Source organism: Nicotiana tabacum, chromosome 10 (assembly GCF_000715075.1).
Source record: "Nicotiana tabacum cultivar K326 chromosome 10, ASM71507v2, whole genome shotgun sequence".
In the NCBI taxonomy this organism is placed as follows: Eukaryota; Viridiplantae; Streptophyta; class Magnoliopsida; order Solanales; family Solanaceae; genus Nicotiana; species Nicotiana tabacum.
This window is the reverse complement of record NC_134089.1, coordinates 73,318,235-73,390,323: the sequence shown is the minus strand read 5'-3', so window position 1 is coordinate 73,390,323 and position 72,089 is coordinate 73,318,235. Positions and strand designations below refer to the sequence as shown.

The 72,089-nt window shown below is 39.8% G+C and overlaps 2 protein-coding genes across 4 annotated transcripts; both read right to left on the bottom strand.

Moving 5' to 3' along the window:
• Window positions 1-37,882: 37,882 nt before the first annotated feature.
• Window positions 37,883-42,838, bottom strand: LOC107784327 (uncharacterized). Of its 3 annotated transcripts, none has more exons than XM_016605455.2 (7): window positions 42,656-42,838; window positions 42,471-42,558; window positions 41,101-41,582; window positions 40,607-40,871; window positions 40,266-40,364; window positions 39,249-39,577; window positions 37,883-39,169 (listed from the first exon to the last, which is right to left on the bottom strand). In XM_016605455.2, exons 3-7 carry the CDS (start codon window positions 41,328-41,330, stop codon window positions 39,154-39,156), a joined length of 939 nt encoding a protein of 312 aa, XP_016460941.1. In that variant the 5' UTR covers window positions 41,331-41,582; window positions 42,471-42,558; window positions 42,656-42,838; the 3' UTR covers window positions 37,883-39,153. The 3 variants fall into 3 exon arrangements, with proteins under 3 accessions (XP_016460941.1, XP_016460940.1, XP_016460942.1); XM_016605454.2 differs by having other exon boundaries at window positions 42,471-42,546; XM_016605456.2 differs by having other exon boundaries at window positions 37,883-38,156; window positions 42,471-42,546; window positions 42,656-42,837.
• A 1,358-nt stretch (window positions 42,839-44,196) lies between these two features.
• LOC107784326 (NDR1/HIN1-like protein 3) lies at window positions 44,197-45,356 on the bottom strand. The gene has a single exon (XM_016605453.2). The coding sequence runs from the start codon at window positions 45,179-45,181 to the stop codon at window positions 44,564-44,566; it is 618 nt and encodes a 205-aa protein (XP_016460939.1). The 5' UTR covers window positions 45,182-45,356; the 3' UTR covers window positions 44,197-44,563.
• Between the last annotated feature and the right edge of the window lie 26,733 nt (window positions 45,357-72,089).

Genomic DNA, 72,089 nt, shown 5'->3' with positions numbered 1-72,089 from the left:
GTTCGTACTTCAATAGGTGCAACTCCTTATTTGTTGGTATACGGGACTGAGGCAGTAATACCAGCAGAGGTTGAAATTCCGTCCCTCCAGATTGTCGCTGAAGCAGAGATTGATGATGATGAATTGGTCAAAGCTCGACTGGAGCAGTTGAGCTTGATAGACGAAAAAAGATTGGCAGTAGTGTGTCATGGTCAGTTGTATCAGAAGAGAATGGCAAGGGCATACAATAAGAAGGTGCGCCCCGGAAAATTTGAAGTAGGGCAGCAAGTATTGAAACGGATCCTCCCGCATCAGGTCGAAGCAAAAGGCAAGTTCGCCCCAAATTGGCAAGGGCCTTATATCGTGACCAGAGTGTTGTCCAGCGGTGCTTTGTGTCTAACAGATATCGAGGGAAGATGTGTCGACATGGCTATCAATTCTGATGCAGTCAAAAGATATTATGCGTAATTTCTTTGATTATGGTAGTTATTGGTTCGTTTGTTTGTATTTGGTACTTATTGGATAATGAAATGACGGAGGCAATTCTTTCTTCTATCCAAACACTTTTAACCCTTGCTTCCCCCTTTTGAGCCTTAAGTTATTCTTTCATACCCCTCTTTTGGAATCACTAATGGAAAAGATATGAAAAAGAAGAAGAAAAAGAAATTACAAGAAAAATGAAAAAAGAGAAAGATAAAGATCACAAGAAAAACAAAAGCAGCGGGAACTACATTTGACCTGATTCCTCAAAGAGGATACGTAGGCGCCTCACGGCTCGGTCATAGTGTGCCTAGTTCAACATAGTGTAACAAAAATAAGATCCCCCAAGCAAAGAAAACTGGGGCAAAAGTTAGGTTTTAAAGTTTCAAAAAAGGTTTGATTCCTAGAGTTGTAGTAGTTCACCCATTAAAGTTATTTTGATTTTTTTGATAGCCTTTATTTTAGCCCCACACCGAAACCAACATCGTTGTCCAAAAAAGACCTTCCGATCAATATCCAAGAAGTGGCAAGTCAGGCAAATGGAAGCTGAGAATAATGCACTGATCCCCAGCAAGAAGAAGGTCATAAACTGGAAATGAATTGATAGCCGAAAAGAATCTCCAGAAGAGAGAGTCATATCGGCAACACTCCAATTTCCCGCTGAAAAATAATAAAAAAAAATAATAAAATAAAATGAGAGAGTCTTATCGGTGAAAACCTTCACAGGCACCGTAAGGCGACGAAAGATGAGAGAAATGAAACGAGAGAGTCTTATCGGTGAAAACCTTCATAGGCACCATAAGGCGACAGGAGCTGATGGAAAAGAGAGGGTCTTATTAGTGAAAACCCCTCGAAGGGCAATATAAGGCAACAAGATAGATTGGCAAAAAGGGTCTGGATTTGCGAAGAGGTGAGCACCTATTTATCCCCAGCAAGTAAGGCCATCAGGAAGATTGATTGATACAAATAGACTGGGTTGATTAATCCGTAATGCATGACATGATCGTTGAGACCAGTCATACCGTACAGATAAGTTCTTTCCTTTTCTTCTCCCCCAGCGTTTGCTCAGGAAGATTTTTTCTCTTTTTCTATCTTTTCATTTTCTTTGTCTAAGAAGATTTTTTCCAGAAATTTGTTTCGAAAAGGATTTTTCAGAGTTTACTACCAGGGGACGAAAGGGTACAAAGCAAAATATGAAGGGGACAGGCCAAAGTCAAGACAATAAGACAAAAGGCGTTTGTTGCAAAACCAAATGACAAACTATCCTGGAAAGTTAAGGGGAACATGAAGAAAAACGGGAATCAGAGGTTTAAAGACTTATGAACCAAGTTCCAAAAAGATCTCCGGCAGAACTTCGATAGATCACTAACCAAGGTCCAAGGGGGTCAGACAAAACAAAAAGGGGGAAAGAGGGAGAGAGAATTAATCTGCAACAAGATAACCCTAACAGTCTTATCCTCAATAACGTTATCCCCAGATGATAACATTTTATGCCCTGCAGTGCTGAGAGAAAAATAAACATTTAAGGGAGTAGTTTTGGAGTTGAAGAGAACTCCCCCAGCATGTTTTGAAACAAAAGCGGGGAAGAGATAAGTGAAATACCATCCCCAACAGGAATATCATCCCCAGCAAGCAACTTTATCCCCAACCAGTTTTGGGAGCACAGAGCAAAGGAAAGGGAAAGGAAAAATCATCCCCCAGCAGGAGTGATATCATCACTCACCATGTTAAAACTAACAAAGTTTTCTTTGATTTTTACAGGAAAACAAAGGTTGATGATGGCAGAAAAAAACACGCCACAAAGAAGGTCACCAAAACCGGGGCAGAAAATTTTCTGCCGTTGTTAAAAAATTTCTCGGAGGAATGAGGAAACAAATCCAAATACATTTTTTTTATTTCTTGTCCTAGGTCCCACCAGTATAATGAGGGTATACTTTTCTATTTCATTTCATGTCCTAGGTCGCCCACCAGTATAATGAGGGTATGTAGTTATGTTTCATTTCCTATCCTAGGTCGCCCACCAGTATAATGAGGGTACGCATTTTTCATTCCATGTCCTAGGTCTCCCACCAGTATAATGAGGGTATGCATTTTTCATTTCCTGTCCTAGGTCACCCACCAGTATAATGAGGGTACGCATTTTTTATTCCATGTCCTAGGTCGCCCACCAGTATAATGAGGGTATACAATTCTGTCTTTACATTTCATGTCCTAGGTTGCCCACCAGTATAATGAGGGTATGCATTTTTCATTTCATGTCCTAGGTCGCCCACCAGTATAATGAGGGTATGCATTTTTCATTTCCTGTCCTAGGTCGCCCACCAGTATAATGAGGGTATACAATTCTGTCTTTACATTTCATGTCCTAGGTCGCCCACCAGTATAATGAGGGTATACAATTCTGTCTTTACATTTCATGTCCTAGGTCGCCCACCAGTATAATGAGGGTATACAATTCTGTCTTTACATTTCATGTCCTAGGTCGCCCACCGGTATAATGAGGGTATGCATTTTTTCATTTCCTGTCCTAGGTCGCCCACCAGTATAATGAGGGTATACAATTCCGTCTTTACATTTTATGTATCAGGCGCCCACCTGTATAACGAGAGGAATACTTTTCAGTCTTTACATTTCATGTTTCAGGCGCCCACCAGTACAACGAGAGGAATACTTTTTAGTCTTATACTCCAAGTTTCGAGATCAGTAACCCACCCGGAAGGTGGAAAGTTACAACAGGAATCCCCAGCAGGAAATAATAAAAATCCCCAGCACCGGGAAGCAGAAGGTTGCAACAAGAGGTTCCAGCATAAGTCCAAATTCAGAAATCAGAAAGAAGGCAGAATGTAACAACGAGAAGTCCAGCACAAATTCAAGAGCATGAGTCAAAGGGAAAATAAGACAAATCTCAAAAGAAGCGGCCTTTGAACCTCAATTGCTCTCAGCATAACAAATCTGATGAAGAAAAGTCGTATCCCCAGAGAAACCTCTGAAAGTTTAGTGGAGGAAGCCATATCCCAGCGGACCGAACAAGATAGTGAGGACCGGGATTCAGAAAAGCAAAAGGTCAGTGCCATCCCTAAGTTTTCGGAAGAAAGAAGCGGCAGAAGAAACACAATCCGACAAGAAAGCAAGGCAGCAAAGACAAGTTGAAAATAGATAAGATATTGTTATCCATAGGCTAGCCTAGCTTATGATTTTCTTGTTTTCCTTTTGAATACGGTGTAATAAGGAGATCAGTAAGACAGTGGTAACAGTACACAACAGTAGTAACAGCAGAACCACAGTTCCCCGGTAGTCCCAGCTACCAAGACTTCCCGAACTACATTGACCTGATTCCTGTTTAGCCCAGGATATGTAGAAAACCTCTAAAGCAAAAGTTCGGTCAAATCTTTCAGAAAATGCTTCACGTGGAGTACTCGGATGGGCAAAAATCGCTCACTTTATCTTTGCACGAAAACCCCTCGTGTTTTCGGGCAAAGAGGGGCAGCTGTAAGCACGTGATTTTTGCCCTATAAAAAAAAGAATTACTCCCAAAAAAAAAAACAATTTTTCTTTGTGTGCAATTTTTGTTATTGTTGCTGTATTTTTGTATAATTATTTGTATTTTTATGAGTGCGTGTTTATTTGTTTTAATTAATAAAAATATAAAATATATCACATTTTTTATTTAGTATTTAATTAAGTTTGTTTATAAAAAAATGAAAGTCACAAAAATAGGAATATTTTGCATTGTTAGCATTTAATGTCAAATTATGCAATTTTGTTTTAATTGGTGTTTAATTGTGTATGATAATTTATGTTAGGAGTTTAATTAGTATTTTGGATTTAATTTAGTGCGTAGCTCAATTTAGAATTTTAGTTTTATCAAAAATAAAAAATAAAAAAAAAAGAAAATAAAGAAAAAAAAAGAGGGCTACAAAACGTTAATATTTGAATTGAGTCTAATATAGCTATTTTGACTATTTTACCTTATTTCGTCGCAAAAAAAAAATTACAAAAAATATATATGTAAATTTTAGCTTATGCATTTCTCATAAACTTGAAAAAATACAAAAAAGTAGTACCCTATTTTTTATATTTTATATAATTTCGAAAATTATAAAAAAAATGTAGTTTTATTAATGTTTTGTAATCATTTTAATCTTGAAAAATACAAAAAATAGTACTTTATATTTTATCTTTATATAAAAACGAAAATGACAAAAATAGTTTTATTTATTCTTTGTAGCTATTTTAATCTTGAAAATACTAAAAAAAAAAAAAGAAATAGTTTTTGTTTTAAAAGTTAGTCTTATTTTTGTAGTTATTTTGCTTGCATAGGATTAATTGAATAACATCGTGTTTTATTCTCGGGTCCGGGCAAAAGAATAATATTTGGGTTCAAACTACCCGTTTTTAGGCCTAATTTTCGGACTTAGCCTATAATAATCCGAGCCCACCATACGTGGGGGACACGCGTGGGGAACACGGACGGAACACCATACACGGGGAACCCCACCGCGCATGGGGGACACATGTCTTGGACCCCTACACACGTGGGGTCCATGTCCTTTGATACACGGACAAAGCATGGCATGGGGAGGGGATTTTTAAAAAGGAAAGGAGGCTGAAATTTTTTTTTTAAAAAAAAAAAAAAGAGAAAGGGACAACACGTGAAGGGGGTGAAAGGAATTTTTGAAAAGCTGAAAATTTGGAAAGGAAAGAGACAGAACGTAAAGGGAGGAGGGGAGTGAAAGAATTAAAAAAAAAAGCAAAATATTTTGGGAAAGAGAGAAGAGGACAGAACGGGTGAGAAAAGAAAGGGATTGAAAATTTTAAAAGCAAAAATTTTTGGAAAAAGAAGAGGAGGGCACGTGAAAAGTAGAGAAAAAGTTTGTAAAAGCAAAAAGTTTTTAAAAGAGAAAGGTAGAGGAGAAAAATTAGAAAAAAGGGAGAGGGATACACGTCTGTTGGTCTTCTTCTTCTTCATGAAAGAAGGAACGGAAAGAAAAGGAAAAAACGAAGAAAATTAAGAGAAAAAAAAGAAGAAAAAGCTACTGTTCATCTTCTTCTTCATTTTGAAGAAGAAGAAAACTGAAGAAAACCCTCACGCCATAGCCCATGGCCTCCTCCTCTTTCACGTAAAAACGACCATAACCAGTCTCCCCGTCGCGCACCACCATCCGCTGCTACTCCTCACCACCAAACCCTACTGCCCCATCGACCACAGTTTCACGTCACCACCAAACCCCACTGCCCCGTCGACCAGCTTTTGCTTCATCCCTTTTCAAACGCCCACAAACAATCCTAGTTCGACTTGGGTTCGTTCAAGTTTCAGATTTTTCTTTCAAGATTATTTAGTTCATTTGATTTATTTTCTGTTATGGTTTTTGGTTTTAAGTGTTGTTCATAATCTTGTTTTGTTCATTCTATTTTTCGGATTATTGAATCTTTGTTTAAAGTGTTATTTTTTGTAAATCTTGTCTTGTTCATTAGTTCTCCTTCTTCTTCAAGACCTTTTATTTGGTCAAGGTTTTTCTTCTGTTTGTTTGAGTTATAAGCTACATTCGATTTGAACAACTTCGTCGAATAGTTAGTTTATGACTACTTTGTTTGGACGAATACAACATGAATCACTTCGTTGGTATGTTTTGATGCTTGAATCATTTTGTGTGAATTTGACTTAAGGATTGGTTGTAGCTGTGTAGTGATTTGGTGTAGTTGTAAATCAGAGAGGTTTAAATACAGATTGCTAAGAGTGAGGGCAAGGCAATAATAATAGGGGATTCTCAGGGGTATTTTTTTTGGTGTTAAAAGATTTAAAAAGTTTAGTGTTAGTAGTCTGCCAGTTAATATTCAGTGTATAATTAAATTAATGAATTGTTTAATGGAAAGGGAATTAGTAGTGCAGAATACACCCTGTCTGGTGTCTTTAAGGGTGGAAAATCAGAAAGTAAGCATGAGATTAATGATAAAAGTGTATAGATGCACATGGGATGGAATATACAGGCTGAAAGTGAAAAGCTTTGAATAAATAATGTTTAGTTCTATCCTATAAATAAGGGGAGTTGATATAGAGAAGGGGACTGGAAAAAATTACAGAAGAGAAATTTTCAGAACTTAAAAGTGAGAGATAGGCTAATTTTTCAGAACTAAAAAAAATCAGTGTTTTGAGAGCTAAAAACTGAAAGTGGGGTCCTTTTCTTTACTGCTGAAATCAGAACTTTGTTACTGCCTCTGTGGATTGCGTTTAATACTACTGATTTTAGTCAGGCTTTCCGAGGTTATCAATTTGGTTCTGACCATTGTTACATTGGTTATTGCTGTTTTGTTGTTGTTATTTGCTGTGGGATTCTGTTGCTGTGCTACTGCTGTACATTGTTGCTCCTGACCTCTTTTCTCTATTTGTAATTCGAATTCCAGGTACACATTCGAATCTTGTAGTGATAAAGCTTTGAAGTTAAAATGCAGCAATAAAATCCAACCGCTTCAATAAAGTAGATAGTAGACAATCTGGTCTATTTAGTTTTTTTTATGAACTGTTTTATTTTTATTTATTTTTTGTATAATTGGATTGAAAAGAGAAGGAATCGTATAAATGGTCATGCGCTGATATAACATGAACCTTTCAATTTTATTAGATTAATGGGGTAAATCATGATAAGTAGCATATCTCTAGTTAGTTGTTTGTTTCCATGCATATATTCAAGTAGGCCATGAACGAGATAGGGTATTTAGTCAAAACCCGATTAGTATTTCGTTTAGATGGTTAAAACTAATTTCCATTAGTCCTCTTAAGTGATTATACTCTCATCAGTATTGGCATTAATTCATGTTACAAATAATCTCACATAGATAGATTGTGGACTTGATAAAAATGTAAATGTAAGGTGGTGGGGTAGTGTCAATATTATAGCTCCAATAATAATAATAGAAGTAAATAAATAATAAATAAATAAATAAATAAAGGTCGTAGTCGATAAATTTATATATTAATAATTAAGTATACTTACACTAATGTAGAGTAGGTTCAATAAGCATTTAGCATAGTTAAATTGCGAATCCATTAGGGTTAATGAATTAGTCTATAGCTTTGATCTTTTAGTTAATCTCACCACAGTTAAAAATGGCTAATTGTAGTAACGTTAGTCAATCTTGTACGTTTTTTATACACAATTCCATTTTTAGTAATATTAGTTCATGGAATAAGGCGCGAAACAATTTTCCATTTTTACAAGTTCAAGTATAATTTTCGTCAGCATCTGTTGTAATCTGTTAATTAAATAAGTTACGGTTTTTTTAGCATGTAACTAACTAGGATTTTTCTTTATTTAGAGACAAATAAAAATAGAAATATAGTTACTTTCCTTTTAAAAAATAAATAAATAAATAAATGAGACGAGCTTCGTCAAATAAAAACAAAACAAAAATAATAAAAACAATTGCAGGATCCTCAGTAAAGGTTTAAGAAATTTTTTTAGAAGTCGGGAAGGGCCGTTTAGCGAATTTCACGGCTCTCCCAAAAGATAATAACGCGCTAGAATCTTTAGGCGCGACTTTAGTAAATTACATTCCTAAATATGGGTGGGCATTTTATGCGGCCCGAATCCAAATCCTAAAACGTTGAATAGAGTGTGCCTAAGACTGCGGGTTCATCTGATGCGGCGCAATCCGAAAACATACTTTAAACGACGTTCACTCTCTCGAATAAATATGTATATGTAAAAGCAGTAAAAAGTAGAATCAGCACATAGGTTATTCATGTAAAAAATCAGATAATAGCTAAATGCAACAGTTGAGCGACCGTGCTAGAACCACGAAATTCGGGAATGCCTAACACCTTCTCCCGAGTAAACAAAATTCCTCATCCGGATTTCTGGTTCGCGGACTGTTAAACAGAGTCATTCTTTTCCTCGATTCGGGATTAAATTGGTGACTTGGGACACCCTAAATCTCCCAAGTGGCGACCCTGAAATAAATAAACAAATCCCGTTTCGATTGTCCTCTAATTGGAAAAACTCCTTCACCCCCTTGCGGGGGCGGAAAAAGGAGGTGTGACAACTGGTATGTCTTTTATTTAATTTTCTGCCTCACCCCTAAGTGTTCACTCTACAGTTTTAAACTTTTTGTTTACTTTACTGCTCATGTTCAGTAATTTGTGCTAAATATTTTTCTTCCTTGCTTCTGTTTCTGTTATGAATCCCTACCCCTATTCCCTTCTATATGCCTGAGTTAAGGTCTTGGCCTGACAGTATCCTAATTACTTCCTAGGTCATAACTTGATCCACAATGGATCCTAACTCTCAATGTTTGGCTAGCAGGTTGGTCACGGGGCGTGCCAACATTCCAATTGCTAGGCATGACCACCAGCCTGCCATGTCTCTCCCTGATTCCTTTCCCCTTGTGCACTTACACTTATTCTTAGACTCTTAAGTTCTGCCCCTCTCTTATGAGCCTTGCTTTGGGACCTTTAGTTCCCTCTGAACTTGGACATCTGAGGGCTGGCATTTCCACACTGCACTATGTTCTTAATTCTGCAATGTTTTGGGGTGTAAGCATTGCCCAGAGTCCCTTTGAGACTCTTGGGAACTTTGACACACTCCAAATATGAGAAAGTCTTTTGGAAATCTGATCCTGGAGGGTGGTTTATCTCATATTGTTGGATTTTGAGTCTGATTTAGGTTGTTTATATGTAGCTGGAACTTCTGATGTAATTTTACTTATCTTTCTGATTTACTCGGGTCTGTAATGATTTGTAATAACTATGGGGTGTATAGTAAAAAAAGGGGAGGGTCTTTCATGTTATGCATATGCGGTAGATATCATGCTTTAGGTTCTATTTCTGCAATCACAACATGTTTCGTTTATATATCCGCATTTAGAAATTCTGCCTATAAGATTGTTTCATTATGCATTTAGAAATTCTGCCTATAAGATTGTTTCATCATGCATTTAGAAACCCTGCCTATAAGTCTTTATAACTTCTGCATTACTGCATTTAGAAAACATGCTTATAAGTCCTGCATTTTTGCATTTTAGAAAACATGCTTATAAGTTTTGCATCTTAGAGATTATGCCTATAACTTTTCCTGCGCTTCTGCATATACCCGCCGTTAGGCAAACAATCTTAGGCTTAATAATAACCAATCCATTCTAGATATCATGTCTATATGGTTCTTGCATTTATGTAAAAAAAAATTAAACCAATGACACTTAGAGATCATGCCTATAGGAATAAATCAACTGAACCAGTCCCGTTTTGAATCTAAAACCAGTCTTAAAGTCTGCAGATCCTTTTTATAAAACCAGCAAACGTTTTCCTTAAAATCAATACAGCTCTATTAGATGTCATGCCTATAGGCCTCACTTAGGCAAACTATTAGGTGATTAATTAACTGTGTCAGTCTTTGATAACTACATCTAGACAAGGCTAATTCGAATTCCTCATCCGAAAAATATGTGATGAATCAGCCTATCCTACGCTTTAGTTTAATTCAGACCATAACTAGTACTTGTAAGTCATGCTAGCCAATTTGTTTCTTTAAATGAGGAGGCGTATTTGAGCCCTTTAAATGTTATGTGTTCTCCCATACCTGCTTTATATGTTTTGATTGTCGCCCTAGAATTGTATCCTTTTAAAACTCTGAAAAGCCAAATCTCCCTTCCCTTTAGGACTAGTAGTCCCAAATGCCTCCGAGACTGATAGGATTGGGGTGGGTACTAGCATGATTACCGGGTATTGCATTGATGTGATCCATATTATTTGTAAACCTAGGACCCCCTTTCTTTTAACTTGTTTTATTGTCGAACTATTTCCTTAAAATTTCTGCTTTCTTTATTCTCTTCAAACTTTCAATTTGCGTGCAATAATGTGTGAATCCCTTCTTACTTGAGCCCTTAATTGTTTATTTGATTATGTGAAGTCACAATTGTAACATGGCTGGGAACCACACTAGTGGATCTTGAGGGGTGCCTAACACCTTCCCCTCGAAATAATTTCTAGCCCTTACCCAAACTCTGGTTCTTCAAACTCAAACCCTTCTTAGTGTCCTAATGCACTTAATCATTAGGTGACGACTCTTCAAATTCCAAAACCCAATTCCCAAAAGGGAACGAGTTGTCCTCCCAAATGTCACAAGCCCGATTTCGCGAGAAAAAGGGGGCACGATAAAGCTCAACTACAAATTGAAAGGAGAACGACAACAGAAGCAATGAATCTACAAACTTGAACCAAATCAAACACTGGAATTTCGGACCTCAAACTCAACTCCAAACTTAAACTTTTAATCAAGCTTCCTTTTGAGAATCAAAAATCAAGAGAAAGAATTAATGAATTTGTGCATTTTTTTTATGTTTTCTGAAGAAAAGCCAACAAAAAAAAAGAACGGATTCAAGAAAGTGACAACTTCAAAACCTTCGAAATTTTTTACTTTTTTTCCAAATTTCTAAAAAACAATTCTCTAGATTTTTATCTCTTATTTTTCTTTTTTACAGAAAAGAAAGCTTACCTCATATATATATCCCTCAAAAAGTCTTGAATATTATGCCCATATATATGAAAATCCTCACATTTTTTGAACAATTTTTGAGACAAATGGAAGGCATGGATCGATTTACATCCATCAACGACTCCCATTTATCCAGCAAATCGTCCCATAGTACAGAAATCGTGCGAATTTGGAGAGAATATTCATTCCTCTCTGACAATAAACCATTGGAATAAAGTGACATGGAGGGGAGGGGACCCATTTGAGTGAACTAGCCTGAGTATCAGGCGAGTTTAAGGTTGAATCGGAGAGGAAGACGATGAACAGTGTAAAGGGCGTCGTCTTCTGCATTTTTAGGTTTTAGGGTTTAGATTAGAGAAATTTTATAACAGGCTTATATAGTAGGGAGCCGGGCGGGTCAATTAGGCGGGTTTGGGTCAAAACGTTTGCGCTGGGGAGGTAGAAAAAGGGGTATTTGGGCTGGGGGTCTAAGGGTGCAGCCCAAGTGTGTTAGACCCCCTTCTAAAAAATTATTTTTCCTTTTTTCTTTTATTATATTTTAAACTCTCTTTTTTTAATTAAAAATTCCAATAATTAAAAATCCTAAATTATCTAAAATATGAAATTAAACTAGTTAACTAATTATAAGAATTATAAACATCACTTAATTCTAATTAAAAGAGAAAATCAATAAACTAAAAATTAATAGACAAAAATATAAAAATGAGCTATTTTTTGTCATTTTCAAATTTTTATAAAGCAAATAATTACAGATTAATTCTAAAAATATAAAAACAAATCCTAAATGTAATGCATGATATTTTGGTATTTTTTCATGATTTAAATGAAAATTAAACATGCATAGAAATGCAAATAATTAAGAAAATTCTATAAATATTCCTAAAATGGCAAATAATAAACAGAAAACCTATTTTCTTGGGATTTTATCGGAGCATTTCATATAGGAAAAAAATCACATGCTCACACAGAAAACAACAGAATATCAAGAGAAATATAAAGAAACCAAAATCCAATTACTAACAAGGATAAGGAAAATAATTGCAGAATTCACTTTCATTTCACATCTTGTTGCAGGCGTGCAACCCGATCCCATTTCATATATCTCGTTGCAGTGCAACCCGATCCCATTTCATATATCTCATTGCAGGCGTGCAACCCGATCCCATTTCATATATCTCGTTGCAGGCATGCAACCCGATCCCATTTTATATATCTCGTTGCAGGCGTGCAACCTGCTCCCATTTCATATATCTCGTTGCAGGCGTGCAATCCGCTCCCATTTTAAATATATCTCGCTGTAGGCGTACCCGCTCCCATTTCATATATCTCGTTGCAGGCGTGCAACCCGACCCCATTTCATATATTTCATTGCAGGCGTGCAACCTGCTCCCATTTCATATATCTCGTTGCAGGCGTGCAACCCGCTCCCATTTCATATATCTTGTTGCAAGCATGCAACCCGCTCCCATTTCAAATATATCTCGTTGTAGGCGTGCAACACGCTCCCTTTTCATATATCTTGTTGCAGGCATGCAACCTGATCCCATTTCATATATCAACAACAATCATAAAAGAATCCCGGATAGGGAACAAGAGTATAAAACAACATCCCAGCAAGGGAGACAATTTCATAAACAATAACATCCCGGCAAGGGAGACAATTTCATAAACAATAACATCCCGGCAAGAGAGACAATTTCATAAACAATAACTTCCCGGCAAGGGAGACAATTTCATAAACAATAACATCCCGGCAAGGGAGACAATAATAATAATCATCATAATAAGCATGAATAAATCACAACAGATTCACAACAATTACCCTATGAGACTCACATGCATGCTTGACACCAACGCATATATACTCGTCACCATGTCTATACGTCGTACTCCACAATTAACACATAACAAATAAGACTCAACTCCTAATCCCTTAAGCTAAGATTAAACCAAACACTTACCTCGATGCCATGAACACAATTCAAGCCTCAACTACCGCTTTACCTCTTGATTCCACCACCAATTCGCTCGTATCTAGCCACAAGTTACTTAACTATATCAATAAATGCTTAATGAAGTAGTTCAAATGCATGAAAATAGGTTTTTCTAAAGTTTTTTCCAAAAAGTCAAAAATTGCCCCTGGGACCACATGGTCAAAACCCGAGATTCGAACTAAAATCTGATTACCCAATCCCCCGGCTCCGTATGAGGCCTTATATGGGAGGCGATGTCGTTCACCGATTGGTTGATTTGATCCTGGTGAGGCTAGATTGTTGGGCACTGATTTGGTCTGTGATGCTATGGAGAAAGTTAAGGCAATTCAAGAGCGACTTTGTACAGCTCAGTCCAGGTAGAAGAGTTATATGGACCGGAATATTCGAGATGTGGTTTAGGAAGGAGCGCAAGTTAAGCCCGAAGTTATGGCCATTTGAGATCTTGGAGAGAGTTTGAGAAGTTGCTTATAGGGTTACATTGCCTCCTAGCATAACAGGGGTACATCCGATATTTTACGTTTCCATGCTTCAGAAGTACCATGAGACATATCACATGTTTTGGACGTTAGCACGGTGAAACGTGATGAAAATCTGACCTATGAGGAAAAACCGGTGGCTATTCTAGACCGACATGTTCGTAAGTTGAGATCCAAGAGTTTTCCTTCTGTGAAAGTGGACGTCAACAATTTGAGGAGGCTATGTAAGAGCCCGAGTCTGATATTCAGAGTCGATACCCCCACCTTTTTACCTGTCCAGATACTTTTCTATGTCCATTCGAGGACGCACATTTCTTTTAGAGGTGGTGAATATGACGACCAAATAGGTCCTTTTAAGTACTAGCCTTAATTTTAGTATTTCGAGACCTGTCATATCTTTATTTGATGTTTATTTATTTGCATGCATGGTTTGTGTCATTTTTCAAAATGATTTTTGTCGCGCCCCCCTTTTTCCCTTTCCGTCGGAGAGATGAGTCCGAGTTTCGACATTCATGGGGTGTAATAACTCATTTCCCTTTTGGGAATTGGGTATTTTGAAGAGTCGCCACCTAACGATTTTGAGGTGCATTAGGGCACCTATAAGGTTCAACTACAACTATGTTTGATAACCAGAGATATGGTAAGGGCTTGAAATTATCCTAAGGGGAAGGTGTTAGGCACCCCTCAGGATCCACTAGTGTGGTTCCCGGCCAGATAGTTTTTGTGAATTTGTGCAATTAGCAATTAATCAAATAAGGTTCAAATAAGAGGTGATTTAAGTTAAACACACAAGTGCAAACAATTATTGAAAGTCATGGTTTTGAAAAGAGTTATAATCTAAACATGCTTGCAAATGTAAAAGGGGTCCTAAGTTTGTTTGTAATATAGATCACCTCAATGCAATACCCGGTATGACACTCCTCAGAAGAGGGGATACACGTGGTATTAATGCACTGGTCATCATATCCATATCTACCCTTCCCACCTCGTTAAGGTATTAAAGTGAGGATTGGTCTCGACCTCTATTGCGTGCTGTTACCCGTCCCATTCCTATAAGTCCTGGAGGAATTTAGGACTACTATTCCTATAAGGGGGGAGGTTTTCGGCTGACTCTTGGGTTTAAAGGTAAAAAGGCTAAGGCGACATAAAAAACACGTAGGACTGCATTTAAAATGGAAACATGTAAACAATTAGAAGGCTCATGTATACCTTCGCAAATAATGCATATAATAGCACGACTTAAACACAATTAAGGTCTGAATTTTAAAAAATCTTGAAGCAGAGTTTGAGTCAGAACCAAATTCATTATATAGCTCAGAAAAGAAGTCTAAATCAAGCCTTCCTGTTGGTTGTAGCAGTTGGTAATTAAACAAAGGCAGATTCCAATTTTATTCGAGTAATTACTTAAGGCTTGCCTAGGCGTAGTAGTGATGTCCTATGAGCATGATATCTATATTGATTAGGAATGTAGTAGAGCATTGATTAATTTTAGACGGACAACTTGAGATCCTATAGACATGCTTTCTAACGGTATTAATTTAAGGCAGTGTTTGAAGACTTATTAAAGAAGCAGCAGATTAATTAACTAATTCTAATTCAGAATAAACAATGTGAACTGAACGGCTTCTCCAATTAAACTGGTATTAAGTTCTATAGGCATGATTTCTATTATAACTATTTAGATCCTATAGGCATGGTATCTAAGTATTAAAAGCTGACTTTGGACTTATAGGCATGATTTCTAGGGAGACGAATCTGAATACATGCTGTAATGAAAACTGAACTTCAATTACTTTACACCCTATAGGCATGATCTCTATTATTAAAGCCATTTAGATGCTATAGACATGGTTTCTAATTGTGTGAAAGTAAAACATGCAGAATTTATTTTAAACTAGAGCAGATCTTATAGGCATGTTATCTAACAGACCATATTTGAATCAAAATAGACCCTATAGGAATGTTATCTATCCAATTTACCAACAATGTACGGCTACCCACCCTTTTTCACTAATCACCCCGACATTGTTTACAAATTATTACAGACCAAATAATTGAATTACAAAAGAAGTACATAAATAAGAAATTACAACCAAAGGAAGCCTGGTCTTGACTTCCTCTTTGAGTTATGTAATGAACCAATTCAATGCCAATATTTCAAAGCCTTTCTCATACCTAGGTGTGTCAAAGTTCCCTAAGGACCTCAAGGGATCCCGGGCAGTGCTCACACCCAGATTTGCATAACCAGACAGAATAAGTGTAGTGTAGAAGGGCCAACCCTTATGCGTCCAAGTTCAGAGGGAGCTCAAGTGTCCTAAGGCAAGGCTCAACAAGAGAGGTAGAACCTAGATTCTAAGAATATAGTGGAAGTGCAGAACACATGTTGAAAGAGATTTATTTAAAAAAAGCTGGATTGATAGTCCATTTTGAAAGCAATCAGTAACAGAGGTGATTTAAATCAATTGCAGTTGTAAAACTCACAACTACACAGAATCAATAGTCATATAAAGGGGGGCCAAGGGATTTTGGGGAGTCACTTGTCTGTAAGCACACGACCCTAGCGGGGGTCGGGTTTGGTCATGCACAACAATAGTTGATGCTGGCATGGTCACAAATCAGCCAAAAGAACACAAACAGATACAGGAGATATGGGTTTGGGATTCATAAGATAGCAAGTACACAATCAAGTGACTGATAGAGTATGCTTCAAAACACACATGTCACGACCCTAACCCCGAACCCGGTCGTGATGGTGCCTCTCGTGAAGACAAGGCCATCCAATTAAACCCAATTCACTTTTTAAAATAGTTAAACAATATAAAAGCAGTCTAAACATGATTTAACGATAATAAGTAGCGGCTATACAACCTGACATAGCCCTAATCGAGGTGTCACAAGTCACGAGAATCTACTAGGGTATAAATACAACTGAAAGCCTGGAGTGTACAAATACAGTCTAATGAAATGAAGAGAGAGAAAAGTAGTGATGCGAATGCCAGCAGCTACCTTGCTAAACTCTGATGACTCTGCCTCTGATCAACCAAAACATACCTGAATCTGCACACAAGGTGCAGAGAGTAATGTGAGTACTCCGACTCAGTGAGTAATAATAATAAATAAAGACTGAAGACAAGAAATCGCGTAAAACATATGAGGATGTTGTATAGAAGCGGTCCAAAACCAGTAAGAAAGCAGTGAAGCTGTAAAAATCTCTTAAAATATCTTAGCTCAATTTAAACTTCTTTGAAAATGGCTTTATCAACGGTTACGCAAATGAATGCACAATAGTTAGTACAGAGAAACACAGAAATTTGCCCCTCGGGCACAAATACCATAGTAACAGGTAAAATGACAAGTAAATATGAAAGATAAACAAATAAAGGTTCGCCCCTCGGACACAATGTCAACAACTCCGGCCCTCGGGCAATATCTCAGAACAATACCAGCCCCTCGAGCAATCACATAGAACGGTACCAGCCCCTCAGGCAATCACATAGAACAATACCAGCCCCTCAGGCTATCACATAGAACAATATCAGCCCCTCGGGCTATCTCTCACATCATAATGGGTACCCGCACTCACTGGGGGTGTACAGACTCTAGGAGGGGCCCCTTACGACCCAAGCACAATATCAAGCTATCTCGTGGCATCGAATCTAGGCCCTCGGCCTCATAAACAATATCAATAAGCCACCTCGTGGCGTATATATCTCAGAACCTCGGACTCAATCAGTATTAGTGTTTCCTCACAACTAGGCCCTCGGCCTTACTCAATCAAAAATACTCACAAGGCCCTCGGGCATTAGTAAAACAGTATTTCCCAGCCCAAAACATCATTTAGAATATCATTTAAGTCTTAAAACAGAGTAAAAATGGCTGAGTGGTAAAACAGTGGAAAATAACATGACTAAGTTCAATCAATAAGTCAAAGCGGTGAGGAAATAGTAATAAAAATCTCCGAAGGATTCAAATAGTTGGCACGAAGTCCAAATATAAAAATAATCCCAAATCATAATGCTAACAAATAAGGTTCAATCAAATACGCGGTAAAATCATCAATCGGGATGGACCAAGTCACAATCCCCAATAGTGCACGACCCCACGCTCGTCAACAAGCGTGTGCCTCCTCAATATAACACTACGATGTGCAATCCGGCGTTTCAAACCCTCAAAGCATCATTTACACTCATTACTCACCTCAAACCAGCTAATTCTCTAGCTCGCGATGCCTTTTCCCCTCGAATTGGCCTCCACGCGCGTCGAATCTATCCAAAATCAGAACGAATACGTCATAATATGCTAAGGGAACAAATCCCAAGTGAAAACAATCGAATTACCACAAAATTCCAGAAATTGGTCAAACCCGACCACCGGACCCACATCTCGAAATTTGACAAAATTAACAAAACTAGAATCCTTATACCCTCACGAGTCTAACCATACAAAAATTATCCAATTCCGATACCATTTGGCCCTTCAATTCATCATTTTACATTTTTGAAAGATTTCACAATTTTCTTCCCAAATTTCATCCCAAATCACGAATTAAATGAGGAATTCAATGATGGATTCATGTACTCTAGCCAAATCTGAGTTAGAATCACTTACCCCGATGAATTTATTGAAAAACCTTCGAAAAATTACCAAAATCCGAGCTCTCTAGGTCAAAATATCAAATAAAACCCAAAACCTCATATTTATAGAGTACCCCATAGATTTCCACCTCTGTGGACCGCACAAAATCGACCGCGTTCCACACAAAACCAGCGCGGTCCGCACAAAAATGACCGCGGCCGCATAGGCTATCCTCTGCAGTGACAGGCTTTAGTATTTTCGCCATAACGTTTGCTACAAATGTAAAAATTGTGATATCTTTACCTTTCTGGAAACTAGACACGAAGGGCTACAATTTTCGTTTTTGAATCTTCTTAAAATTCCTTGTATCTCAAAAGCTATGAGCTTCCGAAGTAGGACCAGTGAAATGTCCCCCACCGCGGCCGCACTGCATTTTGTGCGGTCCGCACAGCACCTACCGCGGCCGGACTTCATTTTGTGTGGCCCGCACAGAACATACCGCGGCCGCACTACTTTTTTTGTGCGGACTGCGTGGGTGGGTTCCAAGGCCTGCAACCCTTCTGGACCTGCTACAGCTATGATTTTCGGCCTAAAACATCCCGAAACTTCAAAACAATTGTACCAACACATCCCATGACATTGTTCAAAAATTTGGAACGCTCACAACAACATCAAATTACCAATTTAACATAGGATTCAAGCCTAGGAACTCAAAGAACTCCTAAATTATGCTTTCGATTAAAAAGCCTATCAAATTTCGTGTGAATGACCTGAAATTTTTCACACACATCCAAAATGACACAACGAAGCTACAGCAACTCTCGGAATTCCATTCCGACCCCTATATCAAAATCTCGCCTATCAACCGGAAAACGCCGATATCTCAATTTCGCCAATTCAAGCCTAAACCTTCCACGGACTTCCAAAATGCATTCCGATCACGCTCTTAAGTCCAAAATCGCCTAACGGAGCTAACAAAACCATAAAAATTCCAATCTGAGATCAAATACACACAAGTCAAATCTTGGTCAAACCTTTCAAGTTTTAAGCTTTCAACTAAGACTGTTCTTCCAAATTCATTCTGATTAACTTGAAACCCAATACCAACGATTTACATAAGTCATAATACACCACATGGGGCATGTCATGCCCGAGAACTGGCGAGCAAAGTGCAAAAGCTCAAAATGACCGATCGGGCTGTTACAACACATAGGGGAAGCATTAATCTAAGGGGGAAGGGAACATATTACAGCATGCTAGTAATGTAACTTGACTGCAGAACCACATGCAGAAGTGGACAAGAATGAGAGAAATTGGAACAATTAAGAAACATGTTGTTGTTGAAACTTTTAAAATTAACTAGGACATACCAGTAGAGAAAAGCAAGGTGCAGAAAGGTAAAGCAAGAAGGATTCCACAGTCTAGCCTTGGCTTTCAGCCGGCTAGACAAAGCAGTAACACAAGTAGTAGTAAAGAAATAGAGAGTTTTTGAGTATGTGAGTGTGTTTTTGAACTCAATTGTTCGTGTGTTTAAAGAAGAGAGGATAATGGTATTTATAGTTTTGAAAACAAGTAAATAACAAGGTAACAAGTAAGGTTTTAATACAGACATGGAAACAATCACAATCAGAAATAGTCAATATAAGTACTTCCCTTTAATCAGGGAATTACTGCTCGAACAGATACTAATAGTGTCAAATAAAGGAAAGAAATCAGTTTGGGACAGATTGATTCTTGTCATATAAGGGGGCAGTAAAATTATGAAGTAAATAATTGAGTCTAAGTACAAAATATGCTTAATTTTGGGAATGGATATAGCAAGGTAAAACATCACAGTAATTAAGGAAGGGAATTAATCAATTTTAAACAAATGAGTAAAAATTAGGGTTTATAAGGGAACCTTTTGCAATCAGTCGTAACATTGAGAAAATCAGGAATAATCAAGAAAGAATCATGACTCTGCACTTCAGCATATAAATAGAACGAACAAAAATATCAGACATGCAAGGCTAAACGCATTAGCAAAAGAAACAACTGGATGCATACAAACATGCAACAGTAACAAGAGTAAGCTAGGGCTCAATAGTCAAACAAGTCAAATAGTCAGGGCTCACACATAGAGTCAAAGTGAAGAAACCAGTCCAACAGGTAAAGCGAGTCAAAAACAAATAAAGATCTCATAGTAACAAGTGAGGAAAACCTTTTAAGAAATTAGGGTTTCCACAATAGTAAGAACTCAAAATCAGATAAGTCAAACAGGGAAGAGGATTCAAACACAAAGAGCTTAATCGAAACAAGTATACACACAGACAAACAAAGGCATCTTCAGAACTCGGATAAAACCAAAACACTTAGGGTTTTTAATACGATGAACCAGATGGAAGAAAAATATAAGCAAATCGTTTAAACAAAGTAAAACATTACTGAAAAATCGGAGAAGAGATCTTTGAAAAGAGTCTAAGAAAACCCTAGTTTGAAAACAAATAGTCACTTTGAAAGAAAATCGAAAAACCTTTTTGGAAAACATCAAGAAGTTCATAACACGCACAGATCTAAAACAACTCTGAAAGAAAAATCGAAAAACTCTTAGAGCTAGGGTTTCAGAGAACCCAGAGAAAGTTAGAAAGACTTTGAAAAGTTACCGATCTAGCCGGAAAAGTCAAGGATCTGACTTGAACAACCATGGATGGCCGAAAGAAGGCCATAGATAGAAGTTGAACCAAGACTGGACTAGATCTCTTTGTCTTAGAAATCAGGAAATTGGAGTAGCTCTGTAGTGTTGAATGTGACGTGTGTGCAAAATTTCAGGTCATTCGAGCGAGGTTTGATAGACTATTTGATCAAACGCGTATTTTGAAAGTTTTTGAAATTCTTAGGCTTGAATCCGATGCTAAATGATTGATTCAATGTTGTTTGAGGTGTTTGGAATATTTGTTTAAGTTTGAATAGTAGTATATGACTCGTTTGTGCTTTTGGTTGAGGTCCTGGGGGAATCGGGATGATTCGGGTGGTTAACGGGAAGTTGGAAAGTTGGAATTTGCAGCTGAAGTCTTTTGGGTTGCTATCATAACCGCATCTGCGGTTGGGAGGCCGCAGATGTGACTCCCGCAGATGTGGAGTCAAGTCGCAGAAGCGGCCAAGAGGAAAGTGTGCAGGAACCCACAGAAGTGGATGTCTTACCGCACTTGCGTGACCGTAAATGTGGCATATGGTTCGTAGGTGCGTAAAAGGGATCTTTAAGTGAGAATCGCAGAAGCGGTTCCCCAACCGCAGAAGTAGTATCGCAGATGCGATGGGTGGACCGCAGGAGCGGGTTTGCTGGGCAGAAAATCAGAGTTTCGAGGGTTTAGTTTCAAAAAGTTAGAAATTGATTTGGGAGCTCGGGATTGGCGATTTTGAGAGGGATTTTCACCTGGGTCTTTTGGGTAAGCAATTCTTACTCGGTTTTGATTGTTTTCCACAAATCTATATTCATCCTTTAAATTCGAATTGGGGTGGAAAATTGAAGAAAAATTGGAAAAGTTCTTAGACTTAACATTTGAACTTGGATCACGATTTTGATGTCAGATTGGGATAATTTTGATATAAATAAACTCGGGACAGTATGAGGATTCTGAAAATGTAAATTTTACATGATTTTGAGACGTGTGCCCGAGGGGCGTTTTGGTTATTTTACCTAATTTCGCGTATTAGCTTAGAATTTATTTGTAGAATCAGTTACTTGAAATGTTATTTCTATTATGCAATTGCATTGAATAGATTTGGGCCATTTGGAGTCGAGTACTCGTGGCAAAAACGTGGTTTCGAGTTGATTTTGAGCTGGTTCGAGGTAAGTGGCTTGCCTAACCTTGTGTAGGGGGCATTCCCCTTAGGATTGGTATTGTGATAATTGAATGTCTTGTACGTGAGTTGACGAGAGCATAATCATGCTAATTGTTGAAAATTCTGTTTTCACTAAAGTAGCTTTAATTGTGTTTTCCCTTTCCTGCTTACATTACTTGAAATTTAAGTCTGCTGCTAGCTTAGAGAGGCATGTCTAATTGACTTAACAGCTTTATTTGCTTAACTGCCTTATTTGTGTTATGTGAAACATGCTAGGTTAGAATTATATGTTTTACCATGGTATGAAGTTTATGTTTAATTGAGTACACTTTGGTGTTATTGCTGTGTGCTTTATTTTGGGACTACGGGACGACATCCTGGGAGATCCCCTATACGTATTTGACTTGAATTGGAGTGCAGGATACCGAGAGATCCCCAACACGTATATTGAGGATACCAAGAGCTCCTCGGTATACCAAGAGATCCCTAGCGTATATTGAGGATACCAAGAGATCCTGGGATACCGGGAGATCCCTAATATACATTGAGGATACCAAGAGATCCTTGGGATATCAAGAGATCCCTAACATATATTGAGGGTGCTAAGAGATCCTCGGATACTGAGAGACCCCCGATTATTAAAGAATGGTATTCCTTGTGATTGTGTTGCCTTTGTTTCAGTGTTGTTATCCTTATTATTCTGTATTAATTCTTATTATTATCTTTCAACTGTACTGCTTTATCTTATACTGTCATATCTTATGTTTTATTTAATCTCAGTAGGTCCCTGACCTTCCTCGTCACTACCTGACCGAAGTTAGGCTTGGCACTTACTGAGTACCGCTGTGGTGTACTCATGCCCTTTCTACGCATGTTTTTTATGTGCAGATCCAGGTACCTCCACTCAGGCTTATCACTCGTGAGGCGAGGCGCTTATAGAGACTCCGAGGTATATCTGTCGCGTCCGCAAACCGAAGAGTCCCTTTCTACTCTCCCTTTTGTATTAGCCCTTCTGTACTTTCGTTTCATGTTAGACATTCTAGAGTTAGATATTAGTAGACATTCATACGCTTGTGATCATGAGATTCCAGGTTTTGGGAAAAAATGTATTTAGCTTTCGAGAGTTGTTATTGTGTATGCCGAGCAGCACTTTTAAACACTATTTTTATCTCACTATTTTTGTTTTTAATTGTTTCTTCCGCAATTTGGTTTTTTCCCCGCTTTTTAGGCTTACCTAGTCGTAGAGACTAGGTGCCATCATGATGGTTCACGGAGGGCAAACCGGGGTTGTGAAAAGTTGGTATCAGAGCTATAGGTTGATAGGAGTTATGAATCACAAGCCGGTTTATTAGAGTCTCGAAGGTCGGTACGGAGACATGTGTACTTATCTGCGAGAGGCTATGTAACTGATAGGAAAATTCCACTTCATTTGATTTCCTTGTCGTGTGAGATTTTGACATCACAATTCTAAACTTCTGTCTTCTATTCTCTCATAGATGGTGAGGACACGTTCTACCAGAGATGATCAAGCACCCGCGCCCCTTACTACAGCCGTCAGAGGCTGGGGTAGGGGTAGAGGCCGAGGACGTGCACTTGGTGCAGCCAGAGCACCAGTTCAAGCTGCCGTCGAGGTACCACCAGCAGTTCCATCCAGAGTCCAAGCACCTGATACGCCTACTGCTATTGCTACTCCAACATTTCAGGAGACTCTGCCGTAGTTCATTAGCATGTAGACCACTTTGGCTCAGGCAGGGTTGCTTCTTCTTGCTGCAGCTGCATCTCAGGCCGGGAGAGGAGCATAGACTCCCGCCACCCGCACTCCTAAGCAAGGAGTGCATGTTGATCAGGTCCCAGAGATTATTCCGGTACAGCCTGTAGTCCTAGGTCAGCCCGAGGACAAGGCAGCGACTTCAGAGGATGAGCATCAGAGACTTGAGAGGTTTAAGAAGTATGATCCTCCTGTATTCAGTGGGTTAGCATCAGATGATGCCTAGGGATTTCTGGAGGAGTGTCACCGTATCCTCCGCACTATGGGTATATCAGGATCGAGTGGGGTTTCTTTCACTGCCTTCCAGCTTCGAGGAGCCACCTATGAGTGGTGGCGCACCTATGAGTTAGACAGTCCAGATGAGGTAGCTTCCCTGGCTTGGACTCAATTTTCAGATATGTTCCTGAGGGAGTTTGTTCCTCAGACCTCAGGGATGCATGACGCGTAGAGTTTAAGCATTTTCACCAGGGTGTTATGACTGTCTCGGAGTATGCTGTCTGTTACACTAGCTTGGCTAGACATGCCTCAGCCTTGGTTTTTACTGTTCACAAAAGGGTTTGCTGGTTTATTGAGGGGCTTATTCCCAGCATCAGGTCTAGCATGGCTCGTGAGTTGAAGATAGATATTTCTTATCAGCAGGTGGTGAGCATTGCTAGGAGGATAGATGGTATACATGCTAGGGAGAGAGAAGAGAGGGAGGTCAAGAGGTCTCGAGAGTCGGGCCATTATTCTGGTGCCTATGCCACAACTGTAGGTCATCATGGTAGGGGTCATATGAGTCACCCTGTTCATTCAGCTCTTCCAGCAGCCAGAGGTATTCTAGCTCCTCTTAGGCCTCAGGAACCTTTTTATGCACCTCTAGTATCTAGTGCGCCTCCTGCGCGGGGTGCTTTGAGAGGTCAGTCCAGCCAACCTAGCTAGAGCCAGTCATAGCCGCCACATCCTTCCAAAGCTTGTTTTGAGTGTGGTGACACCTGCCATGTGGTGAGGGATTGCCCTAGACTTTGGAGGAGTGCACCTCCATAGAATTCTCAGCCATAGCGTGCCCCGCCGAGTTCTCAGGCTATGGTTACAGCTCCAATTGCTACCCCACCTGCTCAGCCAGCTAGAGGTAGAGGTCGGGGAGGTAGAAGTTGCCCTAGAGGGGGAGACCAGGCCAGATACTATGCCCTTCTTGCTCGTATCGAGGTTGTTGCCTCCAATTTTGTCATCCCAGGTATTATACTGGTTTGTCACAGAGATGCATCAGTTCTATTCGATCCAGGCTCCACTTACTATTATGTGTCTTCTTTTTTTGCTTCACATTTGGGTGTACCTCGGGATTCTTTGAGTTCCCTTGTTTATGTTTCTACTTCTGTGGGAGATTCTCTTGTTGTGGACCGCGTTTATCGGTCGTGTTTGGTTGCTCTTAGTAGTTTTGAGACCAGAGCTAATTTATTGTTACTCAGCATGGTAGATTTTGATATTATCTTGGGCATGGACTGATTATCACCCCATTATGCTATTCTTGATTGTCACGCCAAAACTATGACGCTGGCTATGCCAGGTATACCGCGTGTTGAGTGGAGGGGTACTTTAGATCACACTTCTAGTAGAGTTATTTCTTTCCTTAAGGCTTAGTGAATGGTTAAGAAGGGGTGCGACACATATTTAGCTTATGTGAGAGATATCAGTATTGATACCCCTTCAGTTGATTTAGTCCCAGTAGTATGAGATTTTCCTGATATGTTTCCAGCCGATCTTCTAGGCATGCCGCCTGATAAAGATATTGATTTTGGCATTGATCTATTGCTGGGCATCCAGCCCATTTCTATTTCTCCGTATCGTATGGCTCCTCCTAAGTTGAAGGAGTTGAAGGATCAGTTACAGGAATTGCTTGATAAGGGTTTTATTAGGCCTGGTGTATCACCTTGGGGTGCTCCTGTCTTGTTTGTGAAGAAAAAGGATGGTTCTATACGTATGTGTATTGATTATCGCTAGTTGAACAAAGTTATAGTGAAGAATCATTATCCCTTGCCTCGTATTGATGATCTGTTTGACCAGCTTTAGGGTGCACAGATGTTTTCTAAGATTGACTTGCACTCAGGTTACCATCAGTTGAAGATTCGGGAGGCAGATATCCCGAAGACTGCTTTCAAGACTCAGTATGGTCATTACGAGTTCCTTGTTATGTCATTTGGCCTGACCAATGCCCTAACAGCCTTTATGAATTTGATGCATAGTGAGTTCCGGGTGTATCTCGACTCATTCGTCATTGTCTTTATTGATGGCATTCTGGTGTATTCCCGGAGTCGGGAAGATCATGAGCAGCACCTGAGGACAGTGCTTCAGACCTTGAGAGAAAAGAAGTTATATGCTAAGTTGTCGAAATGTGAGTTTTGGTTGGATTCCGTGGAATTCTTAGGCCACGTGGTGTCGAGAGAGGGTATTTAGGAGGATCCGAAGAAAGTAGAGGTAGTATAGAGTTGGACCAGACCATCCTCAGCTACAGAGATCCACAATTTTCTTGGTTTGGCGGGTTATTACCGTCGTTTTGTTGAGGGGTTTTCATCGATTGCAGCCCCTATGACCAGGTTGACCTAGAAGGGTGCTCCATTCCAATGGATAGAAGAGTGTGAGGAGAGATTTTAGAAGCTCAAGACAGCTTTGACTATAGCCCCAATTTTGATATTGCCTACAGGTTCGGGGTCTTACATTATTTATTGTGATGCCTCAAAGATTGGCCTTGGAGCGGTTTTAATGTAGGATGGTAGGGTGATTGCCTACGCATCTAGATAGTTGAAGGTTCACGAGAAGAATTATCCGGTTCACGACCTTGAGTTAGCTGCCATTGTTCACGTCCTAAAGATCTGGCATCATTATTTGTACGGTGTGCCTTGTGAGATTTATACTGATCATAGGAGCTTGCAGCACCTGTTCAAGCAAAAGGATCTAAACTTGTGCCAGAGGAAGTGGTTAGAGTTTCTAAAGGACTATGATATCACTATTTTATATCACCCGGGCAAGGCCAATGTGGTGGCCGATGCTTTGAGTCGCCGGGCAGAGAGTTTGGGGAGTTTAACTTATTTACCAGCATCGGAGAGGCCTATGGCGATGGATGTCCAGGCCTTAGCCAGCCAGTTTATGAGATTGGATCTTTCGGAGCCCAGTCGGGTTCTAGCTTGCGTGGTTTCTCGGTCTTCCTTATTTGATCGTATCAAGGAGCGTCAGTATGATGACCCTCATTTGCTTATCCTCAAGGACAAGGTTCAACATGGTGATGCCAGAGATGTGACCATTGATGATGACGGGGTATTGAGGATGCAGGGTCGGATTTGTGTCCCAATGTTTATGGGCTTCGGGAGTTGATTCTAGAGGAGGCCCATAGTTCGCGGTATTCCATTCATCCTGGTGACGTGAAGATGTATCAGGATTTGAGACAGCACTATTGGTGGAGGTGGATGAAGAAAGATATAGTTGGATTTGTAGCTCGGTGCCTCAACTATCAGTAGGTGAAGTATGAGCACCGGAGACCGGGTGGGTTGCTTCAGCAGATAGAGATTCCGGAGTGAAAGTGGGAGCGGATCACCATGGACTTTATAGTTGGGCTCCCATGGACTTTAAGAAAGTTCAATACTATTTGGGTGATTGTGGATCGGCTGACCAAGTTCGCGCACTTCATTCTTGTGTGTACTACTTATTATTCGGAGCGCTTGGCGGTGATTTATATTCGGGAGGTTGTTCATCTGCATGGTATTCCAATTTCCATCATTTCCGATAGGGGTACTCAGTTCACATCACGATTCTGGAGGGCCGTTCAGCATGAGTTGGATACTCGAGTGGAGTTGAATACAACATTTACCCTCAAACGGACGGATAATCTGAGCACACTATTCAGATTCTTGAGGATATGCTGCGTGCGTGTGTGATTGAGTTTGGAGGGTATTGGGATCAATTCTTGCCATTGGCGAAGTTTGCCTACAACAATAGCTATCATTCCAGGATTTAAATGGCACCGTATGAGGCTTTATATGGTAGGCGGTGTAGATCCCCGGTGGGTTGATTTGAGCCGGGTGAGGCCAGATTATTGGGTACAGACTTGGTTCAGGATACTTTGGAGAAGGTTAAGGTAATTCAGGATAGACTCTATACAGCCCAGTCCAGACAGAAGAGTTACGCAGATCGGAAGGTTCGTAATGTTTCCTATATGGTTGGAGAGTGGGTTCTGCTTCGGGTTTTGCCTATGAAGGGCGTTATGAGATTTGGGAAGAATAGGAAGTTGAGTCCGTGGTTTATTGGCCCTTTTGAGATATTGAGGCGTGTTGGGGAGGTTGCTTATGAGCTTGCCTTACCTCCCAGCTTGGCAGGAGTTCATCCGGTATTTCATATTCGATGCTCCGAAGGTATCACGGTGATCTGTCGCACGTGTTAGATTTCAGTTCAGTCCAGTTGAACAAGGATCTATCTTATGTTGAGGAGCCAGTGGCATATTGGACAGGCGGGTTAGAAAGCTGAGGTCAAAGAACATTGCATCAGTGAAGGTTCAATGGCGGGGTCATCCAGTTGAGGAGGCAACCTGGGAGATCGAGCAGGATATGCACAACCGTTACCCTCATATTTTCACTACTTCAGGTATGTCTCTATGCTCGTTCGAGAAGGAACGAATGTTTAAGTGTAGGAGGAAATGACGGCCTGGCCGGTCGTCTTAAGAATTAATGCCCCGATCCCCTATTAACTGCTTTCCCCATGTTTGCCTTTGCTATTTTGATTTGTCGAGATGTTCGGTTTTGAGTTTTGGAGTGTTTTTGGGACACTTAGTCCCTAAAGGAGAGCTTAAGCTTTAGAATTTGAACCGAAGCCAGAGCAGTGTGAAGACGGCCTCGGAATAGATTTCCGTTGGTTCTGTTAGCTCTGTTGGGTGATTCGAGCTCAAGGGAGTGTTCGGATTATGTTTCAAAGGTCCATAGCTAATTTAGGCTTGGAATGCTAAAAATTTAATTTTTGAAGTTTCCGATTCGATAGTGAGATTTTGATCTGAGGGTCGGAATGGAATTCCGGAAGTTGGAGTAGCTCCGTAGTGTTAAATGTGACGTGTGTGCAAAATTTCAGGTCATTCAGGCGAGGTTTGATAGACTTTTTGATCGAAAGCCTATTTTGAGAGTTTTTGAAATTCTTAGGCTTGAATCTGATGCTAATTGGTTGATTTGTTGTTGTTTGAGGTGTTTGGAAGATTTGTATAAGTTTGAATAGTGGTATATGACTCGTTTGTGCTTTTGGTTGAGATCCCGGGGGCCTCGGGATAATTCAGGTGGTTAACGGGAAGTTGGAAAGTTGGAATTTGCAGCTGAAGTCTTTTGGGCTACTATCATAACCGCATCAATGGTTGGGAGGCCGCAGATGCGGAGTCAAGCCGCAGAAGCGGCCAAGAGGAAAGTGTGCAGGAACCTGCAGAAGCTGATGTCTTACCGCACCTACGTGACCGCAGATGCGGCATATGGGTCGCAGGTGCGTAAAAGGGAGCTTTAAGTGAGAACCGCAGAAGTGGTTCCCCAACCGCAAAAGCGGTATCGCAGATGCGATGGGGACCGCAGGAGCGGATTTGCTGGGCAAAAAATCAGAGTTTCGAGGGTTTAGTTTCAAAAAGTTAGAAATTGATTTGGTAGCTCGGGATTGACAATTTTGAGAGGTAGTTTCACATGGGTGTTTTGGGTAAGCAATTCTTACTTGGTTTTGATTGTTTTGCACGAATCTATGCTTAAATTCATCATTTAAATTCGAATTGGGGTGGAAAAATTGAAGAAAAATTGGAAAAGTTCTTAGACCTAACATTTAAATTTTGATCACGATTTTGATGTTGGATTGGGATAATTTTGATATAAATGAACTCGTGAGAGTATGAGGATTCTGAAAATGTAAATTTTACCTGATTTCGAGACGTGGGCCTGAGGGGCATTTTGGTTATTTTACCTAATTTCACGTATTAGCTTAGAATTTATTTGTAGAATCAGTTACTTGAAGTGTTATTTACATTATGCAATTGAATTGAATAGATTTGGGCCATTTGGAGTCGAGTACTCGTGGCAAAAGCATGGTTTCAGGTTGATTTTGAGCTGGTTTGAGGTAAGTGACTTGCCTTACCTTGTGTGGGGGACATTCTCCTTAGGATTGGTATTGTGATAATTGAATGCCTTGTACGTGAGGTGACGAGTGCGTACTTGTGCTAATTGTTGAAAATCCTATTTTCATTAAAGTAGCTTTAATTGTGTTTTCCCTTTCCTGCTTACATTACTTGAAATTTAAGTCTGCTGCTAGCTTAGAGAAGCATGTCTAATTGACTGTCACGACTCCAAATACCGGTCGTGATGGTACCTATCACATTACTAGGCAAGCCAAACAGTCAACTAACCATAACCCATTCTTTTAGTAATAAACCATTTTCAACATGAGTTTCAAATACTGATTTCATAATAAACGTGTAGAATAACAGAAAATATGCGGAAGTCAAAATGACAATAACTACACAGCCCAACTGATCTGGTGTCACGAGTCTAGAGCCTCTAACACAAGCCTGAATATCTAATACATTAATAGCCTAGAAAGTGCGGGAAAATAACATGATAGAAGGGAGAAAACGGGACTGTGAACGACATGCAGCTACCTCGAAATCCCCAACAGAACACTAAACTAGCTGAACAATGCTCACTCGACCGCTTGGGTACCTAGATCTGCACACAAGGTGCAGGGAGTAACATGAGTACGCCAACTCAGTAAGTAACTAAAGTAAATAAGGCCTGAAAGTAGTGACGAGCAGTTCAAAATACATAACGGAATAACCAACGAATTAACATGTCATCTTTACAGTTCAAAAGTCAGTTTACGTTATAAAACCACATTTCCAGTTAAACATTTGGAACCAGTTACTTAGCAGTATATCAAACAAAGGCTTATTTAAAAGAAGAGTGAAATCAGTGAAAACATCATGACAAGGCCTCTCGGGCAAGGAATCACTCAGAATCTGGCCCCTCGGGCAGCCTCTCAGTCACTCGTGACTCAACTCTTATCACTCAGTACTCACTCTCAGCACTCGGCTCATTTATCACTCAATACTCACTCTTAGCACTCGGCTCATTAGTATCTCATAATAATATAAATCATAGTAACCGCTGCAGCGTGCAACCTGATCCATATATTTATAGTCGACTACGCTCACTAGGGATGTGCAGACTTCGGAGGGGCTCCTACAGCCCAAACGTCATATCGTTGCGGCGTGCAGCCCGATCCAATATATATATCATTGCGGCGTGCAGCCCGATCCATATAAGTATCACTGCGGCTGTAGCCCGATCCATAATATATGCATATAATATCCTCACTATTAGGTTCTCAACCTCTCTCAGTCATTAACCTCACAGCCTCTGAGGCATAACAATAGAAATTAGGGAACCCAGCCCAAACAGTCCTCACATTTAGAAGTGGAGTGATAAAACCAGCTTTAAACATTTAAACAGGTAAAACATGACTAAGGATATGCTTTCAACAAGTAAAGTGAGGAAAAACAGTAAAAATGCCCTTAAGGGTCTCAACAGGTCGGCACAAGGCCCCAAACATGGCATATAGCCCATAATACAGTATAAATGACTAAAGTACGGAATAATATAAGATTCCAAATCAAATACGCGGCTTAATAGTCGCATGGGATGGACCAAGTCAGAATCCCTACCTGTGCACGCCCACACGCTCGTCACTTAGCATGTGCGTCACCGTATTTATCAAAACAAGTCAAATACCGGGGTTTTGTACCCTCAGGTCCAGATTTACAATGGTTACTTACCTCGAATCGGTGAAAATACTACTCCACGATGCCTTTGCCCCTCAAATCGGCCTCCACTCACGTCGAATCTATCAAAAATTAGAACGAATATGTCACAATATGTCAAGGGAACAAAGCCCAAGCGAAAACAATCGAAAAATACCAAAATCCCGAAATTAGCAAAACCCGAGCCCCGGGCCCACTTCTCGAAACTTAGAAATTTTTACACCAATAGATTCTTCATCTCTCCACGAGTCCATACATACCAAGAATATGAAAATCGGAGTTCAAATGACCCCTCAAATCCTCCATTAAAAGCCTCTTAAACTCAAACTCTAATCCTCCATTTTTAGCCCTTTAATCCCATTAATTACAACCTTAATTCATGAAATTATACCATAGAAATGTGTTTTAAGTCCAAAATCCTTACCTCAATGAAGTTTATTTGATTTCTCTCTTCAAAATAGGCCCAAAGCTCCCAATTCCTAGTTCAAAAATGGTTAAACCCTTCAAAAATCCCGAAGGAAGAATTATATACCTTCTGCCTAGGCCTTTCCGTATCTGCGGTCCAAAATCCGCTTCTACGGTACCGCATAAGCGGCAAAACAACTGCTTCTGCGGTCCCTCACTTAAAGCATGAAATCGCATCTGCGATAGAACTTTCGCATCTGCGGCCACTTGACCGCTTCTGCGGTATCTGCTCTCTAGCCCAAACTTCGCATCTGCGGCCTTCTCCCTCGCACCTGCGGTGCTGCACCTACGGTCCCCAAACCGCAGGTGCGGAAACACCAGAAGCAGCACACTTTCTGCAATCACTCAAGTTCAAAGTCTTCCCGTTAACAATCCAAAATTACCCCGAGGCCCCCGGGACCTCAACCAAAAGCACAAACATGACCCAATACCTTATTCAAACTTGTTCCAGTCATCAAAACACCTCAAACAACATCAAATCTACCAAATCACATCGAATTCAAGCCTAAGTTTCAAAAATCTTCTAAAATACGCTTTCGATCAAAAACTCAACCAAACCACGTCCGAAAGACCTGAAATTTTACACACACATCCCAAATAACACAACGAAGCTACTGCAACTCTCATAATTCCATTCCGACCCCTATAATCTCGCCTATCAACCGGAAATCACTAAAATATCAACTTCGCCAATTCAAGCCTAATTCTACTCCGAACCTCCGAAACCCATTCCGATCACACTCCTAAGTAATAAATCACCTCCCAAAGCTAACCGAACCATCGGAACTCACATCCGAGCCCTCTAACACATAAGTCAACATCCAGTTGACTTTTCCAACTTAAACCTTCTTAAAAGAGACTAAGTGTCTCAAACTTCCCCAAACTCCTTCGGGACTCAATCCAACCAACCCGCTACTACAAGACACAGATAACAAAGCATAACAAAGTAAAAATGGGGAAAACGGAACGGTAACTCATGAGACGACTAGCCGAGTCGTCACATTGACTTAACTGCTTTTTTTGCTTAACTACCTTTTTTTTGTTATGTGAAGCATGCTAGGTTAGAATTACCTATTTTACCTTGGTATGAAGTTGATGTTTAATTGAGTACTCATTGGTGTTATTGCTGTGTGCTTTACTTTGGGACTACGGGATGACATCCCGGGAGATCCCCTGTATGTATTTGACTTAAACTGGAGTGCAGGATACCGAGAGATCCCCAGCACGAATATTGAAGATACTAAGAGATCCTCGGGATACCAAGAGATCCCTAGCGTATATTGAGGATACCAAGAGATCCTCTGGATACTAGGAGATACCTAGCATACATTGAGGATACCAAGATATCCTCGGGATACCAAGAGATCCCTGGCATATATTGAGGATACTAAGAGATCCTCGGGATACTGAGAGACCCCCGGTTATTAAAGAGTGGTATTCCTTGTGATTGTGTTGCCTCTATTTCAATGTTGTTATCCTTATTATCCTGTATTAATTCTTATTATTATATTTCAACTATACTGCTTTATCTTATACTGTCATACCTTATGTTTTATTTAATCTCAGTAGGGCCCTGACCTTCCTCGTCACTACCTGACCGAGGTTAGGCTTGACACTTACTGAGTACCACTGTGGTGTACTCATGCCCTTTCTGCGCATGTTGTTCATGTGCAGATCCAGGTACCTCCACTCAGGCTTATCACACGTAAGACGAGGCGCTTATAGAGACTTCGAGGTATATCTGTGGCGTCCGCAAACCGAAGAGTCCCTTTCTACTCTCCCTTTTATATTAGCCCTTCTATACTTTCGTTTCTTGTTAGACATTCTGGAGTTAGATACTTGTAGACGTTCAAAGGATTGTGATCATGAGATTCCAGGTTTTGGGAAAAAATGTATTTAGCTTTCGAGAGTTGTTATTGTGTATGCCGAGCGGCACTTTTAAATACTGTTTTTATCTCACTATTACTGTTTTAATTATTTCTTCCGCAATTTGATTTATTTTTCGCATTTTAGGCTTACCTAGTCGTAGAGACTAGGTGCCGTCACGATGGTTCACGGAGGGCGAACCGGGGTCGTGACATTATAGTATCATGCATATGCGTATAAATGTCATGTAATGCATAGGTCTGTACATACGTAACATCATCAAGCCTCTGAGAGCATCCCGTCATATCATCTCGGCCACTGTGGGCAAATAACGTATACCAGTTGATCAAGTGGTGATGCGTATATAACGCCGTAACCTTTTCCCATATCCCATATACATATGTATACATATATACGCGTATATAACGCCGTCTGAGTCATGGGTATTTGCACCTGTAAATGAATGCAATGCATGCGAAGTACGTTACTAAAATTTCTTGGAACGTCATAAGACCATTATACCTCTGATTAATATCATGAAGTAAACTTTTTCAACTTATGTATTTTTCTGAGATTTTATAGATAATAGAATAATAAGACCTATGATAATTCAAGAACATAAGCATCTCTAATACTCTCCTGCCTCAAGTGAATAATAATAGTGGTAGAACCATGACTTGTTTATACGTCTCAGATTTTTACTCTCAACATATTCTAAATATCTAAAGAGGACAATGAGCTCACTTCTAATTGCAGGTTTAGCGTGGGTGGTACTTCCATCAAAGGGGTAACTTTTTTTTTTTTTTGATAATTAACCTAAAGGGTTTGATGCAAATGTTGAAACCCGATCTTATTGAAACTCTTATTTTATTCAGTACTAATTGAATTTTGGTATTCTTGTTGCATTAATTTCATTCACGATGTATCTCTCTACATTCAGATTCTTTATTTATAGAAGGAGCACCAAAAGGGAAGGAAAGAAGATGAATCTCCAGCCCACATAACTAAATTTTAAGTAGCACTATAGTTCTAATCAAAGTCCATATTTGTTTAATAAAGGAAGAACACTTTCCTTCAATAGTAGTTCCCTTTTTCTGAATTACTTAAAGAAAGTTAAGATTTAGATTAAAATAAAAATTTATTTAAGTATATTTAGCATAAAGCCAAGCACGTATTTTATATAATATATATATATTCTTATTTCAGTCCAATTAATCAAATATCTATAATAAAAGTATATATAAGTTGCCTCTTCATTATTTAGTCTCTGAAATATAATCCCGATATTATAATTGCAGTATAACTTTTCATAAAGCAAACTACCCCATACAATGTAGTATAAAATTTATATTATAGTTGTGGTAATTTTTCTTTTTTAAATTTTCTAATTTGAAAACAAAATTCTACTCTGTTAAGTAGTTATACATTTATCTCGAAATCACAATCTCTTAGCCGTGTAACCAAATGACCCCTAATGCTTAAATCATATTTATAGATAGTTGTAAATTACTAATAGGTTTAAGTGCATGAGCGCATAGTTGAGTACTATTACTGTTGCTAATTTAAGGACAATTCAACTACCTACGTGAACTAATATTTGTTGTCTTAAAATTATAAACTACAAGCTTAAGGTATGTTGGATAAGCATTGTTCAAAACAGTTAAATTAATCTGTATACATTTTGCTAGTCAACAAGCAATTAGTTTACTTAACATATTAAGACAGGCTTGAATATCACTTTATAGGACTGAATAATAGATATATCCTTAACTCCTAAGAGTAGAACCACTTATGAAATAGTATTACGTTTACGTATCGTTACTTGGATCATGCCAAAAGTAAGAAGGGATAGCCTTAATGGTATTATCCGAGTTGCTCAAGAGCTCAACTCGTTCAATATACCTCCACACAAAAGTCTTTTCAACTAAATCTTATGTTCTCCCTCGATATACAACAATATATCTACGTTTGTATCATATTGTCACTTGGGAATTTACGTTGTTGTTGTGTGTATATACATTCACGGTTTCAAAAAGTATGTAATTTCAAATGGAAAGTTATGGAGGTCATATAATTTTTTTTTAAAAATAACTTAATCCTTGCATGTGTCATTCATATGTCTTTCTTTATAATCTGATGCCAACACATTTTTTAATACACCTGTAGCCTCTATTGATAATGAAAGAAAATGTGTTTCCCCAACTTTTGCATTCATTTCTTTACCCCCTTAGCTGCCACGTGATCTTTTTGTTAGGCAATTTAAACTTTATCCAATAATCAATTAGGTAGTCTTCCGCTACCTGGTAATTAATCAATTACCCGCATAATTAAGAGCTGTATTAAATTACTTAAAATTTTACTTATTTTTAATACACTTTATACACCTCACTAATATGGTCATGTGGTACTATATAAAATTAATACACACTAGTATTTCATTAAAATATTCATGTTAAAAAAAAAAGCACATATTTTCTTAACTACTAATTTTCCTAATCTCATATAAAGAGTACAAATTTTCATACGGTTAGTTCTTAACATGGTAAATAGATAACCTTCTTTTCTTGTGGGAAAATACTTTTATTTTTCAAATAAAGAAAATCTCATTTATAAACTTTCTCATATTATGTGTATAATTTACCATATTTGAAAATAGTAATAATGTTAACTATCCAAAATTATGCTTATAAAACTTTTACTATAATACTCCACTTAAAAGAAAATGCCACATTAACATAATATCTAACGGTATCAAAGTTGTAAACTTACAGGATCTCATAATAATAATGTCGTATACCTTTTATAACCTCCTAATAAACATAATCCGTTCGAACTTATTTGGATTTACTACATGTTAAAAAAATGACTTAGAACTTTACTTAATTTTCAAATTTTGCACATAGATAAACTAATAAATGATCATTCAGCTGCAAGGATTTTTATTCTTCGATTTTCTTGCGTAGGGTATAAGAAATTCTACAATATTTTATCACGTGCAAACAGGAAAAGAGCTTGTATTTTATTGCATATTGATACTACCAAATTCCCTTGACTGAGTCATGATGTGAAATTGGATTTGAGAACAAAGTAATAGTAGGCTGCCTATTAAAGCAGCGATGTACTTCAAATTTTATTTCCGACTCACTCTTCATTGTAAGGGCTCGCTTACCAAATTCTCGTCTTTCTTGGTGTAATGTAGAAAACAAATTCTCATCTTTGCCTCCCGAGATAAATTAGTTGCCAAAAGCGGAATAATCTACTTACTCCCTTTAAGCTCATATGAATTACTATGACTTATCCTAATATTAAAGTATGTGATGTAATAATTATTGTTTGGTGAGGAAAAGTGAAAAACACAAAGGGTGTTGACGTTCCATATTTGCATATTGTTATCACTAATTGAGTGAATTTGAGGATTAAAGCATGAAGGATGATGTCGTGCACTTGATTGCTTTATTATCATTATCAAGTGAGGATGAGAGTAAACACACGAAGGATGATGTCGTGCCATTATATTTATATTATATGGTGAGGATGAGAGTCATGAAGGATGATACCGTGCCATGCATTTATATTATATGGTGAGTATGAGAGTAAAAGCACGAAGGGTGACGTCGTGCAATTAGATGATTTCATTGCTTTACTTCCTTCAAGATTAGGCTCGACACTTACTGAGTACATTGTGTCGGTTATACTCATACTACACTTCTGCACTTCTTATGCATATTTTGACGTTGGTATCAGTGGAGTCCCGAGAGGCACTACAAAAAGTCGGGGTAATTGCGGCGGTTTCATTTGCTTATAGCGGCGGTTCCGAACAACCGCAATTGTTATTAATGGCGTCCTACACACCCGCCATAATCGCTTCCGCCAAAAGGTGTAATACGGCGGTTTTCGTCTAACCGTCGTAATGTGCAATAAAACCGCCACAATATGCATTTTTAAGTACGATTGTTTACTTTGCTTATTGTGGCGGTTTGGAACCACCATAATTTCTGTCCACTCCATTTCAAATTATAGCCATTTTATACTGCCATAATTATAATATTTTAATGTTAATTTTTCAATTCCACATTTAGATCCTTTATCCTTTAATTTCTACTGCACAAATCCATCATAATATGTTATCAAGCACCCATCATAATAATTAACATAAATTATAGTTGAGACTTAGATAAGCAAAATATTCATCATTAAAACATACCCAAAATCCACATCATCCAAGATTCAAGTTTAAGGTGCGTAGAGTTAAGAGAGTTACTCAATAGTTACAACACAAAAAAACATAGTTCATCCTAACAATGATTACTAATTATTGGTTTCTCCATTTTCATAGTTACTTCCGTCAAAGGATCTTCTAGGCTCAGTTGGTGACGGAACACCATCTCCAACGTCATCTCCAACGCCATCTCCAATGCCATCTCCAACACCATCTCCTAAATTGGGTGCCTGCATAACTTAACATTGAAATTGGAGGAACCAAGATAATACAGGAATAGAAATTGGCTAAGCCTAAATAGAAATACAGGAATCAGTGGCTAAGGCTAGGGGATCCAAATACTTCCTTTTCTTATGCTTCAATGAAGACAACATAGGATAAACAGTCTGGTAAAGGAAAATGGCCAATTAATTTAGAATGAAGAGGCAATTACTGAAGAAATTCTTGGATTCTACAAGCAATTGCTAAGGACAAAAGCTAGAAGGATCCCTGCCATAAATCCAGAGGTGATGAAGGATGGACAAATTTTTAACAGGGAGCAACAATTGAAGCTAACTGAAACTGTATCTAGGCAGGATATCTGTGAAGCTTTATGATATTGTTTTCTTCAGGCTGGAGGATTCGAGCTACTACTCGACAGTTTATATGAAGACGATGCATCCAGGAGGCAAATACAGCTGCAACAGGCTGGCTACAGCGCGGGGTATGGGTATGAAATGCCTGGACAGAGTTCAATCAATCACGATGATCCCTTTGCAATGTCATACCACATAGCCCCTCCAACAAACGTACAAATGTTACTGTCTCAGCAGCAACAACAACAAATGATGCAACAGCAGCAGATGATGCAACAACAACACATGATGCTACAGCAGCAACGGCCACAACACAATACGATGATGGTAAAATATCAACACCAATATTCTCAACAAACGTGGTACATGGGATCTTCCAACCATTTGGAGATCCTTTAAGTTATCCACAAAGCGCCAAGCCACCACAGAGAAACCATCCTTTGATTTAGAGGACTTTTCTTTAACAAGTCCTATGTGTCTCAGCCTCTCTATTTGTTTTTTAACTCATATTAGTTTCCACTCCAAGTATTTTACAATCAGTTTTCATACAACTCAGAGTTTCCTCCATCCACATGCCTTCTTAAATCAATAATAAGTGTTCCGGTGTTATATCCGGAACACTTGCACAAGGCAGCCACATTGGTGTCCAATCTTATTTGATGGATCTCCTAGATAATTTGAAACCAGCCCAAGTTTTAGAATCTCAAGGTACAGAACATCAACGTCGAAAATAAAGAGAAGAATTACCTGTGAAGGAGTCGGAAATAAGTGAGCAAACTCCTCGGGATATTTCCTATTTTCATTTGAAATAAGCTTGTTAGCGCATTTAATCGTGATCTCATATTTGCCATCTCTTGCACCCATTGTGGAGGTGGAGCACTAGTGCTAGCTGCGCCCATATAAGAACCACCACCTCGTCTTGATGTTTGCTTGAATACTACAGTTGGAACTGCACCCATGCCTAAGCCTCGAACACGGCCAGGGTGCTCGGGACCGAAGATTACACCAAGCGCGTCATTCGGTGAAATTTCTGCCCGATTTTCTGGTCTTTGTCTTCGAATTTCTTCAATTCTTTCCTACATAAGAGATAAAATACAATTACAAAAGCTCAGATCAAGACCGGAGTTTGTATACTTTTAATCAGACTAAGAAAGCAGTTTCAGAAATTTCTATGTTGCTACCAACTTTTACTTTGTCCTTTTGTGTAAAAAGAAAAAGAAAGGATGCTGTGATTCAGAATACATTGAGTAATGGAACTTTACATAATACTTGCTCTACAAGTCAAATTACTGGTTATAATTAATTTAATTCCCTTGTGCGTTTACTTGTTATTATATTTTAAATTTCCTTATTAAAAATGTTAGGTGCCACTGGTTTGACCAAAGTTGTTGTGGACTTCTACAGGAGTGAGCTTGCAATAAGGTAGCCGCTGGCTTTATTTTTATTTTTATATGAATAAAAGAAACAAGCCTGTCTACCAACTATGACTTCAAAATTAAAAACATTGTTTTCTAGTCTCATAACTTGGCATGCAAGAACCATCTACTTCATCTTTGACGTGAGCTGACAATAAAATTTATTCTACTTTGTCCATTAATCTGGTCTATTTTACAAGTAAAGATTTTTAAATGAGAGGAAGGAGTGCTCAGATTTCTCAAGGAGATACAACGATCCTGAATGATAACACAAAAATCATGCAAAATATTTGACTGCCGATTATGAGATGGTAAAAGAAGAAAGCAGAAAATAGTGATAGACACTTACCCCAATCTCCCTAGCTTGAACATTCACATAACTCCCATCTTTCCTCCTATGAGTCTCAGTCCACACTTTGCCGCGATCAACTTCTTTTCCCTGTTTCTTCTGAAAGTTTTAAAAAGTAAAATTAAACTAAATAACTCTTGGATAAGAGGTTGTAAGTACACGTCAATGTCATTGCCGGGAATTTGTTTTCCTGGAATGATCATTGAAAGAATGAATGAAGTTTGTTTCATGCACTCCCATGGAGGACGATGGTATGGAATAAGAACCACAGGCCAAATACTATAGTTTGTTGCCATTGCTCCAAAAGGATTGAAACTGTCACTAGCTAGGCCTAGTCGTACATTCCGAGGATCTACAGCAAATTCAGGATGAAGCAAGTCAAATGCTTTCCATGCTTGAGAATCCCTTGGATGCCTCATCAATCCATCTTGGTTACCCGCAGAAGAATGGCATCTCATAGACTCAACAGTTTTAGAGCACATGAACAATCTTTGTAGCCTTGGCTTTAGTGGAAAGTAGCACAAAATCTTTGCAGGCTGCTTCTTTTTATTGTCCTTCCACCTAGATGTCTTGTACTTTTTGCATTCTTGTAAGCCTTTATCTTCCCTAAAATATAACATACAATCATTTAGGCAAGCATGGATCTTGGTATAATTAAGACCAAGTTTGTTAATGATTTTTTTTGGCCTCATAAAAAGAAACAAGAATCTTGGCATCTTCAAAGGCATCTTTTAACAATTCTAATATCATATTCATCGCCTTGTCAGTCATTCGACACAAACACTTGATATGATAAAATTTTACTAGAAAGGACAATTTGGAATACTTCGCGCACCCTTCATATAATGGTTGATTGCCATCTTCTACCAGCTCATAGAACTGTGCATATTCTTCATTATGCTCTTCATTAAATCTTTCTTCACTATTCATAGGCTCACAAGACACACCAGGCTCATTGACATTGTTCCCTATGAACCCAAATGCATCGTTAATCATGGTTACCATTGGATATTGGGGCTGCGGAGTTTCTTCTATGACATGTGTGCTCTGAAACGTTTGTGGCATAGTTGGATTTGATTCTTCACCATGCAAATACCAAACTTTATAATTTTTTGGAAAAAGGCTTACAAGTCAGGTGTTCTTCAACTACATTTCTTCTTTGCCACTTGTTAAAACCATATTTCGGGCACGGATACTTAAGTACACGCCCATCAATAGACCCATACTCAAAAGTAAAATCCAGAAATTTTCTAAGCCCATCCGCGTATTCAAGTATATTTCGTGGTTTGCTAATCCAAGATTTATCAATTGGCATGGCTAGAAAAGAAGATATAAGATAACATCACAATATAAAAATGAAAAAACTAGTTCATAGCCACTATATGGAAATCAAAAGAATAGTAATCACTTAATCTCACTTTTTAACTTCTGAAGAATAAACGGAAACTAAAGCGAGAAATAAACAAAGAAAAGAACAAGTGAAACTTATTCAGAGAAAAACAAAAACTACAACATACATGAACTATCCATATCGTCAAATTAATTTTATTTATACTATCAGCATGCTACGTTTTCACTTAAGTAACTTGTCTTTAGTTCACAAATGAGCAATACTAATATTTTTTGTCATCAAACTGCACAGCTAATGTTAATAGCAATAGTTGGGAAACAAAGAACCTCCCCAGTTCTCACTTATTACTGCCTAATGAGACTCCAAAAAGAGAGTCTTAAAAGTTATTCTAGTTTCTCAATATCAACAAGCAAAAATGACTAACAGAAATATAAACAAATATCATATACATAGAAAGTACTTAAATCCTATAAAAAATCATCAAAAATCATTTAATGCTATGTGTGCTAGGATGAAACCGTTAAAACATGCATTCTGCTTGTGATATATCACAAAGCAAGTGAAATTCCCTTTCCGAAGGATGCCAGGAAACAGAACTTAAACATTTAAAACATAGACTGATCCTGACTGACTTGAAATAGATGCAATCTTTATGATCAATCGAAGCAGTCGGAGTGAAGTAGAAAACTCAACGAGACTTTGAAAACATAGCTACAAACAAAGTCACATATTGTAAGGTGATATTATATTAGAGGTATTACTGATCATTTATTTGTACACGATATACATAAAATTAGCTTAATCGTTTTACCAGAAGAACATATTTCTTGCACAAGCTTTAGGTAGCAACTAACCTTTCAAACAAAGCACCACATCAAAGGGATACAGAATTACTCCAGCTGTTTTAGATTCCTTGGCTACCTATCAAGGCTATAAATGAACCTAAATCAGTGAAATTCAAACACATTACCTAAATCTGATTTCCTTACATAAAAGCTAAAGGATTTGGGAGAATCGTTAACGGATATAAACGTCTTACATTACAGTGATTTGGGGGAATCGCTTGTTTAGTGAGAACAAGAGAGAAGGTGTACAGTGATTTGGGGAATCACTGTTTTGGGGCAAAAGATTACTCTGTTTAGGGCTTTTGAACGAGAGAGAAGGTGTTTGAAATTAGAAGATGAACGAGTTCTTACATTACGGAATAATAACATTAAATGAATTATTAAAATTTTTGTCTTAGTGGCAGTTTAGAACCGCTGTAATTGTTAAAAAGACGCCGGTTTTACATTACGCACTAATGGCGTCTAGAATGCCGCCGTATTATGATATATATTGCGGCGGTTTTGTTGAACCGTCGTTATTTAACCGTCACAATAATTCTGATTTTTTGTAGTGAGGTACTTAGCAGCTATCAGTCATTGATTCGAGGTAGAGCTGTATGTCGTTCGCAGAACCTAGAGTCATCTTCCTATTTCTACTGTACCATTTTCACTTTGTTTCGGACAGTGATGTATTTCTTTCAAACTTTGTATTTAACTGGATTTAGACGCTCATGTACTTGTGACACCGGATCTTGGGGGTGGTTTATGTTACGTTATTGACTAGTATCGGTCTTTTATTGCTTTTCCTTATGTGTATCATCTGTTACTTTGGCTTGCCTACATACGGTGTTAGACATCACCACGGCCCCTTTGTTGAGATTTCAGGTCGTGACGTAAGTCCATCGAGCTGCCCCTACAAATAGGCCATAACCGTTTTCACAAGTTATATGCCAGAAAAAAGAATGAAAAAATACACTTTCATAAGTTATGCTTGGGACAAAATTTTGGTACAATCTTCATACTCTTAGATTGTTAAATCGTGCACAAATCTTTCCAGATTAGCTGAACTTATGTGTGTTCAATCATTTACAAGTTATGATGGCAGATTATAACTTTGGTATTCTTCTATATAACTTATTAAGTTGTTTATAAGTAGTCTAATCAGATAATGACTGAACTTGCCTATGTTCAATTGTTCATGGCAATTAGTTATGTCGGTGGGTCATAACTTTCGTATAACCTTCATTCTTCTATATCTATATATTTTGTCAAATCTTTTATAAGTCCAAGTTATCGAATTGGCAGAACTTTTCGTATTCAGTTGTTCACAAGTCGTGAAAGCAAATCATAACTTTGGTATAATTAACTTGATTCTCCTATCTTATTTAATTGTTCACAAGCTAAGTCTTACCGAATTGTTAGAACTTACCTGCATGGTTCAAAAGGGGAAAAAATCTTATGTCTACGTAAGTGAAAACACCACCTTATGTCTACGTACTTCTTATTTAATTTCGTCATTATATGCTGCGAAAATGAAACATATATATACAGCCAATTCATGGCACATTTTACATGAGATTCTAGGATTGTAAGTACTTCGAATTGCGGATCGTGTTTCATCTTGTCCATGTATGCATCTTGATATTCAAAGTTAGATCACATTCTTTCGTTCCAACTTAGCGAGGAAGGCAAAGCTTCACTCTCAATCCTCATAATCATATCGCCAGAGTAAACAGAACACAAAACAGAACCAGAGTGAGAGAAAATCCAAAAAAAATACTCATTGATAATTCAGAATTGAAACAATAGAATAACCAGATCATACTATGTGTACAGATGAATAATATCTAAACTTATCAATGAATTAACTAACTCAATCCCAAATTTGTGGGGATCGATAGTACGAAATCCCTATATTCGTTATGTCTTATTTAGGTTCATTCATCCCAATACACTCAACAATTTATCTTTCAAGATAAATCGGGATGAGTAATATCTCAAAACACAAAACAAAAGAAAACAAATTCCCTTAATCAAGAACATCTCCTAATAATCCAAAGAATATATAGAGAAACAAATCAAAAACTAGAAATTAAAAAAGAACAAAGAAATAAACTCCAAGATTAATGGCGCGCCCAAGGTATAATAACGCAGTTGGTTCTCTCAAAAGTACCCGAAGATCCACCATTTGATTTCATAGGAACCTTCAACTCACAGCCAGCTGCTAACTTAATCTTCCCTGATGTGATCCAACCAGACTTAAGCCTAATACGCATGTAAAGCACAGTGAAAATCCTGTACATCCCAGATTTCTTCTCGTCATTGTAATCTGATTTCTCACTATCTCCCAAATAAACCGAACTCTGGCCCTTGAGCACTGGATTCAAGATAGTAGTATTCTTGGGGTCCTGATAGAACGATTCAAGATTGGTATTGGCAAACTTTTGGCGATGATAAGTAGTCTTGGCTTCGATTTTGTCAAAGTAAACCCCAATCCTTTTGTTGGAGTTTCTGATGTCAACGCTGAGGGAAAGATCATAATCGAGGGTGTTTGTCGTGGGGGAGAAATCGAACTTTGTGAGCGAGGCGTCAGCGATGTGGAAGTAGACCTTATTGGGCCTGAAAATGAGCCAAAGGGCTAAAATAATGACGCCCAAAATGATGATAATGGCGCAGAGTACTTGACAGATGCATGCGAAAACGCAGCTGAAGAGGCAGTTGCAGCAGCAGCAGCGCCCCATGATTGTTGCTTTCTTTCTTTTGTAATTTGTTCTATAATTTGGATTATGTAAGGAGAATGAGAAGGGATTTTGGTAATGTGAGGGGGATGAATATACAGAAGAATCAAATGGGAAGGTGGAAAATGATTCTTCTGTATCTGTTGCCCAGATTGAAAGGGAGGTTAATGTGTATGTATAGATACTTGAATAGGATTGGCATTTTCTGGAGTTCGTACGTAAATAAATGGTGGGGAGGAAATAGAGGAAATGCTAATTTTTCGGAGTGGTTAAGGTTTGACACACGGTTGTCTTTGCGGAGAAATTTTATTTTTAGTAATTTGTTTAAATTATTATTATTATCATGGGTGAGACAAAAGTATAGGTAGTTAAAAACAGTATCGATACTGGTTATGTATCGATACTGGTTAATTCTTAATACACATTGTAACAGTAGAATGTTTGTGACGACCCGGCCAGTCATCTCATGAGTTATCGTTCCGTTTCCCCCATTTCTGCTTCTTATTGCTTTGTCTATCGGTTCTATATGTGATCGGGTTGGTTGGCTTGGTTCGGAAAGGATTTGGTAAGGTTTGAGACACTTAGTCTCTTTTGAGGAAGCTTAAGTTGGAAAAGTCAATCGGATGTTGACTTATGTGTTAGAGGGCCCGGATGTGAGTTCTGATGGGTCGGATAGCTTCGGGAGGTGAATTGGGACTTAGGAGTGTGATCGGAATGTGTTTTGGAGGTCCGGAGTAGATTTAGGCTTGAATTGGCGGAATTGGATTTTTGGCGTTTTCCGGTTGGTAGGTGAGATTTTTATATAGGGGTCAGAATGAAATTTCGGGAGTTGTAATAGTTCTGTTGGGTTATTTGGGATGTGTGTGCAAAATTTCAGGTCATTTGGACGTGGTTTGGTATGCTTTTTGATCAAAAGCATAATTCGGAAGATTTTGGAAACTTAGGCTTGAATCCGAAGTGTTTTGATTTATTCGATGTTGTTTGAGGTGTTTTGAAGATTGGTATAAGTTTGGATGGTGGTATATGATGTGTTTGTGCTTTTGGTTGAGGTCCTGGGGGCCTCGAGGTGATTTCGGATGGTTGGCGAAAAGATTTGGAGTTGGTTGTGACAGCTGAAGTTTCCCATTGCTGTCATAACCGCACCTGCGGCTAGGGGACCGCAGGTGCGGTCTCGCAGAAGCAAAAAGGGAGCCACAGATGCAGCCAAGTGGAAAGTTGGCAGGAACCGCAGAAGCGGTAGAGGAACCGCACCTGCGGTGGCATAGGTGCGGGTTAGGCATCACAGATGCGGAGTCTGAGTGGCTTAAGTGAAAACAGCAGAAGCGGTTCAAGGACCACAAAAGTGGTACCGCAAAAGCGGTACCGCAGAAGCGGTAGAAGGGGCTGCAGATGCAAAATGCCTGGGCCAGAAGGTATAAATTATTTCCTTCGCGATTTTGAGCTATTCCACCATTTCTAAGTCGGCTTTTGGAGCTTTTTGGGCGATTTGAAGAAGGATTTCAAGGGGATTTCATTGAGGTAAGGATTTTGGACCTAAAAATTCGTTCCTATGGTATTATTTCACGGATTAGAGCTGTAACTAATGGAATTTAAGGGTTAAAATTGGGGAAACTAGGGCTTGGTATTGGAGACCTAGACTTGAGGATTTGAGGGACCATTTATGGTCGGATTTTGGTACTTTTGATATGTATGAACTCGTGGGGAGATAAGGAATCTATTGATGTGAATTTTATCGAATTCTGAGATGTGAGCCCGGAGGTCGGGTTTTGGTAATTTCGGGATTTATGTTGTAAATTGATTATTTTCGCATGGGCTTCGTTCCCTTAGCATATTTTGACGTCGTGATTCTGATTTTGGATAGATTTGACACGAGTTGAGGCCGATTCGGGGACAAAGGCGTCGCGGGCTAGAGTTTGGACCTGATTAAGGTGAGTAATGATTGTAAATATTGTCCTGAGGGTATGAAACCCCGGATTGCACATCGTTGTGCTATATTGAGGTGACACACACGCTAGATGACGAGGGTGGGGTTGTGTACTATTGGGGATTGTGACTTAGTCCATCCTGAATGACTATTTTACCATGCATTTGACTGAAAACTACTTGCTATCATCATGTTTGGGGCTGAATGCCATATTTGGGCCTCGTGCCAACTATTTGAACCCTTAGGGGGATTTTACTGATATTTTCTCACTGTTTTGACTTTATACTTGTACTCAGTCATGCTATATTCTACTGTTTTCATAACGTAGCCATGTCTACTCTGCTTTAAAACTTAAAATGATATTTTAAATGATATTTTGGGCTGAACATCATGTTTTACTGTTACCCGAGTGGCTTGTGAGAATTTCGACTGAGTAAAGCTAAGGGCCTATGTTGTGAGAAAACACTTGATTATGATTATGATGCAGAGGGCTTGAGATTTGTACGTCACGAGGTGGCTTGTTGATATGAGGCCGAGAGCCTATGTGATTATGCCACGAGATGGCTTGATATTGCGCTTGGGCCGTAAGGGGCCCCTCCAGGAGTCTGCACACCCCCAGTGAGCGCGAATACCCATGGTTATGTGAGATATAGCCCGAGAGGCTGGTTATTATTCCATGTGTTGCCCGAGGCTGATTCTGTTGGTATTGTGCCCGAGGGGCATTTCTTTATGTGTTTACCTTTTCTTTAGTTGTCTGTCTTTTACTTGCTTAACTATTTAAAAAGGCATTTTTAAGAAGCTTACACTGAAACTAAAGTGACTTTGCATATTTTCACTGTTTCATTACTTTTACTGGCATTTACTGCTTCCTTATAGCCTGTGATGTGCCTTACATGATTTCTTATTTCTCAGTATTTATTTATGATTATTACTCACTGAGTTGGAGTATTCACTTTACTCCCTGCACCCTGTGTGCAGATTCAGGCGCTTCAGGTCCTGCTGGCGAGGGTTAAGAGCTTCCAGCAGATTCCAGAGTTCACGAGGTACCTGCTCGACATTCGCAGCCCCGTGTTTCTCCACCCTATCTCATTTCTTATCTCTTATTAGTGTTCTGTAATAATTTGAGTAGACTCTTTCAGACTTGTAGTATTATTATATATGCTCATGACTAGTGACACCCCGATGTCGGGCTGTGTTGGTTTTAATTCCGCAAATTGTACTGTTTCACCTTATCTATTTAGGATATTTATTATGTTTAAGACTTAATATTTATTATTTTAATTGCTTAAAATGGAAGTGGGGATGTATCGGTTGGCCTTGTCTTCACGAGAGGTATCATCACGACCGGGTACGGGTTTAGGGTCGTGATAATGTTGGAATGGAGTACATGAGTGGTGTTTTGGTTATAATTTTGAGCTATTGAGATTGAAAATAATGTGTACATATTTACTTAAACAAGATTTGTCATGACACATTTTCCACTCTATGCCGTGATGGCCTCCCACCTCGCCGCTAGGCAAGCCAATGGTGAAATATCTACTTAATTGCTCATTTTAATGTTTTCGAAGTCGTTGGTTTTTATTTAATAAGGAAACAAATAGTGGGTGATCGTAGTAATGTAAAATATAAACTAAACATATTGTATAGTAGTGAAATTAAATAATCAAAAACCATGAGTATCTACTAGAACTTTCCAAAATCCGGTGCCACAAGTGCATGGGCAATCTAGAGAATACACAAAAATAATACAACTAATGTATGAAGGGTAATAGACAAATAATAAACAAGGTAAAGGAAGACTTTGGTGCTCCAGATTGAAGCAAGGCAAGCCGCTCACCGCTAAGTCTCCATAGAGGTGCGGCTACGAGCCCGTGTGACCACTGGTAGTACCTGCACATTCAGTACAGAAGTATAGTGTGAGTACGTAAATCAATGCGTACCTAATAAGTATCTAATCTAACCTCGAATATATAGTGATGAGGGGTTGACTTGACACTTACTAGTGGTCAACAGTAATAAAAATACATAAAGTAGACATAGAGAATGTACAACAAGTAGCAACAAAACAAATAAAAGTAATTACAGTAATTGCACACATGAGTCTATATCAAATCACTGAACATGTCATATCTGGCCTTGAAGGTGCTAACTTAACTGTTACCAAACCAAATCCAGTCCCAAGTATTAAGCACGAAGTTGCCGAGGCAAACGACTCGATCCCATAGGAATAGTAGTACTCAGTACTGCCGAGCCGAACGACCCAATCCCATAAGAATAGTGTTACCATACTGCCAAGGCAAACAACCCGATCCCATAAAAGTAATTTAATTTGCTGTCGAGGCAAACAACCTGTTTTCATAAGAGTAGAGAAATTTATCTCGCTCGCGGAAGCACATGTGAGTTGAGAAGATACGGATCCATAGTTCATCAAAAATTTCCCAGTTTTTCCAAAGTAAGAGGCTAAACAAATATTTTTATTCTAATTCTCAATTTCGGTCATAATCAAGGAAATGAATACACATGATAAATACAAATAGCACAGTTAAGGCATGATGTGAATCTAAGTCTAACTGGATATAACATGAATACATCCACGTGTGGACTCTCGTCACCTCGTGCGCACGTAGTTCCCCACAACAAGCAGCACACAACAAATAATACACCTTAGAGGATAAGTTCCCTCTTACAAGATTAGGCAAAAGACTTACCTCGCTTTCAGATCCATTAACCGGCTCTTTAACCTCTCTAGAGCTCCTCAAACGAAGCTGAGCAATCCAAAGCTAATCAATAGTCGTATGAACTAATCAATAAGTGCTCAAAAGTTCATGATTTAACCACTAGAGTAATTACCCACCCAATTACGAAGGTTCCTAAAGTTTACCAGGCCCACGCACCCGGATTCCGGAAATTTTCGCAAATAAATATTATCCCATAACCTCACGAATATAAATATATAATTTCTACTCAATTCCATAATCATTTTCGTTGTCTAATCCCATTTTTATCAAAACCTGGTTTTTCAACAACTCCTAAAATTTTCACATTTTTATATGTTAAAATCTAGCCATAATCTATGTATTTAACTTATACTAGGTAGAAATTACTCACCTTACAATTCTTGATGAAAACCTCTCTCCAAGAAGCTCCAAATTCGGACCACAGAAATGCGAAATGGGAAAATAAGCCTAAGTCCCATCTTTAAATCAAGACACTACCTAGTGCTTCCTTCTTCGCGATCGCGATACCAAAGGCAAAATGCCAAGCCTGGGAAAAATGCCTTTCTCGAACGCGAGAACAGACTCGCGAATGCGAAGGCTTAGCTGACCCGCCCATCGTGAACACAGCGGCCTCAACGCGAATACGAAGGCCATCGACTGACCCCCTCCCCAGTTGGCCTCACACTTCGCGAACAGGAAGGACAGAGCGCGAACGCGAAAGCAATGGCCTAAAGCACCACGAATGCAATCCCCCTCTCACGAACACATAAGGAAAAATGCCACCCAGCCTTATTCCTTCATCGCGAACGCAACGCCTTCTCCGCATTCGCAAATAAGAAAGCAGAACAACAACAACAATTTTTTTAGATTTAGCTCCAGATGGTTTAAAATTCACCCGAGCCACCCGGGAACCCGTCCAAATGCATTAATAAGTCCATAAACATTATATGGAGTTGCTCGAACCCTCGAAACAAGTAAAACGAGATCGAATATAAGAATCGCACCCCAAAACCAATTTGAATCAACTTATGAACTTCAAACTTTTCAACTAGCTCTGAACACAATGAATCATACTTAGACCACTCAGAATGACACCAAATTTTCCGTACAAGTCATAATCACCACATTGATCTATTCCTAGGATCGGAATCCCAAACATACCTCGATAATACCAAAGCCTACGTCAAACTGAATTCAAAAAACTAGAAAACTTTCAAAACGCCAACTTTCAACATTAGGCACCAAAACGCTCCCGGATCACCCGAAACTCGATCCGCACATACACCCATGTCTAATATCATCATACGAACCTCTTGGAACCATCAAATCTATGTTCAGATGTTGTTTACTCAAAATATTGACTCAAGTCAAACTTGGCCATCGTAAGCCACTATTTAGGAAGTAAGAGTTCCGACTTCAAACCCGAACCCTTTCAAACCTAAACCAACCATCTACACAAGTCATCAAACAGTAAAAAAACATATGGGAAGTCTCTATTAGGGGAACGAGGATCTATAAAGAAAAGTGACCGTTCGGGTCATTATATTCTTCACTTTTTAAACAAACGTTTATCCGCGAATGGGCCTGGAATCATAATTGGAGTGCTGAATAAGTGTGGATATCTGATCCGTATGTCATCCTCGGTCTCCCAAATCACCTCCTCAACTGGTTGACCCCTCCACTGGATCTTTACCATAGAAATCTTCTTAGACCTCAACTGGCGAACCTACCTGTCAACAATGGCAACTGGCTCCTCATAATCCAAGGTCTCATCTAACTGGACTGTGTTGTAATCTAATACATGCGACCTATCGGCATGGTACTTTCGAAGCATAGACACATGGAAGATTTGATTAACTCCCGATAGACTAGGAGGCAAAGCAAGCTTATAAGCAACCTCCCAAACTCACCTCAAATAGGCCAATAAACCTCGGACTCAGCTTGCCCTTCTTTCCGAACCTGATGATACCCTTCATCGGTGAGACTTTCAAGAGAACCTTCTCGCCTACCATAAAAGATAAATCACGTGCCTTCTGATCTACGTAACTCTTCTGTCTACACTGTGCTGTGTGAAGTCACTCCTACATCGCTGACCATATAAAGCTTCAAATGGATCTATCTCGATGCTGGACTAATAACTGTTGCTATAAGCAAACTCGGCCAAAGGAGAAAATTTATCCCACTGTCCTCCAAAGTCAATAACACATGTTTTGAGCATATCCTCCAGAATCTGAATTGTCCGCTTCGACTGTTTGTGGATGAAAGGTTGTGCTAAGATCTACAAGGGTGCCTAACTCGCTCTGTACTGCTATCCATAAATGCGAAGTGAATTGAGGGCCTCTATTTGAAATGGTGAAAATAAGCACACGATGCAACCTTACAATCTCCTGAATGAAAATATGAGCCAATCTTTCTGAAGAGTACGTAGTCACAATCGTAATAAGGTGTGTCGACTTGGTCAGCCTGTCGACAATGACCCAAACTACATCAAACATCCTCAACGTCCGCGGCAAACAACCTACAAAGTCCATAGTGATGTGCTCCCATTTCCACTCCGGTATAACCATCTGTAGGAGTAGGCCACCTGGCCTCTGGTGCTCATACTTAACATGCTATCCATCAACATTAGGAACACATACGTGACCCTAGAGTCGCAGAACACCACCCTATAGTACCGTCTCTATATGAACCAGCAAGTGCGGATCATCATACTGACAAGCCTTGATCCTCTACAGTACGAAGATTGAGCCAAGACATATGCAAGAACTCGACTGGGCTCTAAATAACCAACCTCATAAGTCTGTTAGCTAAGGACTGAATATCCAAAGCCAATGGCCTCTCCTCAGCTGAAATGAATGCCAAGCTACCCATAATCCTGGCCTTATCTTTGAGAAGCTACCAAACGATTATTAAACTTTACTTTTTTGTATTCTTGTCGTGTGGATTTGTAAATTCCGAAATTTGAACTTTTATTCTTCCATTCCCTCACATATGGTGAGGATACGTGTGACTAGATCGGGAAAATGGCCACCAGTACCACAAGCTAGGGCCGGAGAGGTTGGGGTCATGGTAGACGCTAAGGTGCGACATGTACTACAGCTAGAGCAGCACTGGTGGAACCACCAGTTGCTTCAACTTATGAGTAGATACCATATGTTATTGAGCGGTGGGACAAACTCAAGCAACAGTTGTGCCCATTGTGATTCGAGTCCTTCAGAAGTCCTTGGCCCATATTTTGATTATATGCATGAGCCTTGCTTAGGCGATTTCGGTTCCAGATGCACCAGCCACTTCTCAAGCAGGGGGAGGTGCTTAGACTCCTATCGCCCGTACTCCAAAGAAGGTAAATCAAGGAATCCAAACACCGAGGCACTACCTGTCCAGCCAATTGTAGCTGCTCGGGCCCATGTTGGCCCACCTATGAGTGTTGAGGGTCAAAAAAGACTAGAGCGGTTTGGGAGGCTCAGGCCTTCAAAGTTCAGTAGGGTAGAGTCAAAGGATGCTTAGGATTTTATAGACAGGTGTCAGCGAATCCTACGCACAACGAGTATTTTGGATACCTGTGTAGTTTCATTTACAACTTTTTAGCTAACAGGGGTAGCCTATAAATGGTGTGAGGCCTATGAGTTGGCAAGCCAGCCGATGTGAAACCACTTACATGGTGTGTGCTCTTAGTTCTCTTTTTAGATAACTTTGTTTCACAGATTCGTAGAGAGGAGTTGTGTAGGTAGTTTGAGCAGCTACGCCAGTAGGGTATGACAGTCACTCAGTATCAGATGAGATTTTCAGAGTTGGCTCGTCATGCGGTATGGTCAGTTTCCACTGAGAGGGAGAGGATTAGGAGGTTCAGTGATGGCCTCAACTATGAATTACATTTCATTATGGCTTAGGAGGTTGAGACGAATGCGAGGTTTGATGGGGGTGGTTGATATTTCTAGATGCCTAGAGCTGGTTCAAAGTCAGGAGCATGAGGAGAGGGAGGCCAAGAGTCCTCATGGTTTGGGTAGTTTTAGTAGTGCCTCGTATAGAGGGCAGTCCCACCATAGTAGGGTCCGCCCTTATAGGCCCACTTAGATGGCTCGCCTGGTTCATCGTGGTGCATTACCTAGTCATGGTTCATACAGTGCTCGTCTGGGTCGGTTGTTGCACCCTATTTTTCACTAATCAAACTAAGATTCAACATGTTGTTTCTCTGTTGTTTTAAAGAATGTTGCTGTCACACCTCCTTTTTACCTACACCCCGGAAAAGTGTATAAATATAAGGGAGTTTTTCCAGTTAAAGGACAATCAAAACGGGATTGTTTATTTATTTAAAAATCAGAGTCGCCACTTGGGAGATTTATGGTGTCCCAAGTCACCGGTTCAAATCCCGAGTCGAGGAAAAGATTGACTCTGTATTACAGTCTGTGAACTAGAACTCCGAGTAAGGAACTCTGTTAACCCGGGAGAAGGTGTTAGGCATTCCCGAGTTCCGTGATTCTAGCACGGTTTCTTTGATCATACATGGCTTATTAAAATTGTTTAATTACTTACTTTATACCCTATGTGCATTTATCCTTTACCGCTTTTTAATTAAGACAATTATCTCGAAATGGGTCACGCGTACGTGTACCCATTTATTTGGCGCGTCAAAAAATCATGTCACGCGAACGTGTCCACAATTAATAACACTTTATTATTATAAAAAAGAGAAAGGTTTGGCCAAAGTTGCATGTGTCTAAAGCAAACTACGAACATTTTGTCGTTTGGCATGATTAAATGGTAGACGGTGCACCTCGAGCTATATGAGCTAATTTAATTAATAACCTATGAAAACCCATTTTTATTATTGAGAAGGTTTGTTCGAAGCTGCGCGAATGCATACTCCGAATTGGTTTTTAGAATTGTAATCATGTCACGCGAACGTGTACAAAATCAAATTGTATTTTAAACGGCCCTAAAGGTTTCTCTACGAATATTTGTTATTTTACATCTACATTGTGAAATTAACACAAGAGCCATTGGTTACTAAGTGTCTAACTATGGCTTGTCTCAAATCTATTTGGCGGAATCCAGTTAATTAAGCACTAATGGAATTTGAACCCTTGCTATCGAATGAGTCACTTAATCTGAGCTCGTTCGACTACAAAGCTGTCACCAAAATGCACTCATTCAATTAATAAGAGAGCCCAAATAAGATAGGCCCAATTACTTAAGTGGCGCATCCGTTCAGGATTAAAGAGGAACAAATGGGCTCTAATCATGAGCCCACAAGAAACCGTGAATACAAGCCATCCCCCTTTTGTCTCAACATGGGTTCGAAATCCAAACCACAAAGCAAAGTATATTTTTTTTAAAAAACAAACTGACGCAAGGACAATCAAGGCCCGAGATCCTGGACATCGGACCATCACATTCAAACAAATCAGCCCTTCAGCTAATTCAACAAACAGCAATTACGCGAGACCTTACACCTGATTAAACCATTTCAATAACAAATTACACCTGATGAGACTGCTAAGTAAGTGAATCTGAACTTGAACAATCGACTCATATTTAACAAGTTTACAGATAATCAAGGTAATTCTATATACGTCTCAGACCCTAAAGTGACAAGCCAAAACATTTTCTTGTCCAATACACTATAAAACTGAATACGAAACATTTTTCTTGATGTCTAAGTACATCAAGCCTGTTGTGACAGTTCAAATAGATTACACAGCAAAAGAAGCTTTCATACAGTCTACATTACTCGATTTACATGATTGATGGTAAAACACAACTACTTATTCGACTAAACAAATTGTTCATCAAGCAATTACAAACAAATTCAGCTCTCAGAAGGATACTATCAGCAACCAGCAGAATACAATGCACTATATGGTTCCAAAATAAGGCAATCAAAACAAAATAAAGCTAAATCTATGAGCAAACAATGGTGACATTATGCTCAAAATATCCAGATTTTTATTTCATCTTTGAATCAGGTCTCACATTAGATAGAACTCAGAGATCATGTACCTGGGAATAAGGGGAAAGCAAAAGGAGTAAAGATTAGTAGGCAGCAGCAACAGAACAAAATCCCAAACTTAACAGCAGTAGTAAGCTCAAAAATGACCAATGAAATCAGCCTTGGACCCAACTTTAAACCAGCAGAAATAACCACTGATACCCAGCAATCAAAAAAGAACAACCAAAATTTGGACCAAACTTTTGAAAACCAACCAAGCTCAAATCATTTTAGCCCTCGATTGTTCAGAGATCATTTCAGAAGTGAGAGCCTCAAGAATTACAGAAAAACTTTCAATGGAACAGTGATTTTTGTTTTTTCCAGTTGTTCTGATTTCTCCTGTATTTTCTGTCTTTTTGGTCTCTCTAAGGTGTAAAAAAACTGTCTTGAATGAGAGAAAGACTTCTTTTTTAAAGGCTGACGGTCTGCTGTGTAACTTCCAAGGCAAGGCAGTCAATTTTTTCCCAAAATACCCTCATAGGGCATCTTTTAAAATTGATTTTTGGATAGCTGTCCATTTCCTTCAGATATTTTCAATTTACAGCCTATTTTCCCTAACCATTTTGGGCAGCTGTCCATTTAGGAAGCTTCCCATCAGTTATTAAAGATTCTTCAAGTTGAAACATTCTCCAAAATTACCCACTAAAGTTCCCCATTATACATTTACCCCCCTTAAATTCTGAATGCTCACAATCACAATAACAGTAAACAAACGGGCTGACACTTTCAAACAAATTGAAATTCAAAAAAACTATTGAAATTATGAGAAAACTAGCTTGAATATCCTTCACACATAAACGTGAATTCAGAAAATGTTCTTGAAACAAGAATTGATGCGAACGATGAACTATACTTGACTAATCTTTAATGCTTCAGTTCCAAAATTAATTCACAAATGTGAAATGAAACCTAGCGTAAAGAAGAAAATCTCATGAATTGAAACAAATTAAACTCAAACCGTACGAAGCCGATTGTCATTGACAATTACGCAAACAAGCTAACTAACGAACTTACAACCAGAACATAATGCAATTAAGCAAAAACGAAAATTCTGAAGGACAAAAACTAGAAAAACAAACAACCAAGCAAACAAACAGAAGAGATCAAAAAGAAACCAATCGACGCAAAAGAAATTCTCCCAAACCTGCTTCGGCAAGAACTGCATGAACTCGAACAACCTTGAAGAAGAAAGTGAACCTTTGACGGTCATTAATCGGTTGTCCTTAACAAAAGACAAACGATTAATGACGGTTTTGGGTTCACTTGACTTCGCTAAGCCAGAAAAGAACCCAGGGAGAGATTTGGCTATCCGGACCTCTGCTATACCGATGAAGGACCATTTTGAAATGAAACAAACACGTATTTGAGGCAGGAAGGAGATGAGGGATTGCATTGTGTGATTTTCGGTGGATCTGGGAATTTTTAGGGTTTCAAGCGCTAAACTCAGATCTAAGATTCAAGGTGATGGAGGGGGATTTGAGAGGAACTGTTTGGAGATTTGGGATGAGGAGGTGGAAGGGAGTTCATGGTGTTAATTCGGTGGCGATTGGATGCCGGCGCCGCCACCGGACGGTGGGGAATTCTGGGGCGGCTACTAGGGCTTGGGGGCAGGGTTCTGAAGTTGGGGGTGTTGGGACGATGAACTAAGGGGGGGGGTGTGCGTTCGGTCATATATATACTCCCCAGGCTTTAGTTCTGAGCCGTTTGATCAAGTGGAGATCAACGGCTCAGATCAACACTGATCGAAACGACGTCGTTTCGTTTGAGGGGGAATCCGGACCGGGTCAGGCGGGTTTGGGCTGGAATTGTACAGATCTAGAGGGAAATTGGGCTAAAGGAGATTTAAGGGCCCAAATCCGAATTTCCCTTTGTTTTTGAATCTCTTTTTTCTTTTCCAATTTCCAAATTTCTTTTCTTTTCAAAACTAGAAATAAAGCCTAAATTAATTATTAAAACTAATATTATCCTATCAAATTGAACTAATTAAACTCTAAAAATAATTACCATAACTAATTACATACCACATTAAAGAAAGCTAACAAAATTCGAGAAATTAAAATTAGAGTGCAAAAATGAACTATTTTTGTGATTTTTCCATTTTATAAAACACTAAATTACTAATTATTTCAAACATGCAAAAAAAATTAAATCCTAAATGCAAATGCGGCATATTTTGTATTTTTCATTAATTAACAAATGAAATGCACAGACAAAAAATGCAAATAATTAACAGCAAATGCCACAAAATCCACAAAATTGTAAATAATGAAATGAAATTACTTTGTTTTGAATTTATGGGAGTATTTCATGTAGGGCAAAAATCACGTGCTCACAGCTGCCTCTCTTTGTTCGGAAACACGAAGAGTTTTTGTGCAAAGATAAAGTGAGCGGATACGAGCGATTTTTGCCCGTTTGAATACACCATGGGGATCATTTTTGAAAGATTTGACCGCACCCTGCCTCTGAGGTTGCCTACATATCCTTGGCTAAAAAGGAATCAGGTCAGTGTAGTTCGGGAAGTTTTGGTAGCTGGTACTACCATGAAGCTGTGATTTCATTATTGCTACTGCTGCTGCTACTGCTTACTGAACCTCCTCATTACACCATGTCAGAATAAAACAACAAGCTATACTAGACTATGATCTATGGATTACAAAAGTCCTATCTATATCTTCAAACTTGATCTTGTGCTTCTTGTTGCTTTGTTGTTCTCCATTCTTTCGGAGACATCCGTTTGTTGCCACCTTGAATTGTAAACTGAGATGTTTTTCCCCTTCTTCAGGTGGGTGCTTGACTGCTGAACTTGATATGTATTCCCTGTTCTCCAGGCGGGCTCCTGATTGCTGACTTGAAAGTATTCCCTGCTCTCCAGGCGGGCTCCTGACTTCAACTTGAAATGTATTCCCTGCTCTCCAGGCGGGCTCCTGACTTCAAAAATAGGTAAAACAAAGAATTTAGAAGCTAAAACTTAAACTGTACTCCCTTGTTCTCCAGGCGGGCTCCTGACTGCTACGCTTGAATGTATTCCCTGCTCTCTAGGCGGGCTCCTGACTTCAACTTGAAATGTATTCCCTGCTCTCCAGGCGGGCTCCTGACTGCTAAACTTTAAATATATTCCATTGTTCTCCAGGCGGGCTCTTGACTTCAACAATATAGACAAAAGAAAGAAAATTTTCTTCCCCGGTTTGGTGGTTGGGCACAGATGTGAGTGTAAAACTAAATCATATTTACCAAGTATCACTAAGAATTTTGACATCTAGGTCCCACTATTCAGGGGGGGTCCTGACAACCCTTAACTAAACGACAATTTAAAACCTAAGTTATATCTTATACAGGTGTGACTTCTGCTAAACCTTGCTATCTAAGAGGATCTTTAAACTACTCCCCATTATCCAGGAGGGTCCTGAAAATCAAAAGTCTAATTTCATCTTAAGAGTGACAACTTTTATGGCTGAATTATACTACCCTACAACAGACTTTACGCTAAATGTTGTTATCTAATTGAACTCTTAAACTAAGTCCCATTATTCAAGAGGGTCCTGGAAACTCCTAATTGAATCCTATCTCGAACATGCATACTTCTAAGCCAACTTATATTCCTTTGGGATGCATTTATGCTAGATTATGCTATTTCTGAACATTTAAACTAGGTCCCATTTTCCAGGAGGGTCCTGAAAATCAAAAATCAAACCTGTTTGGTGGCTGCCTTTCTCCACGGAGAGTTTCTCCGAATCCAACGAATTTTTTGCCCCTGTTTCAATCAAAGAAAATTTTGTCAGTTTAAAGTGGTGGTTAGCTGATGGCATTCTTGCTGAAGATCTTTCTGCTGTAATGCTTGTTCTGATTGGCTTCTCCAAACTGGCCCTGAACCGCTTTGACTTTCTGACCTGACTTTCAAATCCCATGACTTTTGACGAGCCGAGCGTTCTATACTCCCACTGTTGTTTACCTCTGACCCCTTTATCTGAACCTTTGCATCCCCCATGGCATTACCAGTCCCTTCCACCGATGAGACTTCCGGTGATTCCTTGTACCCTCCCCTTACATCGTGTCATCCTTAGTATGCTTTGACCACTCCGTGCTTTGCAATTTTGGAAGTTGGTAGTGAACTTTGAAATCCTTTTCACTCGATTTGAACAATACTGACATTGAAACATCTTTAGATAAATACCCAAAAGAAAATGAAATGCAATGACTTTGCGGGTTAAGGATAAGAAGATTCCAAAACCAGATGACTGCTACCGAAGGAGAAGGAAAAATAAACTTATATGGGTGGAACAGCTAGTACCAATGATCATGACATGTATTTCAGATTAATCGGCCCAATCTGCCCAGCCAATCAACTTTTAGTTGCCGTACTTTGTTGCCCTAGAATTTCCATGACTTGATTACTTTACCCAAACCTCGGCCTTGTTCATCCTGCGGTGCCTTGAAACAGTTTTCCCACCAACAGACCTTTCTCACTTGTTGATTTTTCAACTCACTTTCGCCTCAAGGTGCCCTTGAGGGTTTTCACCAATAAGACCCTCTTATTTTTACTTTTTTCAACTCTCGTCGCCTTACGGTGCCCGCGAGGGTTTTCACCAATAAGACTCTCTCATTTTTATTTTTCCGCTTGAACCAGAGTGTTGGCCCTGACATGAATTACCTTTACCTGATTGACTTGGCATTTCTCAAAGACTGATCAGAAGGTCTTTCTTTGGACCGTAATGTGGGCTTTTGGATAGTGTTAAGAAGAGAGGATATCAAAGGCTCGAAACAATTCAAATGGGTTCAAAGTTACAACTTTCGGAATCGGATTTCTGACAACAACCACAGCTTTTGCCCCAGTTTCTCATTTGGGGACTTTTGGATTTTATTTTGATGGGACTAAACCATGAGGTTGCCTACGTATCCTTAAAAGGAATCAGGTCGAACGTAGTTCATGTCATAGAAATTACTTTGTTGTTGTGATTTTTCTCTTCTCTCTTTCTTTTCTTTCTCTCTCTTTTTCTTTTGTTATTCTTCTTTTCTTCTTTCTTTTCTCTTTTTTTCTTTTCTTGCTTTTCTCTTTTCTTTTCTTTTCTTTCTCTTTCTTCTCTCTTTTCATTTTTCTTCTCCTTTTCCTTTCTTGTTCAATCTTTCTTTTTCTTTTCACTTACTTATCATCCGCACTTGCATTTCTGAATTGTGCCGTTGATCCCAAAGGAGGGGTATGAAAGAAAATAAATAAGGCTCAAAAGGGTGACAAGGGATAAAGTTTTTAGATAGCAGAACAAAACACCTTTGTCATTTAAATCTTCAAAATATTCCAAATACAAACAAGTACAATCAAAGAAAGAAATCATACATAGTATCTCTTGACTGCATCGGAATTGATAGCCATTTCTACACATTTTCCTTCTACATCTGTCAAATGTAACGCACCATTGGACAACACTCTAGTTACAACAAATGGCCCCTGCCAGTTTGGGGCGAACATTCCTTTTGCTTCAGCCTGATGAGGCAAGATACATCGCAACACTAGTTGACCTACTTCGAACTTCCGTGGACGTACCTTCTTGTTATATGCTCTTTCCATTCTCTGTTGGTACAATTGGCCATGACATACTGCCGCCAATCTCTTTTCGTCAATCAAACTTAACTGCTCCAAACGGGTTTTGACCCATTCAACGTCATCAATTTCTGCCTCAACAACAATTCAAATGGATGGGATTTCAATTTCTACGGGTATTACTGCCTCCTTGCCATACACCAACAAATAAGGAGTAGCCCCTACTGAAGTTCAGACAGTAGTACGATAACCCAGCAACGCAAATGGCAGCTTTTCATGCCACTGCCTAGAACCTTCCACCATTTTTCAAAGTATCTTTTTTATATTCTTGTTGGCTGCCTCTACTGCTCCATTCGCCTTAGGGCGATATGGGGGGGAATTGCGATGTATAATCTTAAACTACTGACATGTCTCTATCATCATATGAATGTTGAGATTGGAACCATTGTCCGTGATGATTACCTTCGGAATCCCGAACCGGCAGATGATATTTGAATACACAAAATCGAACACTACTTTTTTTGGTCACAGATTTGAAAGTTTTCGCTTCAACCCACTTGGTGAAATAATCAATGGCTACTAGAATAAACCTGTGTCCGTTTGATGTTGCTGGCTCGATTGGCCCAATGACATCCATGCCCCAGGCAACAAAGGGCCATGGTGCCGACATTGTATGCAATTAGGATGGTGGGGAATGAATGAAATCTCCTTGCACCTGGCATTGATGGCACTGCGCACAAAACTGATGCAATCTTGCTCCATAGTGAGCCAGTAATAACCTGCTCGGAGAATCTTCTTTTCCAGAACGTACCCGCTCATATACGGTCCACAAACTCCGGAATGTACCTCGGTCATGATAGCTATGGTCTGTCTTACATCTATGCATCTTAACAACCCCAGATCTGGAGTTCTTTTGTACAATATCCCTCCACTGAAAAAAAATCCACTTGCCAATCGTCGAATCTTTCTTTTCTGATCACCTGCGGCCTGTACCGGATACACCCCCATCCTGATGTATTCTTTGATATCATGGAACCATGGCTCCCCATCAAGTTCTTCTTCCGCTATATTGCAGTAAGCGTGTTGATCACGGACCTGGATCTGCAAAGGGTCCACATAAGCCTTATCGGGATGATGTAGCATTGACGCCAGAGTAGCCAAAGCATCAGTAACTTCATTATGGATCCTTGGGATATGCTTGAATTCTATTGACTGAAACCATTGGCAAAGATCATGCAAACATTGTCTGTATGGTATGAGTTTCAAAATCCCGTGTTTCCCACTCTCCCTAAATTTGGTGCACCAGGAGGTCCGAGTCGCCCAAGACCAAGACTTCCTGGACACCCATATCCATAGCTAACCTCAAACCCAGAATGCATGCCTCGTATTTGGCCATGTTGTTGGTACAGTAAAAACGGAGCTGAGCCGTAACAGGGTAGTGTTGCCCTGTTTCAGAAATAAGTACTGCTCCTATCCCTACGCATTTCATGTTTGCGGCTCCATCAAAGAAAAGTTTCCATCCAGGCTTCTCGACTTGTTTTAACTCATCAATGTGCATCACCTTTTCATCAGGGAAATAAGTTTTCAAAGGTTCATAATCTTCATCAACCGGGTTCTCGGCCAAATGGTCCGTCAAGGGCTATGCTTTCATTGCAGTTCGAGTCATGTAGACAATGTCAAACTCCGTGAGCAGGATCTACCACTTTGCAAGCCACCCTGTGGGCATGAGCTTCTGAAAGATATACTTCAATGGATCTAAGCGAGATATGAGGTAAGTAGTATAAGATGACAAATAATGTTTCAACTTCTGCGCCACCCAAGTTAGGGCGCAACATGTCATCTCAAGCTGGGTGTACTTAACCTCGTACAGTATGAATTTCTTGCTGTGATAATATATGGCATGCTTCTTCCTACCAGTGATATCATGTTGACCCAGTACACAGCCGAATGAATTGTCCAATACTGTCAAATATAGAATCAAAGGTCGTCTTGGTTCTGGCGGGACCAACACGGGTGGATTTGACAAATACCCCTTTATCCTATCAAATGCCTCCTGACATTCATCTGTCCACCTGACCGCAGCGTCTTTCTTTAACAGCTTGAAGATGGCTCACAAGTTGTCGTGAGCTGAGCGATGAACCTGCTGATATAATTCAATCTCCCCAACAAACTCATCACCTCGGTCTTGTTCTTCGGAGGTGGCAATTCCTGGATAGCCTTGACTTTTGATGGGTCCAATTCAATACCCCGGTGGCTGACTACGAACCCCAGCAACTTTCCAGACGGCACCCCAAAAGCACACTTTGCAGGATTAAGCTTGAGATTGTACATGCGAAGCCTTCAGAAGAACTTCTTCAGATCCCTGACATGGTCAGACTGCTTCCTAGACTTCACGATCACATCATCCACGTATACCTCGATTTCCTGGTGTATCATATCATGGAATATTGTTGTCATTTCCCTCATGTAGGTTGCCCCAGCATTTTTCAAACCGAATGGCATGACCCGATAGCAGTATGTTCCCCACGGCATGATGAATGCCGTCTTTTCAGCATCTTCCTCGTCCATTAAGATCTGATGATAACCCGCGTAACAATCCACAAAAGAACCAATCTCATGTTTGGCACAATTTTCAATCAATATATGGATGTTTGGCAGAGGAAAATCATCTTTCAGACTTGCTTTGTTGAGATCCCGATAATCAACGCACACCCTAGTCTTGCCATTCTGCTTTGGCACAGGCACAACATTGGCTAACCAGGTGGGATACCGCGTGACCCGAATATCTTTCGCATCGAACTGCTTGGTGACCTCTTCTTTGATCTTTACACTCATATCCATTTTGAACTTTCTCAGCTTCTATTTGACAGGAGGGAATGCCGGGTCAGTGGGAAACTTGTGAACCACTAAATCAGTGCTTAGACCCGGCATGTCGTCATAGGACCATGCAAAAACGTCTTTGTACTCGAACAATGCTATGATTATCTCCTCCCTGAGTCGAGGTTCCAGATGGACACTTATTTTAGTTTCACGGACATTTTCTTGGTCCCCTAGATTAACTGCTTCTGTATAGTTCAAATTAGGTTTGGGCTTTTCCTCAAAATGACTTAATTCCTTACTAATTTCTTCATAGGCCTCATCATCATGAAATTCCAACTCGTTATCACACTCAATTTCTTGTATTATTATTTCAGAGTTAGATTGGCTTCTAAAACTGGGCCGAAGATTCCTCATGCATGTCATGTCATTGATATCAGCGTAAAAAGAATTGTACAAAAGAAGAAAACAAAAAATAAAATTAGAAGAAATGAAGGAAAAGGAACAATTGCATTTTATTGAATATAAAGATAATAGGGTTTTAACACATCCAACTGGACGGAACATAATATCTGAATTACAGACCCTGGAATAATCTAGACAACTAAAAGAAAATCAAAACCCACTACCAAGACTCCCTCCGGATAGGAAGAGGAGTAGCTTCCCAATTGTTGACTATTGCACGTGGTCCCACAAATTGCACATCTGCCTTGCTGGACCCTTCCCCAGCCTGAACCATATTGACCTCAGCGAATAACCTTTCGAACCCCTTCTCCAAATCTCCATCGGCTCTAATCAGTGGTCCAGGGACCCTTGACAACAGTTGCTTTCTGGTACCCAGCCTGACGAATGACCTAGACAGACGCAGGACTGGCTTTGGCAATGTCCATGCTTTCTTTTTCATTTTCCTAGCTCTTCTCATGTCTGCAACGGTAGGGTTGAACCCCAGACCAAAAGTATCTAGATTCCTTGGAAGGGAGACTGGCTGCACAATACCTTGTAGAGATGTACCCAAACCCTTGCCCGGTACAAAACCGTTTTTCAACATTTCGACAGCTACCATGACTGATGCCGCAGCCATCTTTGGAGTTGGCACGCACTTTCCTTGCGGAATATTCTCTACCGATACTGTGTCAGAAACCCGATAAACCCATGGTCCCTTGCCATCGTCAACCTCTATGAACGGCACAATGGCACCATTGGGCACACACAAATTATCTTTGCCATGTACAACAATTTCCTGTCGATCCCATTCAAACTTGACCATTTGATGCAGAGTAGACGGGACTGCTTTGGCAGCATGGATCCAGGGTCGTCCTAACAACAGATTGTATGAAACAGCCACATCGAGCACATGGAATTCCATAGTAAATTCAACAGGCCCTATTGTGAGCTCAAGCACTATGTCCCCGACTGAATCCTTCCCTCCACCGTCGAATCCCCGAACGCAAATACTGTTCTTGTGAATTCTTTTATCCTCCACTTGTAGCTTGTTCAATGTGGTGAGAGGATGAATGTTCGCGCTAGACCCGTTGTCAACCAGTACCCGAGTAACCGCGGAGTCTTCGCATTTCACCGTCAGATAGAGGGCTCTATTGTGCTCGGTGACCTCCACGAGCAACTCATCATCGGAAAATGTGACTCGGTTTACCTCAAATATTTTGTTATCTATCTTTTCCAAGTGGTTTACTGAGATTTTCTCAGGAACGTGGGCTTCGTTCAAGATCTTCATCAAAGCTCGACGGTGCTCGTCGGAATGTATCAGTAATGACAAAAGCGAGATCTAAGCCGGTGTTTTCCTCAATTGCTCCACAATGGAATAGTCCTGTGCTTTCATCTTTTTCAAAAATTCCTCTGCTTCTTCCTCGGACACAACTTTCTTCACCGACACTGGATTGTCTTTGGATGTTTTAGCTTTTCTCAACTCTTCGGGGGCAAAACATCTCCCTGATCGAGTCAAACCATGGGTCTCACACACTTCTTCTCTAACCTCTTTCCCCTGGTAAGTTACTGTTACTCGTTCATAATTCCACGGGACCGCCTTGCTGCTGATCACTGAAAACTGAGTTACTGGTTTTATAATAACAGGCTCTGTGCGAGTACCCTTCACGACCACGACAGGTTTACTTGTAACCCCTGGTACCACCACTTTAGCTTTCTCTGGTTTCACGGCAACAGTACTTGACGACCCTTTCTCGGCTACCACAGCTGGCTTATTGTCTACCTCTCTCCGCCGGACCACTGATTTCCCACTGGTTACCTTTTCCTTTGAATTGGTTTCACTGGAGCGGATCATCATCACCATCTGCGAGGGTTTCTTAGCCTCCCCTCCCTTGTGTATCAACTCAATCATATGGGTTTCATGGTGAGATGGTAGCGGATTCTGGTTGATGTTTGGTGTTTCTGGGGCTTGAACCTCGATCCGATGAGTATCAATAAGCTCTTGTACAACTGTTTTTAGTTTCCAGCATTTCTCTGTGTCATGGCCCAGGGCCCCTGAACAATACTCACAATTTACCGAGTGATCAAGATTTCTAGGAAGGGGATTCAGCATTTTAGCCTCGATCGGATTCAACATGCCCAACTGTCTCAATCTGCGGAATAGGCTGGTATATGATTCTCCCAATGGAGTGAAAGTCTTCTGCTTCTGCACTCTTTCATTCTTAAAGGCTTGATTGGGTCGAAAACCTGTTCTAGGGGGGTTTTTGTAGGCTTTTGGGGGTGGATGGGCATTTTGTGGAGTTTGGTAGGGACTCTGTGGAGTTGGTGCATGTCATTGCGCGTGAGCGGGAGGTTGGGTATAGGTTTGTGCGTGATAGACAGAAAAATGGGGATCTGGCGGTGGGTAGTAGTGTTGTGGTGGGCTATATGAAGTGTGGGGGTATGTTTGGGGATAGGGTCGAGGCTTGTTGTAGAATGGTGGAAGGTTCCTGGATCCACCCCAAGCCGCCGACTCGATCGTTGCAACATCCTCTTTCTTCTTCTTTCCGAGCACACCCCCAGTACCATTTTGAATGGCTTGAGTGGTTGCTTTGATTGCTGAATAACTCATAATCTTATTGGAATTGAGTCCCTACTCAACCATGCCTCCCATTTTCACAATTTCATTAAAGGACTTGCCTACTGCTGATACCAAATGACCAAAATAAGTGGGCTCCAAAGCCTGCAAGAAATAATCAACCATCTCGCTTTCTTTCATCGGGGGGTCAACCCTCGCTGCTTGCTCTCTCTAACGGAACCCATATTTTCGGAAACTCTCACCGGGCTTCTTCTCAATCTTTGTCAATGACAGATGATCTGGGATGATTTCGAGATTATACTGAAAATGACAAGCGAAGGCTTGTGCCAAATCGTCTCATGTGTACCACCTGCTATGATCTTGTCTGGTGTACCATTCTAGTGCCGACCCACTCAAACTTTGGCTGAAATATGCCATCAGCAATTCGTCTCTTCCACCTGCCCCTCTCATCTTGCTACAAAATCCTCTTAAGTGTGCTACCGGGTCGCCATGCCCATCGTACAGATCAAACTTGGGCATTTTGAACCCTGCTGGAAACTGAACATCTAGAAACAGACACAAATCCTTACAGGCCACACTCACTTGGCCTCCCAACCCCTTCATATCTCGAAACGATTGCTCTAAGCTTTTGACCTTTCTGATCATCTCTTCATGCTCGGGATTTTTGGGCGGTTTCTCGGTCTTTGCTGGGATATCAAGATGAGGAGTGTAAGGATATAGTTCTGGAACTTTGAAAGTGGGTTCAGGGGGATAGTACTGGTTGTCATGAGTTTGAAAGAGGGGTTAACTGGAAGATCTGTGTAATGTAGCAGGTGGGGGTGCCACAAAAACAGGTGTAATTGGTGGGGGAGGATACGGGACTTGTTTGGGTGGTGGAGCTTGAGAAGTATGGGAAGTGGTTCCTTGACATTGTTGGTAGAGGGGGAAGGATGGAGATGAATTCATAGTGGGAGGCTCCGGATGTTGGGCTGATGGTAGGATATAAGCAGGATTGGCGGGATAAACCGGTGGTGGATGCCCTTTCGCCCAAGCTTGGTACATTTTAGCCATCTGCTGTTTCAGCTTATACATTTCTTCCCTTATTGCATTAACGTCCATTTCTTCCATCTCTTTCGATGGATCGACAATACTGGTTTCCGATTCCTGGTCGACCATATTTAGCCTATCTTTTGATCAGGTGTTGTAGGAGTGAGTTGCCAGAATGCCAGTCAACTAACCACCTTCCTAGACTTAATGCATCAAACAAACAACCTTGTTAGCGATTAGGCTTTAACAGATTGGCAACCGCACATTGGGCATGAATGCACCTAAATAGTTAACCATCTCTATTATGTATTTGATCAGTTGCAAGCGTCATCCCGACCTTTTCTTTCTTTTAATTGCAAACATCCCCTTTTCTTTTCTTTTCTTTCCTTTCCTTTCATTCTGGCCTCTGTTCTCTCTTAGTTTTTACTCTCTCTTATTCTCTTTATTCCTTTCTTGTTTTTCCGCTCTTTCCTTTTCTTTACTCTCTTATTTTTCCTCTTAATTTCTTTCCCTCTTTTCCTCTCTTTTTTTTTGGTTGCGGTCGAATCCTATGGAGATTGCCTACGTATCATGACCCCGCATGAATCAGACCAAGCGTAGTTCTTGTGGATAAGTGTAAAATAAAGTAAAAACATTTGGGATTTTCAATTTTCATATAAAAACGCTATTACAAAGACTGAAACTAACAAACTCGAAAGAAACTAATAGACTCGAGATACAGACTCAAAAGCAAACAACCCGCATGCTCTAATAACAGAAATACAAACTCCAAAACAACTGGCAAACTTTAACGGAAAGAAAACACAGACTCAAGAAATCACAAATACATCAATGCCTCAACTGTCCCTGGGACCCGCGGGGCGTCATTTGGCCATGTTGCGGGCCGACTTGCTAAATCGTCCTGAAGGTGGTAGAGATCTTCCATTACCCGACAAACAAAAATCATCACAGTGGCGAAGAACATGGATCTCGTCATATCCTCACAGCTACTGCACTTTATTGCGATATAGTTGGCAACCCTTTTGACTTGCTCTCTTATGACGCCCTTCTCTTGCAACAAACGCCCAATTTGTTCGGTTCTGGCTTCCAAAGTTCGTTCAGTTACCTGGTTCTGCTCTTGGAGTTGTTGCAAGTCCCTTTCTAGCCATGCCATTAATGCATAACAATGTTCTCTTTCAGCCTTAAACCTTTTGGCTTGTTTAGCCATTTCACCCTCGAGGTTGCTGATTGCCTTTTCCCAACCTGTGACCCCTCTTTCATATCTTTCTTTTTTCTGCTGAACGAAAGTTGTACGCCCTTCGAAACTTTTGGCTAACCTTGCCCGTGCTTTTGCTAGTTCAAACTTAGCTTTCTGCAGATCATCTTCGTAGTCACGTACCTTTTGAGTGAGGTTGTAAATGAGCCTCTCATCTTTCCTGCTTCGTCCTGGGTTCTCGGCTTCAATTTTCAACTGTCGAACCTGAGCTCTGAGGGCCTCGTTTTCTCGCACCAATCTTCTCATTTCATCTTTGGCCTCTTGTTTCTGCAAATCATTGTTTAAGGTGACATTTCTCAATTCTTCTCGCAGACCGTGGATAACGGCCTTATATTCCTTCTCCTTCTTCCCCCAAGCTAACCTCTCTTGAATTTTATCATCAAAGACTTGAACATGAGGTCTTTTGGCGGGCCTCTTGGGCTTTGGCTCGTTGTTTACATAAGACATTTCCTCAAACCAAGCAGCATAATATGGATCTACTTACCCCTTTGCGACGTCTGGTACCTGGGTGCCATTTTTGAGATACCAGCAGCTATTCCAATCCTGCTGAACTACAGCCTCAGGCAATGCGGCTTCTGGATGCAACTCTATGACCTAGATGCTTAGATCTTCACCTTCAGGCACAATCTGATACCTCCCCAATTGCCTCAAGACCCTCTGCGGTGCATATGGCTGAATACTCCTTACGCCCATTATACTCAAGTATCCTTTGGTAGCAGTCATATAGATGGCTTCTATCCTCCGGATTCATCCTATAGTCCACTCAACCTGACCTGCGTCAAGAGATTTCAAATGAGAAACCCATACTTCAAATCCTTCTGGTGTTCCAATCTTTTATCCTCTCCTCGTAACTAATGATGAAGTTGTTTGGGCTCGAACCATAACTCATGAATTTGGGATGATGGCGAAGATTCTCGATCAGCCACATTTGCAGAATGATACTGCAACCCTAAAAAAACTGAGCCCCTGCTTTGCATACGGTCAATGCATGATAGATATCTGCTAGCACCAATGGGGCAAGTGTATGATCTTCCTTGGCAGTGAGGATTTGTGCAATTCTAGCCATACGAATGTCCACCGTTCCTTTCTCATTTGGAAAAACCATGATCCCCAAGAATGCCATAACAAATGCGAACCGACGATGAATTTGCCAAAGGCCCTTGTTTTGTTTGTTGCTCATGCCCTTTTCATGCGTTTCAAAACAAGAGGAATGCCCGAATCTGAAGTATAAGAAATGGAAAGCACAACACCCGTTGCTCACACGTTCCTTATTTGTCTGTTTACTAATATTCAAGAGGTCAAAGAACTTGTGCACCGATGGAGCCCTTGGAAATATGAGTTGTTGCTTCCTCAAGTCCCATCCGAATTCAATGTACCCGGCTATCTCCTCCAAAGTAGGGGTCATCTCGAAATCTGAGAAACGAAAGACATTGTGGACAGGATCCCAGAACGTTACCAAAGCTTTGATCAGATCTTCCCGTGGTTTGATTTCAAAGATGTCTATAAGAGCACCCAAGTGCTTTTTCACCCATTTCTGACCATCTTCGTCTAGATCATTCCACCACATACGCAAGTGTAGCCGAGCCTGTTCCCTGACCACTTCTGGCGGTTCTTGGATGGTACTCATTGTTCCTGTAGAGGATTAAGGTTAGGGTTTGGCTCGAGTTGACCCTTTTGTAAACAGTTTTTCGAAGAAGAAAAGAAAAAGAACAAATAAAAGAAGAAAAGAACCATAATCTCTTCCCTTGTATGCCAACTTTAGCCAAATGGCTGTTTTCGCAAATGCGGCCCCTTCCCAATTTCACGCGAATTTTGAGGCTGGGGGAATTATTTTATGACCCCTCACAAGCTTGTCCATTCTTTTACGAAAATAGCCTTTCGACAACTGAAAAATACTCTGAGGCTACCTTGGCAAGAACGGTTTAAGACATAGCCGAAGCTGGATCAGCTTATTTTGACCAAAATCAAGATTGCATTCATTCGACCACCGACTCTCTTTTCTTGTTTTTCTTTTCTCTTATTTTCAAAAAATAAGGTCGAACCTTATGTAGGTTGCCTACGTATCCCACATCCGGTGAGAATCAGACTTTCGTAGTTCGGTTAGTTTTGACACATTTGAAAGAACACGGTGTTTGACTCTTTTAAAAATAACCCCCCTTTTTTGAAATATTTTGGGCAGAGTTTCAGGACGCTTTTCAAATACCGGGATGTTTTAGAACCGGGTTTTATTTCCTTCCCTATATCACTATTGGTTTTCCTCTCTTCTCTTTTTTTGGCTTTATTTTCCCTAGCCAGTCAACATGCAAGCCAAAATAAATAAATGTTCACATAGCACATATGATGCATCATGATGGTCTGTTATTTCGGGCACACCTGTCCTAGACGGACCTAGCCCCTGTGTTGAGTCCCCTAAGTCAAACGCACATGATGCAAACAAATATTCCTACTAGGGATCCGGCATGGGGCTGTGTTTTTCTAGGTTTAAATCCTGGGGTTTTGGTCTAGACTTGGGGTACCCGAGCAGACAACTAGGGCTGAGGAGAGGGGCGATGTACCGGGAGCACTGAAGTCTACTTGGCCTTGTCGCTTGCCCAGCCTCGTTCTATTTGGTATAATTTCTACAAAAAAAGC

What these genes read in the sequence shown, in the direction of transcription:
- LOC107784327 (XM_016605455.2), bottom strand. Translation starts at nt 41,330, where the DNA reads ATGCCACAAACGTTTCAGAGCACACATGTCATAGAAGAAACTCCGCAG. An exon ending in AATCAACCATTATATGAAGG is followed by an intron (nt 40,872 to 41,100) that starts GTGCGCGAAGTA and finishes GTTATATTTTAG; the next exon opens with GGAAGATAAAGGCTTACAAG. An exon ending in TTGCTGTAGATCCTCGGAAT is followed by an intron (nt 40,365 to 40,606) that starts GTACGACTAGGC and finishes TAAAACTTTCAG; the next exon opens with AAGAAACAGGGAAAAGAAGT.
- LOC107784326 (XM_016605453.2), bottom strand. Translation starts at nt 45,181, where the DNA reads ATGGGGCGCTGCTGCTGCTGCAACTGCCTCTTCAGCTGCGTTTTCGCA.